The 72089-nt window shown below is 43.5% G+C and overlaps 2 protein-coding genes, 1 non-coding gene and 1 pseudogene across 17 annotated transcripts; 3 read left to right on the forward strand and 1 right to left on the reverse strand.

The window, feature by feature from the left end:
- Positions 1-2591: 2591 nt before the first annotated feature.
- RESF1 (retroelement silencing factor 1) lies at positions 2592-42652 on the reverse strand. 15 transcript variants are annotated; one of them, XM_036296558.1, is made up of 8 exons: positions 42419-42644; positions 39689-39773; positions 36964-37023; positions 20298-20358; positions 15018-15121; positions 10135-10257; positions 8970-9053; positions 3332-8845 (listed from the first exon to the last, which is right to left on the reverse strand). In XM_036296558.1, the coding sequence occupies exons 6-8, from the start codon at positions 10244-10246 to the stop codon at positions 6387-6389; spliced, it is 2655 nt and encodes an 884-aa protein (XP_036152451.1). In that variant the 5' UTR covers positions 10247-10257; positions 15018-15121; positions 20298-20358; positions 36964-37023; positions 39689-39773; positions 42419-42644; the 3' UTR covers positions 3332-6386. The 15 variants fall into 15 exon arrangements, with proteins under 15 accessions (XP_036152449.1, XP_036152451.1, XP_036152450.1 ...); XM_036296556.1 differs by lacking the exon at positions 3332-8845 and adding an exon at positions 2592-3325 and having other exon boundaries at positions 10135-15121; positions 42419-42623; XM_036296557.1 differs by lacking the exon at positions 10135-10257 and having other exon boundaries at positions 14923-15121; positions 42419-42641.
- Positions 22432-22565, forward strand: LOC118652359. The gene has a single exon (XR_004966600.1). It is a non-coding gene; the product is annotated as a U11 spliceosomal RNA (small nuclear RNA).
- LOC118649472 lies at positions 31731-32067 on the forward strand (annotated as a pseudogene).
- Positions 42653-46519: 3867 nt separating the features above from the next.
- LOC118651716 lies at positions 46520-50961 on the forward strand. Its single transcript, XM_036301185.1, is given in 2 exon segments — positions 46520-50921; positions 50924-50961. Coding segments are annotated over 2 exon segments (4440 nt in total).
- The last annotated feature ends 21128 nt before the right edge of the window (positions 50962-72089 follow it).

The following is a 72089-nucleotide window of genomic DNA, read 5'->3' on the forward strand; positions in this document are numbered from 1 at the left end:
TACTATATGATCCAGCAATTCTTCCTCTGGGTATTTACCTAAAAATTATAAAAACACTAATTCATAAACACATATAAACCCCTATGCTCACTGTAGCATTATTTACAATAGTTAAGACATGAATAAATCATGTATTCAATGGATGGATTGGGGAACAGTGACATCACACACAGACACCAGCTGGATCAGTTAATAATGCAGACTTTTTTCAATAGATGGAGTTACACATACCTATACTAATAAAAGGGTAATATGCTAATTTGACCGGGAGACCTTCTGCACAAAGCCATGGTGGCGAGGCTGAAGCAGAGGCAGGTTAGGGGTGATGAGGCCAGTGGGGGGGGGGGGGGGGCTTGTGGAGCGGTGTGGTGGGGCAGCTGGGGCAAGCAGGCTGGCAGGGGAGGGTGGAACAGTTGGGGGTTACAGGCCGGTGGGAGCGGGGGGGCAGTTGGATGTGAATAAGCTGGCAGAGATGGGGGGGGCAATTGGGGATTATCAGGCCAGCAGGATGGGCAATTAGGGGTGATCAGTCCAGCAGAAGTGGGGAGCTGGAAGCAAGCAGGCCAGCAGGGGGGACCAGTTAAGGGTCATTAGACCAGAAGGGGGGGAAGTTGGGGGTTTTCAGGCAGGCAGGTGAGCGATAAGGAGCCAGAGGTCCCAGATTGCGAGAGAGATGCCAGTTTAACCAGCAGTCGGACATCCCCCAAGTGGTCCCAGATTGGAGAGGGTACAGGCTGAGCTGAGGGACACTCCCCTGCATGAATTTCATGAACCGGGCCACTAGTCTTGACATATATGCCATTTGATATGAATGCTATTTTGTTGTATTGACAGCAAGCTTCAAAACTTCATGTCAAATTTTCTGAAGGTGTTATCATAGATATTTTTATACTTAAAAATGTCAAATTAAGTGCCCCCCAAAAAGAGCATCTATGGCAAGTTTTAATTCATTACTTCATTTTGAAAAGTGCTGCGAAAAGTTATACACTTGGAGAAGCTTATGGTGAACGTGCTCCATCTCAAGATACTTATGAACGCTGGTTTAAACGCTTTAAAAGTGATGATTTTGATGTGAAAGACAAAAACATCCAGATCAACCAAAAAAGTTTGAAGACCAACAATTACAAGCATTATAGGATGAAGGTGCGTGACAAACTCAAAAACAACTTGCAAGATTAAACGTTGCTCAGCCAAAGATATCCGATCATTTGCAAGCAATGGGAAAGACATTAAAGGATGGAAAATTAATGCCACATCAACTGAACGAAAGACATATGGAAAACCTAAGTCATCAGTAAAATGTTGCTTCAACAGCACGAAAGTCTTTTTTGCATCGAATTGCGACTGGCAATGAAAAATGCATTTACTTTGAGAATCCCAAACGCACAAAACCTAGGTCAACCATCAACATCAACTTCAAGGCCAAATCCCTTTGGAAAGAAGAGAATGCTCTGCGTTTGATGGGATCAGGAAGGTGTGGTGTATTATGAGCTTCTAAAACTAGGTGAAACTGTTAATACTGATCACTATCAACAACAAATAATCAAATTAAACCATGCTTTGATCGTGAAATGACCAGAATATCCCAGAAGACATGGCAAAGTAATTTTGCTTCATGATAACGCACCATCACACACTTCAAAACCAGTTAAAGACATGTTAACAGATCTTGCCTGGGAAGTATTAACCCACCCACGGTAATCACCAGATCTTGCTCCTTCACATTACCACTTGTTCTGATCAATGGTACATGCACTTTCAGAGCAGCACTTCACAACATACGAAGTGGAAAATTGGGTATCTGAATGGGTTGCCACAAAAAGAAGTCTATTAAAAACTTTTGGTTTTATCCACAAATTACCTGAAAGATGGGGAAAATATGTAGCTAGAGATGGACATTAAATAAAGCACTTTTGAAGGTTCTCTTGAAATTGTGTTTAATTACAAAATCCGCATTACCCGTATACCTGATATATACATGACAGACTACTCAATCATAATATAGATTAAATACTGCACTTTGAAACATGGATGGATCTTCAGTATTATAATTGCCCTAGCCCCGTGGTAGGCAAACTATGGCTCACGAGCCACATGCAGCTCTGTGGCCCCTTGAGTGTGGCTCTTACTAAGCCTTAGGAGTACCTGAATTAAGTTAATAACAATGTACCTACCTATATAGTTTAAGAAATTTGGCTCTCAAAAGAAATTTCAATTGTTGTACTGTTGATATTTGGCTCTGTTGACTAATAGTTTGCAGACCACTGCCCTAGCTGGTTTGGCTTAGTGGATGGAGTCAGCTTGTGGACTGAAGGGTAGCAGGTTCAATTCCAGTCAAGGACACATGGCCAGGCTGTGGGCTTGGTCCCCAGTTGGGGGCGTGCAGTAGTCAGCCAATCAGTGATTTTCTCTCATCATTGATGTTTCCATCACTCTCTCCCCCTCCCTTCCTCTGAAGTCAATAAGTCTTTAATAAAGAAAATATGAAACTTACATCAGTAAGAACTGTTACTTTAATAAATTAAAAATTAAACACCTTCCTAAAGTGTGTCCTCTCCTGAAGGTAGAAAAATCAAACACAAATCAATCCATTTTGATTTCAAATGTTTTTTAAAAAGTTTATTTCAAGTATAAAAAGTAATGTTTCAGTATTATCCAAAAATCTGTCAGTTTACTAAGTGTAAAACAAGACTTCTGACAAAAAAAGTTAACAATTAGGTATAAAATACTTAGGATATACTTTGACATTCACAGAGAGCACTTTTGAAAACTAAGTTCTGCCAGTTAGTTTTAAAGACAAAAATATATTTAAAGTCTCGCCTAAAATCACCAAGTCCTTAACTGAAGAATATTTTGCCTCACAAAAGGTGAATTAGCATTTCAAAATAAGATTTTTATAAGAACTCCTTTTAAAATAATGGTATACTTGGTTCAATACTTTTGTAATTCCATGCCTTATGGTTTCCCTGCTAATAGCATTTAGTTTTGTCTGTTACCCACAAATAAGGCTCTCAATGACATACATAACCTAAATCGTAACTAATTCTGACTGAGGCATTTTATCACAGAAATTATGTATATTTCCAACAAAATATTCTGAACAGAAAATAATAAAAATTCATGCCAGTTACAGAATCATAAGAATTAAAGTCTCAGAATTCTTTTAAAGGACTGCTACCAAGGCTTTTGCTTCTCTTCTCCAGATACTTCTGCCTGAAGGCTTGAAACATTGCTTTTGAATCCTTTACTGGGTTTTTTAGTGTCTCAAGTCCATCTGCACTGAAGGTTCTGTTGGTGTTTCTTGAATTAGCCAAGACATTGTCATCTACGGAAACAGAAATTTCATTTATTTACTTTATTATTCTCTTAATGTTAGTGAGCAAAACAGAGAAACAATCTTCTCTGGTATAAAAAATTGGGATGAGTTAAAAGTTTGATGAACTATGGCTTTTCTCAATTAAACAGATTACACACAGAACTTCTTTCTTGCCTGTCCTTTGGGTTGTTTTTCTACTCTCATTGTCACTCCTAAGGTAAGGCTGTTCCACTTCTTCCCTTGCTCAACAAAAATCTAATTTGACATTTGAACACAACTGTGTGATCTTCTTCATTGCTATTTGAACAGCACAAACACCAGTCAATTCCAGTTTTAAAATTCTGGCTTAGGCATTCCATAACATGCCTGTACTTTTACTTCATTAAATGGTTTCAGTGCTGTATTAGCCTCACTATTCCTTTAAATCCTGGCCCCAGCTTTTCATGTGCACTTCTTGATGTGCCTCTTTATTTCACTAATGGTTCACCAGGTGCAAAATTCCAATACTTTTCATCCCAGCTCCAGCCATAACTTTCCACGAGGTAGGTTTTACATTCTGCAAGCCTGGGTGGGTCAAATAATCTATCCTCTTCGTAATTCTTCTCCACCCTCATTCTTCTCATGGGGACAGAATTGCTGCTGCCTTAGGGGTGTCTCTTTGCTGCTTTCCATTCAAGTAAGTTACTTTCTTTTCTACAATACCCAGGAGGGAAAGTTTTATAGGTTGCTTCGACTCTTTGGGAGTCGTAGCATTCCTTATCTCACTTCACATAAGTTCACAATGTTCAGTTCATCTCTCTTCTCTCACGGAGCCTCATCAGAATGAACAGAGGTCTAAAACTTGTGTAACTGGGACTCCCCTCATCGTTAAAATAGATCACTGCTCCCCTCTCCACATATGATGGAGAAATTAGAAGAGCATGTCTTCCAACCAATCACTTGTACAACTGCAAGTCTCATTGTGCTTCTTCCCTGGTTTATGTTTTTTTCCTACCATGATTCTAGGTATTGGTGTTTCACTGTTTATTGCTCATCCTGTTGGTGGTTGTTTTTATCCGTTAATTATCTCTTGCCTGAAGACTGTTGGACAACCCGTGCATCCATCTTCTGAATATTTTCATATTCAGGTATCAAGTATGGCTCTCACCTTCTCTTTGGAGTAATACCTATGTCTCCTCTTTCTATGGACCTTTCTTGCTTTCATTTACATGCTCATTTCTATCACTGTTATTTTTGACTTTTGGTGTTCCAATTTCAAAAAAATTTTAATCTCGGGTCCTTTCTGATTGTTTTCCAATTCTGATTAATAAGAGTTCACTTCTCCTTTCAGTCAACTTTTTCCTAATTGCACAATGTGTATGACTCAATTTCTATAAGTACTTGTGCTTTCAGCCTTTTTTCAACTTTTCATTCTTTTCTGAAAATGTGCTTTCCCTTCTTGTTGCTTCTGGTGAAATTGTTTTTGTTTTCAAGCGACTAAACTATTGCCTTGACATTCAATAAACCAAAACCAAAATAAAACTCCAGAACCCAAGCTTCTACTCCTCAATGCAAAACCCTAAAAATTAACTAGATTCATTCCACCAATTAAACTGAATGTTAAAAGCTCTGGTATTTATGGTTGGTCCTCAGCCCAAATACCTCCCCAGATATAAAAATCAGCATCAGTCTCATTATGAAAATAACTCAATTCCACACTTAGGAAATAGATCACTGCTTCTCTCCCCATATCTTTCTACTACTGATAAACACAAACACTGAATCTTCTGTTTTTATTTTTTCAGGATACAGAGTTTATTCAAAGTCCAGTACATACTGGCCAAACTGCCTTCAACAACATGAACAGAAAGCCTAAGGAAAAGGCAAAGTTGTTATAAAATCACTTTAATTCAGTTCTTTCCACATTACAAATTGTCAGGCAGGCAGTGGAATGTGCCATATAACCCCCACATTAACAATACTGACCCTGTAAACAGCTGGTATAAAAATACATTATTTGTAGCACTATAAAAAAATACATGCTGCACCTCATGTCTTACAATTTGTATAAAAACTTGTATTTATACCCTTGTCCCCACCCATACATGAAAGTTCAGGGTTCCAGGCACTAAAAGGATGGGCCAGTCCAGCCAGCATGAAGTCTGGTCTGTGCAGAGGGAAGACCCTAGGACCTGTGAATGCAGAACTGCACAAGGTAAAGGAAACAGCTCAAGAGGCAGGCAAAAAAAATCCCAGAAAACTTTGGTCCAAAAATTGCATGAAAAAAGAAACCATGCAAGTTCGAAGAACCCTGGACCTCCCAGAGGACAGGTTAGGTGAAAGGCATCTACATCCAGAAGACTCAAGTCTGGGGATTTCTAGAAAGAACCAGGCTTCTCAGTAGCCCCCACTGTGTCTACCCTGGACACTAGATTCTGCTCCTGCAACTTAACTCCAAGGAATAAGAAAATTTAGATTTACACACATACCATTTTTATCATCTTGTTATATAGAAAGTTATTCCTTATTTCTTTTACATATAAATGAAGACTAGAATATTTTGTCAACCGGAAATATTGCTAGGAGCAAATGTCTGCAACTGCATCAAAGCACAATTGAGATTAATGATGAAACAAAGCTACAAGCTAAAGAAGCACCAGGGACACACACCTTCAGGTGTCTCATCACAGGAGGGATATCTTATGCCAGGTGTGGGGAGAATGACATACTTGATAAAAAGGAAGATTGAAATGTGGGTACATCCTGTAGCTGGCAGCTTCTTGCCATGTCAGGTACATGAACCCTGAGGGAGGCAGTCCCCAAACCGATGAGCATTACCACCACCAAGAAAGACCTGCCAGAGCAGTATATGTTAAGGCACAAAAAGGCCAATTGGAGGTTTGGGAATGCCAAAGGGATAGGCTGCAAGAGCAACAGGCAAGGGGGCACCAGGGAGGAGCAGGTATCCTTTCCACGTGTCACTGAAAACCCGAGGCTGGCACCCCATCTCCACAAGATGAGCAAAGTGAATTATATTAAAAAACAGGTAAACTGATTTGTCTTTTAAAAAAACAACTCTGGTATTTTAAGGTCACTTCAGCTGCTTTGAAAGTGGCTGTTTTCTAGAAAGATGAAAGTTGTCAACAGGTATTTTGGCAAAGGTCACCCACAGGTGGTGGTTTTCTCCCAGTTCATAATAGTGCAGGTCGATGAGCGCCTGGATTGCCTCTTCCACTGAACCCATTGTGATCAGCGCCGTGCTCCCGCACTTCTTGAAGAACTTCAATTTTTTTACAAGTCTGCCGTTGCTGGAGAAGAGGGCCTTGAGGTTGTGTGTGGATGTGAAGGGTGGTATCTGGGAGAGGTACAGGTTCTCTGAGGGTGGGAAAACATTCTGGAACTTCTTGGAGCATGCATTCCTGAAGCGGTGCAGGGGTGAGTTGCTGTAGTCTTTGGTGAGGCCCAGGTCTGCCTGGCCCTCATGAAGCAGATGCACATTTTTATACGGGGTGACCGTGATGAGCATAGGCTTTCCGTGCAGCTTATGCCCATTGAGGTGGCTCATGGCCAGCTGGGCCTGGATCCCATCAGCCATCTGCACCAGAGCTCGCGTCTTATTTTTAAAGAAAATCTTCGCCCGCTGGACATCGCCATACACACCGAAAATAATGAAGAGGTTTTGGATTGTGATTCTCTCAGGGTTGAGGTTCTTGACCAGCAGGACACAATTTCCAGCCCCTGCTGGGCCTGGGATGGCAATCTGACCTGCTTCTTTTGTTGATGCCCCCAACACCGAATGGTTGGCCATAGGTGCAGGGTCTGCGATGGCAATCTGGCCTGCTTCTGCTGTTGCTACCCCTGACACCAACGGGATGGCCACAGGGGGCAGGGCCTGGAGCTCATTGGGATCACAGAGGCCTGCAGCTTGAGGAATATCAAGGGTGGAAGGAAAACCAGCTCCTGATTTCACAGGGGCTGACATTATCGGAGCAGCACTGAAGGCCAAGGCCATGGCCTGGTCCTGTAAGGACTGGCTGTCATGCCAGGATAGGTCAGGATAGGTGTAGACTCGGCTCTTGCTGCTGTTGTACTTCACATTGAGGATGGAAGAGGTGGAAAAGCTGACGCGAACTGTGCAACCAAAGATGTTCCAACTGTCCAGAAACACCTTTGCGAGCTCGGCGCTCAATGGTTCAGCAAACTGCAGCAGTGCCTCGAACATGTTGTTCTGGGTGAAAGTGGTGATTTTCAAAACTCTGCCAAAATTGGAAAAGATCTGGTGAAGCATGTCCAGGGAGAATGGGTGGGAGAGGTTCTCTAAGATAATCCTGAGGACTGGGCTCTGGCCAGTCATCACCGTACCTGCATCCACAGCAGCTGCGTCTGCAGGTCCTGCATCATCAGTGCCTGAGCATACAGCACCCGTGCCCACAGAGTCTGCGCTCACAGCTACTGAGCTCACAGGGCCCGCCCCCACATCCACAGCATCCACAGCACCAACATCCACAGCATCCACAGCACCAACATCCACAGCGGCCACATTCATAGCAACAACAGGACCTGCTTCTATAGTGCCTACACCCACAGCACCAGCCGAGGCAGCCAGAGCCACGTTCCTGGACTTTACTGAGTTCAGAGCCTGCAAGGCTGACTGGACCTGTGCCTGGTTGTGTGAGCTGCTGGTATTGAGTTCCTTCTGGTGGGAGAACTGGATGTAGATGGGCTGGCCTCGAAGCATGAGTTTCATGGAGGTATAGTAGTTCACCATGGTGATGGCAGCTTCCTCTGTGTTCATCTCAATGAATGCCTGGTTTCTCCATTTCATCATCAGGAAGTTGGTGACCTTCCCAAACGGCAGTCCCAGAAAAATGACCTCATCCTCAGTGACATCCCCAGGGAGCTTCCCGATGCAGATCACTCTGGAGGGAACACCTGAACTTCTGTTGTCACCTGAGGAATTCTTACTGTTGCCTTTCGTTTTCTTGCTGTCACTGTTCAACTTACTGCCATCACCTTTCAACTTCGCACTGTCAATTTTCAACTTATCACCATGCGACTTCCTGCTGTCACCTTTCAACTTCAACTTCTCCCTATCACCTTTCAACATCAATTTCTCCCTGTCACCTTTCAACTTATTGTCACCATTCAACTTACTGCTGTCACCTTTCAACTTCTTGCTATCACATTTCAACTTCTTGCTGTCAATTTTCAACTTATTGTCACCATTCAACTTCTTGCTGTCAATTTTCAACTTACTGTCACCATTCAACTTCTTGCTGTCAATTTTCAACTTATTGTCACCATTCAACTTCTTGCTGTCACCTTTCAACGTGGTGCTGTCACCTTTAAACTTCTTCCTGTCATTTCCATTTGCTGCGGAAGCTGAGATAGGTCCTGTTGTTATGCAGGCAGAGGAGAGCTCATCAGGTCCCCGCTTTGTACCAGCTGCTTTGTCTAGGACAATGCCATCCGTTGCATACAGAAGAGACCCACGGGAGTTGGAGTGGAGGCGCCGGAACCGAACCAACAATGGCTCTGAGTTACAGACTCCTGAATCATTTTTAAATGAATATGAATAAAAATAAAACTTCACAATAGTACTATAAATGTAATCCAGCTTATATATGACAGACTAACAGAGAAATAAAAAATATTAAATAGTTTGTAATTTTACCTATTTCTTGGTTGGCTTCTGGAATCCTTTTCTCCTCAGGTGCACCTTTTATCCAGTCTTCTTTGGAACTTTTTATTCCTGTAACTATTTAAATATTCATTTTGAGATATCCAGATATTGTTTCCACCAATTTTAGTACTACAATGAAGAAAATTTAGATTAAGCCTAAAAGGTATTATTATATTCAAATTATTCTAAAACGGCTCAAAAGCTCTACCTGGTTTGGCTCCAGGGATAGAGCATTGGCCATAAACTGAAGGGTTCTGTTTCAACTCCAGTCAAGGGCACATACTTCGGTTGTAGGCTCAAAACCCCAGCCACAGTCAGGACATGTGTGAGAGGTAACCAATCAATGTGTCTCTCTCACATAGACTTTTCTCTCTCCATCTTTACCCCTCCCTTCAAATCTCTGTAGAAATCAATGGAAAATATCCTCAGGTAAGAAATTTTTAAAAAAGGGAGGGGGTGGCACCAGGAAAATTCTTTCTCATATTTAAAGTGCCTAATTTCTCAAATTTGGTAAAAAATTTACTTCAAAAGTTCACCTGCACTATGCAATTACTTTCACTTCGGTTGAAAAGCCATCACATTTCAAGTTATTAACGGGCACATGACAAACGTTAATTCACATTGCCTCCACCTACTTTCAATATTAGCATTACTTCCATCCCTCAAATTCTATGCACCTGGTTAAAAGCAGGAAGTGAAACTACCCATACTTTTAAAATAATACATCTCTCTGACCCTCTAAGAAAATGTGCCTATTTCAGCTATATCTTTATGCTAAAACTTAACAGATACTTGTCTGAAAAGCAGGAGAAACATTTCCATTCAGATCCTTCAGTTTTTCAATCTGAATTTTTTCAGCACAATACTTCTTACATAATATCCACAACTCCTGTTTCCATTCTACCACAAATAATTAGTCATCTATTTTCTCCTTTCTTCCTCTACGTTGAAAATTCTACAATTCAGTTAACCAACAGACAAAAGACCTATTTGCCACCCTGCGTTTGATGACATTCTTGCTTCATATGCCTCCCTCTTATGAGTAAAATGGATGTTACGACTGTTTCAAAGATGGCAAAAGCTATCACTAATAATGATTACATATATCCTAATGTTTAAATCGAAATTTCTAATTCAGAGGACTATCATACTGGACCTTGCACAGGGGCTTGCTCCTTCCTAGGACAAGGTTGCAGATCCTTCTGTTCTTCAGTGGAATTTATCTTCTTATTAATCAGTCCATCTGGACATAATTTAAACTCCAGCATGCTTTGTTTTTCTGTGGTATTTTTCTGAGGTAAAGGTTTATTTTCCACTCTCTTCTCTTTATTAATATTTTTCGGCAAACTCTCAAGTTTTGTGAGACAAATGCTCTCTTGCTCAATACATTTAAATGCAACTCTGTTCAGATATTGTTTCCTTTGCTCCTTTGCTTGGGGAGACAAGTGGTTGCGTTCACCTCCATTGTTTATGTTGTTTAAATTTTTATCTAATTTGGTTTTATCAATGAACATTTTATCAGGTTGCTTTCCACCAACTGTTTCTTTAGCATTCCCCAAAAGGTATGATTTAGAAACATGAGAATGGTGAATTTTTGTGTTTTTATCATGGCTTGAACAAATACTTAATGATTCTTCAGAAGTCTGCACACTGCTACTGTGTCTCTCATCTGATTTCCCAGAACTCCCCACTTGCATAGAAAGTTTACTGGACCTCATGGATTGAGAATCACACGGTATACTTTTCTCACAGTTTAATTTTGATGCTTTGACACCCATTGCTTCTTTATGCTTCTGCCTTTGCAAATACTGCTCTAGCGTTATAACAACTTTAGGCAAATTATCCTTAGACGTAGAGCCTAATGATTTAATATTAGATACTGTTTTTTCTTTAACTTTGGCTCTTCCATCGGGGCTTGACAAAAGAGTACACGTTTTCAAAGTACCATCTCCATTTTTATTTTGCTCTTGTTTAAAATACTTCATCTTCTTTACCTCTGAATTAAGTATGCTCCCTTCACCTAACTTCCTTTTTGCTGAAACTTTTCGCTGACGATCACCTGTTTCCAATTTTATCTTTTCTGGCAATAATTTCTGTACAAAAGAACCATTTTTTATATGCAAATCTTTATTTGTCGAGAAACCTGGCTTTGCTTTAGGTGGACTTGAATTTTGTGCTATGATCTTTCTCTGCAAGCTCTCTTGAGAAAACTTTCTTTTAGCACTAGAATGAAAAGTCAGCTCATGAAATTTCAGTTTTCTTTTCTTTTTGTGACATTTTAAGGAATCCAGTTTTTTATCCCCTTTAGAAACAGATGGGGTAGATAATTCTTGTTCTGTCCTTAGTGAGCTATATTTTGGTTCTGATAGATCTTTCATAGTCCTGCCTTGTTCTGTTTCAGAAAAAGGGTTTTTCCCAATCGGAAAAGTCAGCGCAATCTTTGGATTGTTATTTGGAGAACTATTACATACTATGGAATAATCTTTATCAGAAGTACTCTCTACTTGCTTACAACTGCTGGTCTCCAGAGAACACTGATCTTTTCCATTTTCAACCTTTGAAGTCAAGTTATTGATGGACTTACACTGACACTGGGGAACTCCTTCATAAACATTAGAGAGCCAACCCAATGCACAGCAACGGACATCATCTTTCTCTGAATCCATAACAAAATTGGAACTTTCTCCATCTGTATGTACTGGTGAGACACAGTGGATTCCATTTTTTGTGACAGGGTTTTCTTTCTGAGAGTTTGTAAACTTGTCTAATTCACAAGATTGATCATTCTGTTCGGGAAATAATTCTTTCATTTGCTCTGAGTTTAATATTGTAATTTTTATGTCATCAGTTGCATCTTTGGAGTCACAGCTGGTTTTATCACAAGACTCATCCTTTGAGTTTTTGTCCGTTATTTGTTTTGCTGAAGAATCTTCATGTGTAGTCACAGGTTCAATACCATAGGGAAATTCTTTTGAGAGTTCTGAAAGCTGATTGCGTGGGAAGAAAATGGATGTGTTATCAAGAACCTCATTTACTGCAGAGTCCTGGGCAGTGTGATTGCAGGACACATCAATTTCCTGGGGGTTACTGTCCTGATTAAGAGCAGCTGATGAACACATATCTTTAGCTGTGCTTACTTTTTCACTATAATGCTTCAAATTGTTTTCCTCTGGATTTTCACTACTTGAATCAACATTCTTCAAATATAACTCTAGAGGTTGTGGTGACTTTGATTGATCAGGTATTTTATATAAAACATCTGTGTACTGTAAAAAATTATCTTTTTGTAAACCAAGCTCTATCTTTTCAGTGATATTGTCTAATTGTTCTTTTTGTTTTTTAGTACTAATCACTTGGAGATTAGGTAATGATTTCTGTGACTCAATCTGTTCAATAGGAGGTGAGTTGAATATCTTTGCTATTTGATAATTATAAGATGTATCACCTTCAACCAGAGAACATATATTGTCAATCTGCAACAACTCACTACTCACAGTATCATTGTCTTTAGAGTTAGATGAAGCTTGCTGATCACTCACAGGACAGTGACTATTTGGTTCAGATTCTACTGGATTTCCTTGATTGGTATTAGGTGCATCTTCTGAATTACCATTAGTTGACGTATTTCGCTTTTCCTTCTGACTTAGTGGCAAAACCTTATTTGTTGTAACTGGTTCGTTCACTTTCAATACAGCAGTCACTCTTGTGTTTTCTGCCAATTGATTCTGTAAACTACAAACACTGCCTTCTTTAATAACTGGATAGACTGTTTCAGGTAAAGGATCAGGTGTTATTCCATTGACAGGCAATGTTTTGATATCTGAAATTAAGGGTGACACCACAGCAATCTGAAGTTCTGTTCCCTTAATAGTAGTTGCACCTGGAGATTCATAACTTTGCACTGCCATTGGCAGAGTTGTTACTTGTGAGCAGTTTTCCATCTTATTCTGAGAATATCCCACAAGTGAAACTGGAGTTTTATCACAGATTTCCCCAGCTTTTGAGATTCCAACTGCTGTTCTCTGTGTTGTTAACTCATTACACTGTTTTTTCTCTGTAGGTTCAGAAGGGTTTTTTTTCCACAGATTAAGACATGTTGCTAGCAATTCCAAATGACTGTCAGCATTCAAAGGTACTCCAGTTTTAGGGAATTTATTGTCCAGGCAAAAAGAATTTTCTGATACATTCGCGTTTATATTACAAGAGCTTGGAGTTTCCATGGTTTTCAAGTTCAGTTGGTTATTAGTGATTTGGGTATTAGCATTCATTTTAAAACTGTGTGGATTAGAATCCTTAATAGTTTCACAACCATCTTTCATTAACCTTTTCTCAATTTCATCTGAATGTGCAAGGAGACTGATAAGTAGCCTATTTTCATTTAGATATTTTGAAGCGTATGACTCAGAGGCCATAGACTGAGAAACTAAAATTGTTTCAGAATTGGTTTGCACATTTTCTTTAACATTGACTGTATTTCCTGATGAAAACTGAGTATTATCCATAGTTGGCATCTTGAAAGACGTGGTATCTTTTAAATTATGTAACTGGTCTGGCACTGGCCCTTTTCCCAAACACACAGAATTTAGTGAAATCGAATTAACCTGGTTAGAATTCCTGCAATTGGTCTCTTGAATATTAGAATTCAATGTACTGTGCATTCTATTTGTTTCTTCTGCTATTTCCACTGCTTTTGGTGATTTATCCACTGCAGTCTCTGGAGTGGCTGGGGTTACATGTGGTCCAAACTGGGTATTGCCAGTTTGTTTCAGAGACAGTTCAGAATTTTGAGGTGTTTCACTATTAGCCTTAGTACAACCTGCTAACATTAAAACATTTTTATTAATTTTAATTTTCCTTGCCAGTTCAGAAAATTTCTTTCTCATTTCTACTAATTGTTTAATATCCTTCACTAACTTCTCTTTTACAGTATTTGTGTCCAGTACTTGACTTGAAGTCAAATTAGAAAAATCTACTCTTTCTTCTTGATTATTTTGAGGAAGAATCTGAACATCGTCCACAGATCTAGTAGGCTCACTAACAGGCTGATTGACATTAGTATTTACTTTCATGTTACAAAAATTTCCAGTTATACTGACATTTTCATTGAGGTTTTGCTGTTGAAAGCCCCTGCAAAAGTCTTTCCTCATTTCAGAAGTATGAACTTCTTGACTCTGAGGAACTTCTGAAGAGTGATTAATAACATGCTGAGTATTTTGCAAAGTTTGGCTTGTGTACCTACAGTCATAAGGAGGAAGAAGTCTTTTTTCATTCTGAATAACTGCAATTTGATAGGACGGTAAAGATGCAGTCTGCTTTGACTGTAATGTCAGTGCAGAATTTGAATGATTACTATTTTTAACTTGTACTGATGTAAGTTGCATAGTATTTTGTTTCTGAAGAGTAGGACTTTGCAAAAAGCTTTGTGGTGGATAACTGTATTGCTCTGGACGTGGTCTGTAATCTGCATAAGTCAGTCCATTGGATGTATACTGTTGTGCCCAGTCAGCCTGTCGCTCTGATAAAGATGAGGTAAGTCTCTGGTGTCCTTGATAAGTTACAGGAACTCTTACAGAATTAGAAGGGACCGTCTGTCCTTGCATAGGATAGATTTCTGATGTTACAAATTGATTCTGTAGTGCATTTACATTTGGTGGATTAGTTCTAAAACCAGTTTGTTGAGAAACAGCTGCCCCCGTATGAGAAAACATAGAATTTCTCACTGGTGAGTTTGCCCACACATTTTGTGCAACTCCTGGAGACATTTGCAAACTGTTATTTAGTTGATTGGGTCCTTTTACATTTGCATAAGTTTTTCTTTCCAATGAAGCTTGTGAGGCAAAAATTGTCCTACTATGTTTATCAGAAGCAGAGATTTGTTGGGAAGTTGTATTTCTGATGTTGAGAGGTGACTGTGAAACTGGATATGAGTTACTCCGAAACATACACGCAGGATGGTTACTTCCAGGAGTGTTTAAAGGAACTTGAGATGGTGTGTTTATTATACTCGGCTCCAAAAGAGATGACTGTTTTTTAGGATACATTGGTTGTAAGGTGACACTATTCAGTTTAGCATTCCAATCCATTGTTGATTGATTAAAGTAGTAAAAGTGTATTAAAAATCACGTTTTTTGAATGTCAGGAATCTGTAAAAAATAAAGGCCGTTTATTAATAAGCTGTTTGACTGGACAGAACATCTTTTAAAATTAGTTTACCTGAACACCAATGCTGACTATATCTATCGTAATTCCTGAAAATTCAGATTACACCAATCCTCATTTTAATTTCCGAAAGAGAAATAGAAAAGGAGGATGCAACAATAAACATGACAAATGTCAATAATATTTCTATGATATTTAACAGGAATTCATCCTACATTTAAGTGGTGATTACTTTCTGATTTTATTTTTATTAAGTATCTCTTTATTGTAAGTATTCATATTCACTATTTTAAAAAGACAAAGAATGTTACTATCTATCACTACTTTCTATGCACCATAAGGGAATTATCAGCTGTAACACCTCGTCTTTCAGAAAATTTTGATACACTAAAAAACCACTAATACACAGCCCTTGCTGGTGTGCCTGAGTTGATTGTCATGGCACACATACTCAGGTTGCAGGTTTGATGCTTGTGGAATGTTCACAACTTGTTTAATTAGGGGTGCAGATGGAAGGCAACCCCTTGATGTTTCTCTCTCTTCGCCCTTTTTCTCCCTTCCCCTCTCTAGAAAAATCAATAAAAACATATTAAAAAAATAAAAAACTAATATATAAATGAAGACTCATTTTTTAAACAAACAGAATCCTACCAAACTGTCCACAATTTGCCTGATTTTCCTTACTGTACACCTAGGATATCTTATCATTTCACTAACATATCTACCTCATTGTCTGGATAAGATTCTACTTTATGGTTGCACCACCATTTAACCAGTCCTCTATCGACCAAATACAGGTGTACCTCATATTGAAGAGGCTCCATCATAACCAAACTACATAATAGGAAAAAGACAGGTAAAATAAAACTAAACAACCTTATTAATAGTATATCCAACAACTTCAGAATATACATTCTTTTGAAGTGCACATAAATTTTATCAATATTGATCATATGGTTACGCAACAAATAAATCTCAAATTTCAAAGGATTTAAAATGATTCAGATTAAATTCACTGGAAATGACCAAGAAATTATGGAGCAAAGGTAACTATAAATTGCAAAATTATTGAGAAATAAAGAAAGCTTGATACACTTGAAGGGAGAGAGAGAATGAATCTGGCGTCTCTTATTCTACTTACAATGACACCAGTCCTTTTGGATTAAGGACCTACTCTTATGACCTCATTTAAATTTAATTACATCCCTAAAAGGCCCAAGTCAAATACAATTGCATTGGATGTTAGGACTGGGAGTGTGGGAACACAATTTAGTTCATAATAGTCTCATATCATGCCAATGGAGAGGGGTGAGGGGAAAGGGCTGGAAGAAGTTAATGGGGAACGCCAAGTAATACTTCCAAAAATAAAGATTGTTTTTTAAAAAGAACAGAAGATAATTTATAGCATTTATAGCATTAAACAGACTAGAACAAAGAAAGTGGGAAATAATCGGCACATCAAAAGAACTGAGAATAATAAATTGAACCATAGAAATGAAATACAGTAAAATAAACAAAAAAACGAACAAAAATACAGAGATTCAACAAACTCAAGCAGATTCTTTAAAAAAAAACCCAAAATCATTAAAAGCTTCAGTTCTAACAACACTGACCAAGAAAAAACAACAACACAATATTAGAGAATAAGGCTATCACTAAACCATACATTAAAATTAGAAATATCCTATCTAATAATAGACAAACATGGTAATTAACCATACCTTCACTACGTTTCCCATTGGCTAATCAGGGTGATGTGCAAATTAACTGCCAACCAAGATGGCGGCTGGCAGCCACACAGCTGAATTGAGCAGGAGGAAGCCAAGGTTCCCCGCCAGCCACGACCTGGCTCTGAGCTCTGAAAGCAACTAAGTTTCCATTATAGAAGCTAAACAAACCCCAGATACCAGCTTTCAGCAGGCCGTGGCCTCAGAGCAGTGACAGCAACAAAGTTTCAATTATAGAATGTAAATAAATCCCAGAATAAAAAAAAAAGAAAAAAGAAAAAAAAGGAGAGGATGAGAGGTTCAGTCGCCAGCCAGCGTAAAAACGGCCCTCAGCCCCTCACCCAGACTGGCCAGGCACCCCAGTGGGGATCCCCACCCTAAAAGGGGTGTGGCCAGCCTGAAAACAGTCATCAGCCCCTCACCCAGGCTGGCCAGGCACCCAAGCAGGACCCCACCCTGATCTGCGACACCCTTCAGGGCAAACCAGACGGCCCCCACCTGTGCACCAGGTCTCTATCCTATATAGTAAAAGGGGAATATGCAAACTGACCCTAACAGCAGAAAGACTGGGAATGACTGGTCACTATGACACACACTGACCACTAGGGGGCAGACGCTCAATGAAGGAGCTGCCCTCTGGTGGTCAGTGCGCTCCCACATGGGGGAGCTCTGCTCAGCCACAAGCCAGGCTGATGGCTGACAGTACAGCAGTGGTGGTGGGAACCTCTTCTGTCTCCTCAGCACTGCTAAGGATGTCCGACTGCAGCTTAGGTCTGCTCCCCCCTGGCAAGTGGACATCCCCCGAGGGCTCCCGGGCTGCCAGAGGGATGTCTGATTGCCAGCTTCGGCCCATTCCCCCCCGGGGAAATGGCCTAAGCCAGCAAGTGGTCACCCCCGAGTGGTCCCAGACTGCAAGAGGGCACAGGTTGGGCTGAGGGGGACACCCCCCCCCCGCCCCCCGCGAATGCAAAATTTTTGTGCACCGGGCCTCTAGTTTACTATAAGTAACTATATTCCAATACATTCATAATTAGGTGAAAAGATGACATTCCTTTAAAAACACACCTCAGCAGGACTAACATAATACCATCTCTTTTAACATCTTTTCACAAAAAGAAAATGTTAGGCCCATATGTCTTTACTGGAGCATTCTAACAATCATTTATAGAATCATTAATCCAATATAACCTCTTCTAAAGGAAAAAAGAGGGGATAATTTACAACTCATTTAATAACTCTGGCATACCAAAAGCTAAAAAGGAAAATTAACAAGCCAATCTCCATCAAAAAGACAAATGTAAAAATCCTAAGCAAAATGTTAGCTAACTATATGGAGTAACATATGAAAGAATAACACATCATGATTAAATCGGGTTTTAGGCACACAAAATTTGCCATTTGAATATTAACCAAAGTAATTACATTACAATTTTTAAAAATCATGATCACTTTAATAGATGGTAAGAACTTGAAAATATTCAATATCCATTCATTGAAAGAACAATTATATCAAACCAACAATAAAAATTTATTACATTTTGATAAATGCAGCTTCAAAATTTTAGACAGTAAGACAAAGATGTCACTATCATCCCATTATTGGACCAGAAAGCCTAGGAAGCAAAAGCTGAGAACAACAAACCTGACTATACTCATAGAAGTTATATTGAAAATCCAATTGTATATACCTTCTAGACCAGCGGTTCTCAACCTGTGGGTCGCAACCCCTTTGGGTGTCGAACCATCTTTTCACAGGGCTCGCCTAAGACCATCGGAAAACACATATACAATTACATATTGTTTTTGTGATTAATCACTATGCTTTAATTATGTTCAATTTGTAACAATGAAATTGGGGGTCACCACAACATGAGGAACTGTATTAAAGGGTTGCGGCATTAGGAAGGTTGAGAACCACTGTTCTAGACCAATGAATTTAACCGTTTTCATATCATGGTGTACAAACTAATTACTACAATACCCAGGGCACACTAAACATATTTTGCAGATCTGACAAAAATAACAAAGATGTAAGTGTAAGAATAAGCCATACTCAAATATTTGAAGACAAATAAGGAGAGTAATTATCTCACAATTTATCTATAAACTAGAGGCCCGGTGCACAAAATTCATGCACTGGAGGGGTGTGTGTGTGTGTGTCTGTCTGCCCCCTCCCCCCCTGCTGGCCTGTGCCCTCTCATAGTACAGGAGCGCCAAAGAGTTAGGCCTGGCCCACCCATCCAGAGCTCAAAAAACAACAATAACAAAGCAAATTTTTATTTGTATAGATGTGAATTCGGACAAGATCAGATGATAGAATGGGTTGTAGTTTTTTCACTAAACTCAAGAAAAATGAAATTCAAGGTATGCAAAAGATATAAGGAGAAAAATCTATGTATTCCTTACATGTTTTCTCCTAGTAAAGGTCCTTAATAAGATAACTGAAAATCTATCTCTGGTAAAGTCTAGTTTTTGCATTTCCATGTGAAAGGTATAAGACTAAGTACATTGTATTCAAAAGTAGAGACTGCAATAAAAAAAGTCAGAAAACAACACCTTCCCTCTAATTTCAGGGATGCTTTTGCAGGCCTTCAGTGTCTTTTGTGTCCTCAAAGGAGAGAGAAGGGCTAAAATATGCCAAATTACTCAGGTAGAAGTGTAATTCAAAATTAAAAGCAACACTTCTAAAAGTTAGATACCTAATAAATTCTCCCATCTCTGAACTTGGGGGTAGTCTGTAATGAATTGAATTGTGTCTCCTACAAGATTCATGACTGAAGGCCTAAACCCCATTGTGACTGCATTTGGAGATAGGGCCTTTAGGATGGTAATTAGTGTTAAATGAGACCGTTAGGGTTAAGTCCCTATCGCAACAGGACCAGTGTCCTTATAAGAGAAAACACTAGGTGTATGCACATAAAGGGAAGATGACATGAGGTCAAAAAGAGAAGGTGGCTATCTGCAAGCCAAGGAGAGAGACCTCAGGTGAAACCAAACACCTGATTTTATGCATCAAGGTTCTAGAACTGTGAGCCATCCAGGCTGTGGTTATTTTGTTAGAGCAGCCCTAGCAGACTAATATAGAACATATGGGTATGAAGAGAAATGACCTTTCTGAGTAATTTGGCATATTTTAGCCCTCCTCTCTCCTTGAGGACACAAAAGACACTGAAGGCCTGCAAAAGCATCCCTGAAATTAGAGGGAAGGGGTTCTGTTTTCTGAGATTTTTATTGCAGTCTCTACTTTTGAATAAATACAATGTATTTGGTCTTATACCTTTTACATGGAAATGCAAAAAATGGACTTTTACCAGAGACAGATTTCCAGTCTATTGTTTTAATTTCTCTTGGGAAAAGAAATCACTTGGCATGAAAATCTCCCCCTTGCCTGCATTCCTTATCAAACCCTTACCTGTTAAACAGTGACACTCACCTGAAAAACTCCAGTTATGACTGAACATATGAATCTCCTCTACAAAGGAGCAGCCCGTTTTCTGGAGAAAACAAAAAAGAAATCACTTAAGCCAGCAGACCAATTTTACTTCATGAACATAAAGATCAAACTTAACATTGGCCCTAATTGGTTTGGCTGAATGAGTACAGTGTTGACCTGTGGACACAAGGTCCCAGGTTCAATTCCAGTCAAGGGAACATGCCTAGGTTGTGGGCTCAATCCCCAGTAGGAAATGTGCAGGAGGCAGCCAATCAACGATTCTCTCTCATCATTGATGTTTCTATCTCCCTCTCCCTCCCTCTCTAAAATCAATAAAAATATATATTTAAAAAATAAAATAATTTTACTAAGACCTGTCCTCTCCTCCCTAGTACCATACATTCCAAACTACACAGATGCTTCCCTTACTCAGAACATCAGTCAATGATAACGGCGGAACCCGCAAGTAGGAATTCTTCCTGGGGCCACATCTCACAGAACTGAAAAATGAAGCCATGGACCAGAGGCGTTCAAGCAAGGCAGAACTTTATTGCAAGCCAACACAGGGCCTTCCCCAACCCCCCACTCAGGGAAGGGACCCAAATTTAGGTTGCCATTCTATTTGCTAAAAGCTGGTCTTTGTCTATGCCGCTGATTGGTTCCCAGCCTAGAACAATTTCAAAATCTATCTTGCGCGGCTCCTCCTCCTTCTCCCTTCCTTCCTGTGTTTTGTAACGTTTTAGTTACCCTGTCTGCCTAATCCTGCTTCTAACTCCTATCAGCAAGTTGCCCCTACCATCAGATGTATAAAAAATGCATCCTTGGAGAACGCTGGGAAGGAGGTGTCGATGCCTGGCCGAGGTGCGTGGTGAGGAGGGGGCGAGCCCGACAGCCTTGGAAGGATGGAGTGGGGAAGGGTGCGGCAGGGCCGAGATTCCTGGGGTGGGATAGGGCGTGCGTGTGGGGGGGGTGGTTCGGGAAGGGGCGGTTCCCCAGAATGACCTTAGTCCAGTCTACTTCACTCTCCGGGCCTCGGTTTCCCTTTCCTGGCGTAATGGGAGATCAGGAATTTGCGCCTCCGGGAGCGCACTGCTGCCTCCTGGTGCACAGCGGGATCCCCGTTGTACTCCAGCCCTGCCGAGGAGCCCGATGATCAGGGAACAGGCGCAGACCACCCGGACGAAGCAGGGACCCACACCGTCTGCGTGCCCCCATTAGAGCGGGTCCCAAGCCATTTCTGATGTCCCGTTATAACGAGCCAGGCTGCTCCCTTAGACTCATAGCCCGAAGCAATCGGAAACCTAATGAACCCCCTTCAGGTTCGTGGAGGCCCGGGGCAGGTGCACAGGCCCTGGGGGTGGATACGGGAGAAGGGAAGCCTCGGACACCTGCGCCCAGACGCACCTGGGCTTCGTTCCCAGTGCGTCGATGTACTCCCTCCCTGTGGGCCTTCTGGGGGTTGGCCTGCCCTGCCTGTGCGTTGTTTCCTTCTGTAAAATGGAGCTGGCTAGCTTTCCTCCTCCAGGGACTGAGGATTGTGGCCTCATGCATGGCTAGCACTCAGCTCCCTGCTCAGCTCTCCACAGTTGCCCAATAAATGCTTATTGTTAGCATCATGGTGCTTGCATCCCTGCCCCCCCTCCCCACTCCCACCACCAGCCCCAACCACGAGCCCCTGGCACAGAGGGCAAGGGATCACTCACTCTGGCCCTCACCCTGAGTTCTTTGTGAGATGCTTGGCTGCCCAAACTCTAGGCAGGGACCCCACCGTCTCAGGGGGACAAGCCAGTAAAGGAAGGAAGGCTGGAGAGGGGATTGGATTGTGGATAATACCAGGGTAAGGGCGGGAAGAGGTGGCCGGCCATTCGGCAATAAATCGGGCCACCAGACAGTTGTGCTGATCGAAAAGGATAGACCTCAGAACTGGCTTAGCCAAAAAAAAAAATGCATCCTTGTAATGTGCACTTACAATGGTGGAGCTAACCTTCCTCCTATCAAATATCTAATCTTAAAATCCTATTTCCCTTTCTATTATTCCCAGTATCAACTGTTTCGACTACATTGGTTCATTCACACATGTAAGTGTGTGGGTATACACAGACTCTAGGGTTGCCAGTATTCTAAAAAGCACAACAAAAAGGTCTTCTGTCGTGAGTGACACACATAGAGCAGCCTAATTACTTTATGTGTGGAATCAACATCAAGAGATTTCAGAAGCCTAATTTTTTGGTACGTGGGCAGCTGGTGATCGTTGGTCCTGGTGCCCAAGGGGGGTGGGGGGGAAGGGGACAAATAGCCTCACTGAGCCCCACATTCCTCACCTCTCCATCCCACACCAGTGACAGTCTTTTCACTTTGTTAAAAACCACAAATATAACAAATCAAGTTTTAAATGCTTAACATCTTTAAAGGCATAAATAAAAACAACTTTTAAAGTAATCTGCACTTCCATCAAATGATTTTAAAAATCATTAAATAAATTTAAGCCGAAACCGGTTTTGCTCAGTGGATAGAGCATCGGCCTGCGGACTGAAGGGTCCCGGGTTCGATTCGGGTCAATGGCATGTACCTGGGTTGCGGGCACATCCCCAGTGGGAGATGTGCAGGAGGCAGCCGATCTATGTTTCTCTCTCATCGATGTTTCTAACTCTCTATCTATCTCCCATCCTCTCTGTAAAAAATCAATAAAATATATTAAAAAGTAATAATAAAAAATAAATTTAAATGCTACATTAGAAAATATCAGGCCACATGCCTGGGTTGTGGGCTCAATCCCTGCTGAGGGGCGTGGATGAGGCAGCCAAACAATGATTCTCTCTCATCCTTGATGTTTCTATCTCTCTCCATTTAAAAATTTAAAAATAAAAATAAAAGGCTGAATGATATGCTGTCTCCAATAGACAGACTTTAGATACAAATATACAAATAGGTTGAAAGTAAAAGGGGAGAAATGACTATTAATTATCAGACAAAACAGTAATAAAACAAAAAAAAATTATTAGAGATTAAGAGAGACATTTTATAACCACACAAGGATTAAGCCACCAAGAAAATATCAATTATATTCACCTAACAGAGCATTAAAATACAAGAAGCAAAAACATAAACAAGGGAGAAGTAGCAATTCAGATTCCAAGACTTCCATTCCCCCCTTTCAACAAATTGGCAGAAAATAATCAATAAGAAAAATGTAAGTTTTGAACACATTATACACTCCTAAATTCACCTTTCTTTCCCTTTTCTCATCCCTCCCCTCCCCTCACTCCACCACCCATGGTACCATTAACTTCCCCACTCCCAAGCTCTGACCTTCCTTTGCCTCTGTAACTTGTTTCCTAAACCCATTTATTCTAGGAATTACTTTTACAACCTCTGTGATTTTTATAAATAAAGTAGTAACACAGTGCACGAAATTGGTGCACATTAAAAGGGAATTAATTAGAGGAAGTATTTTTGTTTGCCCTTTCTCTATAATAGAAGTGTCAGAGATGAAAGAAAATTAGTAAAATGTATATGGAAATCTTCCTCCTGTCAGAGTCTGGGGTACGCCACAGGAAGCAGAGTCAAGTCCGCGCCCACCCACGTGCACCTCAAAAATCCCACAAGACCCAGACCCAGCCGGCCCCACCCTCATTTGGGCTAGATCCAAACAGATGACACGGCCTGAGGTACCCTGTCAAGACCAGAATATGCCAGAAGACATGGCAAAGTAATTTTGCTTCATGGTAACACACCATCACGCACTTCAAAACCAGTTAAACACACGTTAAAAGATATTGCCTGGGAATTATTAACCCACCCACTGTATGCACCAGACCTTGCTCCTTCAGATTACCACTTGTTCTGATAGATGGCACATGCACTTTCTGAGCAGCACTTGAAAACATGCGAAGTGGAAAACTGGGTCTCTGAATGGTTTGCCACAAAACAAGAAACGTTCTATTGGGACGTTATCCACAAATTACCTGAAAGGTGGGGGAAATGTGTAGCCAGCAATGGACATTACTTTGAATAAAGCACTTTTGATGTTTCTCTTGAAATTATCATGTTTTCTTTTATTACAAAATCTGCATTATTGCCGAAACCGGTTTGGCTCAGTGGATAGAGCGTCGGCCTGCGGACTGAAAGGTCCCAGGTTCGATTCCGGTCAAGGGCATGTACCTGGGTTGCGGGCACATCCCCAGTGGGAGATGTGCAGGAGGCAGCTGATCGATGTTTCTCTCTCATCGATGTTTCTAACTCTCTATCTCTCCCCCTTCCTCTCTGTAAAAAATCAATAAAATATATTTTTTAAAAAATAATAAAAAAAAAAATCTGCATTATTAACCAATACACCTAGTATGCACCCCCATGTTCATAGCAGCATAATTTACCATAGCTAAGATTTGGAAACAGCCTAAGTGGCCCATCAGCAAATGATTGGTGATTACTGTGGTACTTCTATACAATGGAATACTACACTGCTGTAAAAAGAAGGAATTCTTACCATTTGCAACAGCATGGACGGAAATGAAGAGCATTATGCTAAGCGAAATAAGCCAGTCAGAGAAAGATAAGTATCACATGATCTCATTCATTTGTGGAATATAATGAACATAAACTGATGAACAAAAATAAAACCAGAGATATAAAAACATCAAACATACTGTCCAACCTATGAGGGAAGGTGGCGGGTAAGAGGGTAAGAGATCAACCAAAGGACTTGTATGCATGATAATGAGCATAATCAATGGACACAGACAGTAGGGAGTGAGGACATGTGCTGGGAGGTGGGAGCAGCCGGGAGAGGTCAATGGGGGAAAAAGAAGATTCATGTAATACTTTAAACAATAAAGAATTTGAATAAATAAAGACTTATGCCCTAGCAGATTTGGCTCAGTGGATAGTGCCATGGCCTGCAGACCAAAAGATCCCAGGTTCTATTCCAGTCAAGGGAAAGTACCTTAATTGCAGGCTCCTCCCAGGTCCAGGGCCAGGACCCTGGTTGGGGCTTGTGCTGGAGGCAACCAATCGATGTTTCTCTCACATCAATGTTTCTCTGTCTTTCCCTCTCTCTACCACTATACCAAAAAAAAAAAAAAAAAAAAGAAAAAATATCCTCAGGCGAGGATTAACGACAAAAAAGATTTGTGAAATATTTTTTCACTTTAAAATATTTTATATCCATGCAAAGGATGTGGTTTAACTGAAAAATTGTCAACACAGCAGCTTCCTTTATTTCTAGGTCAGCCTTATTATAAAAATTACACAGCAAAAAGTAAGTTATAGCCAAGATGGAAGGCATAAAAAAGAGACTGACTTGGGGTAACACAAATACAAAGATGCATATTTAGACAATATCTAGCAGGCTTCAATGAATGAATAAACATCTGTAGTTGCTGAAAACCAAATTTAAGAGAAGTCCTTATTTTAATTTATAGATGGGAAACAGTCCTGCCTCTCCCTTCTTCACATCTATGCCAATCATGATTTTAATTATTTCAATACCTTCTTAAAAAAAAAAAAAAAGTATGTACATACACACACACATTTAACATGATAGACGACTTCTCAACTGAAAAGGAAAGCAACAGAAAATTTGTTTTGGCATTAAAACAATTTTTTTTTATTGATTTCAAAGAGAAAATGGGAGAGAGAGAAACATCACAGATGAAAGAGAATCATTGATTGGTTCCTGCATGCCCCACATTATGGATCCAGCCGGCAACCCCAGCAAATGTGCTCTGACCAGGAATCATACCATGAGCTCCTGGTTTATAGGTCAACGCTCAACCACTGAGTCATGCAGGCCAGGCTATTTTGGCATTTTTAATTGAAATTTTCCATTATGTCTTTCTAACTTCCACAAACCAAAGTTTATTTGGAGAGTGCCTACTGATGTGCTTAAATTAAGGAAAACCAGCATTTTTCATTGAAAAACTGATTTGTATTGGAAAAAAGCTATATTAAAAAAACCTCTAATGCCAAAACCAGTTTGGCTCAGTGGATAGTGCGTCGGCCTGTGGACTGAAGGGTCCCAGGTTCGATTCCGATCAAGGGCATGTACCTGGGTTGCGGGCACATCCCCAGTGGGAGATGTGCAGGAAGCAGCTGATCAATGTTTCTCTCTCATCGATGTTTCTAGCTCTCTATCTCTCTCCCTTTCTCTCTGTGAAAAATCAATAAAATATATTTAAAAAAAAAAAAAAAAACCTCTATTAAAAACAATTCACTAACACCAACATTCTAAGTGTAAGAGCCACTTTTCAGGAATTCCAAAAGTATTATGATTTATTGAACCTGTTGTAGCTCTGAGTTTCTGTATCCTCAATCATCAGAGAAGTTAGGTTACCAGTCCTTGAAATAGGCTTTGAAGACTAGAGTATTCTAAATTTTACAATATTTATAATACAACACTATTATTTATAAAACAACTTCATTAATACTAATAGCTAACATTTGAGAACTTACTTTATGCCAAGAACTTTCCTGAATGCTCTAAATACATTATCACATTTAATTGTCACAACAAATGAAGTTAAGCAGTCTTCCCTAAGCAGTAGCACCATGCTCAGCAGGGCTAGAAGTCCTACTGAAAGAATAAAAAAATATTACAGACTGCACAAGCCCAGCTGCCAGGCCTAGCTGCCTATTTTATCTCAACTCCCCGGGCTTCCCCCACTAGAGATAGGAACAGAGGGAATAACGCCCTCCCTAAGGCTGTTCCAGGAAATAGCCCCAACACAAAGGAGTAAACCGGGCTTCAATCAACCATTGAGATAAACAGGTTGTGAAAACACCAGGCAGGAATGATGAATAAATCTCACACCCTATCAAGACACAAACCAGACCCCTTTGGAATTTCTTTGTTCCCCTCTTACCCTCCTGCATGTAACCCCTCCCTGATGTGTGATTTTTGCCTATAAATATCTGAAAGACTCTTTGCTCGGGGCCCAACTCCCCTGCTCCTGCGTGAGTTACGAGTTGAGCCCCAGTGCGCTGGAATAAAGCCTCTTGCTGTTTGCATCAAGTGATGTCTCCTGCGGTTGATTGGGGTCGCCGTCGATCTGTGGGACAGAGTGAGGGTCCCTCTTCGGGGGTCTCACACTACTATCACAGCTGTAAAGCTGGTGGTTCTCCATATTGCCACATAGAAAGGAGAAAGACCAAAGGGATTCACATGCAATTTCTTACTGAAACAGCAAAACCAGTAGCGGTGTTCCCAGTCCTAGAAGGTCATACTGAGGTCCATGAGAACACAGGCTTTGGAGGAGCCACCTGTAGTCATTGTATAGCCTTGCAGCTACACCCCCCAGGGCAAGGGTGGTAAAATCCTGTGCTCAACTGAAAGTAGGCAGGCACACAAGAAACAACACTGTGGCTATTTCTCATAAGGCTGCGTATCAATCATTTGTTCTGGGAGGACTTGCAGGGTGCCCTGCCAAAGTGTGGGTCAGACCGAGATGAACTGTGCAGCGCATGGGAAGGCCAAAGTCATCAGAGCACCGTGGTGAAGCTGTTCGCCTACACCTCTATTCTCCAATCTTTCATCTATCCAGCTAAATGCTGTCTTCAGAATCTCAGGCCACTCAATCAAATACTCTAATTTCATATTTTCTCTTAGGCAACACCAGGCTGAGTGACTAGACTGCGACTCTGAGCAGAAAGACCAGGCCTTTTTTGGAGGTCAGCCCACAACCAGACTCCCTGCTACCTAAGTATGTCCCAGATACCATGCTGGTTCACCAGTGAGAGCCACATAAAAAACAGGAGTGGGAAGTAAACTGCTCTCTTTTTCCTGATTATACCTATAATCCAGGTATAGCATGGGATATTCGAAATTACTATATCCCATCATCACTGGCTAGCAGAGCAATGCAACTACCATTCTGTAACAAAGTTTTCACTTTAGATAACCCTTGAACAACACAGGGGTTAGAGGCACTGACTCCCCCCAGCCCCATCCCACCTCCACCCCCTAAAACTGAAAATCCAAGTATAACTTTTGACTCCAAAACCTTAACCAGTCTACTGTTGACTGAAAAGCCTTAATAACACACTTTGTATGTCATATGTATGATATACTGTATTCTTACAACAAAGTTATACTACTTTATTTGTTGAAAAGTAAATCCATGTATAAATGGATCTTCAGTTTAAACCCATGTTGTTCAAGGGTCAATTGTAAGTTTCCCACCTTTTCTAGATGTGTTATTTCCTGAAGTGGGAATTAAAGATAAGAGAGTACACGTGAAGGAGTCAGTTAACCTTCCTTGCAGTTCTGCCTTAATAACTCACTTTAGGTACCCAACTCAAAAAACTCGAACCATTAGAGCAGCGGTTCTCAACCTTTCTAATGCCTCAACCCTTTAATACAGTTCCTCATGTTGTGGTGACCCCCAACCATAAAATTATTTTCGTTGCTACTTCATAACTGTAATTTTGCTACTGTTATGAGTTGTAATGTAAATATCTGATATGCAGAATGTATTTTCATTGTTACAAACTGAACATAATTAAAGCATAGTGATTAATCACAAAAACAATATGTAATTATATGTGTTTTCCCGATGGTCTTAAGTGACCAAAGGGGTCGCGACCCACAGGTTGAGAACCGCTGCATTAGAGGGTTGGTGGTTTCAAACCTCTAAAAATCTCTGACAACTCCAAGTAACAGATTTGTGTTTAGCAGCCAAGTATAAGCTATATAAGATGCAGTATTCTGTTAGGATACAAACTGTATTAGGAATGTTAAGTATCACCTATTAAAATGAGTGAGCTAATTTTGTGCCTCCTGACATAGAAAAATTCTTTCCATAAAAGTGATCAATTCCCATAAAACAGGCTGAAATGCCACTGAAGAGAAACCTGATAAAACTGTTACTCCCTGTTAGTTACCCCGTCACTATCAATCACATTCTAGTTGTCCAGGTTCTGTCGAGAGGGTAGCAAGAACCACAATACAGGCATTTTATTGGGATGGGTTAATATTCAGACTTCATAAAACTGAACGTTGAGATTAATGATGCAAGGGGACCTCAAGTACCATTAGAGACCTATAGGACAGAATATACTTTCTTGTCAGCAGGATCAATTAAGGGATGACAGACCCAGCAATCAGTTAAATGCAGAGCCATAATTATCGCCTAGTTAATACATACAAGAGTGTTCTGCTTTCCCTTAATCAGGAACCACAGGAAATCCATGACTAATAGGATGAGGTATTCAGGGCTTTGCCCAAGGACACAACTCCCAAGGACATTCACTCCCAAAGTCAGCCTCTGCTGAAAGTTTCTAAGTGTCCTTGGGTTAAGATCTCCCATTGGCCAGCAGTTATGTTGAGGATGGTGACAACCTTGGGGAAATTAGATTAATGGTTGAGCCTCTCACCCTCCCCTCTCCCGGATCTATTGTCTTCCTTCCCTAACAAACTTGGGAGCTATGCAAGATTTGCTGGGTGAGAAAGGATGGCAATCACTCAATTGTGAAACTAACTGATCCCATGCTCTAAGTCACCCTAGCCACAACACACTTTGTCCAATTACATGGTCATGTAGAAAAAAAAAAGGTGAATGCTGATAAGATACCATGGCAGTATATCTTTAGGACCATAATGAAACAATCACCTACCTGAGAGGATTTTCTATCACTCAATAAACACCTTTCAACTATTTTAACCAAAACTACATGTGGCATTAAAGAGATTTGCAAAAATACAAGACAGTGCTATTCTTTTCAGTATTAGTTTTGGAAAAGATTTATATAAACATGTAAGGTTTTATTGTACTTTAAAATTTCCTCAGTTTTAGTTTCTAATGTAGTAACTATTGTTGTAACCTACATAAACGAATGTTTTTTAGGATCCTGAAGAGTTTTCTTCTTGAGTCCATGTGCCCCTGCAGTTTACAGCTGCAGAAAGAGTATGCCCATGTAATTCTTATGCAGGAAGAAGCCAGAAGCAGACACCTGATCTCTGGAATTTGCCTGTGCATATTTTTTTCCTATTGGGTCTATATTATGTCATAAAGTTTCACCAAAATAACACAAAAATAGAGAAAAGGTTCAAAACCACAAGTTAGGTCTTTGAAAAAATCAATTAAATTGGTAAACCTTTTTTTGCTACACTAACCAAGGAAAACACACACACATGATCAGCACAGCAAGTGAAGTCAACATCTAATGTGAATGACATTTAATGCATCTTAAAATCCAACACCTTTCATGATAAAAACACAGAAAGTAGACATAGAAGGAAATCTAGGGAGAGCAACATGGTAGGAGACACCTCAACTTGTTAAGGGGTATCTACAAAACCACAACTTTCATAATTGATGGTGAAAGACTGAATGCTTTCCCTTTAAGAAAGGAACAAGACAATGATGTCTGCTCTTGCCACTTCTATTCATAGAGGAGTTTGAAACAGGATTAGACAAGAAAGAATTAGGGGTGGAAAGAGGAGGCATGGACGTGACAGCTGGAGCTGAAACCACAAAACGTTTTCCAGAAAAACATCAGGAAAACTGAATGTTTTGTGACAAGGATTTTTTTTCTTGCAAGTGCAAAATGAAATGTTGCAAAAAGGCCAGAAACCAATCAGAGAGCCACACAAAGGGCCTTTATCAGATACTAGAGGCCCAACACACAAAGATTCATGCAAGAATAGGCCTTCCTTCCCCTGGCTGCCAGCACCACCTTCACTTCGGCCTGGAGGCGCCTTTCTGCCATGGCTCCAGCCAGAGCTGCCTTCCGCCTCATCACGTCAATTTGCATATTCCCTCCTTATTGGTTGTGGGCACCGCCATCTTTATCGCAAAGACAATTTGCATATTACTCTTTTATTAGGTAGGATAAGGGGAAAGTGCAGAATGCTTTAATGGCAATCCATCTGGGTCCCCTTCCCAAGTGGCGAGCTTGTGTTTGCCTGCAATAGAGCTTGTGTTTGCCTGCAATAAACTCCTGCCTAGCCTGAACTCCTGTAGTCCTTGCTTCATTCTTCAATTCCTTGAGAGAAGACCAGGAAAGTATTCCCACTCACCGGTTCTAGTATCAATACTGTACCAGGGCAGTTAGATGGAAAAGGAAAAGCAAAAGACATCCAGACTAGAAACAAAAAAGGAAAACTATCTCTCCTTGTAGAAGACATCTTGCATTTTAAGAAAACTGTTTAGGAATCCAATAAAAAAACTAATACAACTAATAAAATTAGCTTGTCCAGGTTGTCTAATACAAGCTCAATATACAAAAGCCAAATGTATCTAGAAAACATTCCATTTACAGTAACATTATTTTTTAAAAAACCTGAAACATGGCTCCTGCGACTGGTCAGCAGAAACAATGCCAGGGCACCTTCCACTGTGTCTTGGATGGCATGATAGCAAAGCTTAAAACATCCTCAACATCTTGGTCCCCACTACTGTCCCATCCACCACCAAGCTGTAAGCATTCTGGCCAAAGATGCCTCTCTTTGGGAATACGTCCAGTCCAAAGAAGACTCCCCCTCGGAAATCTGCTTCTCTCTCCAACCTGCATAGACAAACAAGTGAGGTGGAGATGGGCCTCGACTATGGAAGCCCCACTATGAACCTGACGGGAGAGTGTGGAAATGGCCACTGGGTAGCAGAGACTGGGATTAGTGGAAGTGTGGACCAGAGGGAGATTCAACGCCTCCGGAAGAGGAACAATCTCTTGCAGGTGGACGTAGGTGTCCTGCTTGACAAGTTCTGAGACAACTGCCAAATCCCAAATGAAGGAACTGGAAGAACTGAAGAGTATCAATCAGAAAAGGAAATGAAGAGCTCTGAGATATTCATTTAGGAAAACAGGGAGAACTCGACTGATCAGGAGTCGAATAGAGCTGAGAGGTTTCGTTTTGTTTTTTTAGCCAAACTAGTAGAGTGGGTCCTGAGAGAGAGTACCACAAATGGGGCCAAAAGGCACTGGCATCCTTGAGTTGGCAATAGAATGGTGACAACATAATGGAGGAAATCAGGATTCCAGGCCAGGGCAATTAAGCAGCAATGTTCAATAACTGCACAGCAAAGGGAGGCCAGGCTGTGAACTAGGCCTCAGGGAGGTCTGGAGCGATGCGAAGACTTGGGTGCTCTCCAGTCACTTATCGTATTAATGCACTTATCCCAGGCTCACTCTCATTGAACAGACTCTCTTGGGAGAAGCAGCTGGAGTTCATCATAGCTTCCCCTCACATTGGTGTTTGGGGTGTGGCCCCAGTTCTAAAGAGTGCAGTCCTTTGCCCTTCAGGCCACTCTCTTTGTGAATGAGTGTGTGTTCCCCAAATCCACATCCTCTGGCTTTAGTTTCTCAGCAGCAATCACCAGTCTTTTATGCACCTCTGTATTTTTGTGCTACTTTCTTGTTTACACTACTTTTTTCTTTTCTTTAAAGATTTAAATTAAAAAATAAAAAACTTTTCCCCTGACTGGTATGGCTCAATGGTTGGAGCATCAGACTGTGGACCCAAGGGTCTAGGGTTCAATTCCCAGTCAAGGGCACATACCTCAGGTGCAGGTTCCCCAGGCTAGATCCTTGCCCGACCTGTCATATGTGGGAGACAACAAATCTGTATCTTTCTTACAATGTCTCTCTCTGTCTCTTCCCCCTCCCTCCTCTTCTACTCTCTCTAGAAATCAATGGGGAAAAAAAATATCCTCAGGGGAGAATTTAAAAATAAAAACTTTCAAACAAACTTAAAGTAAAAACGTTATACTCTGAATATTATAAAACTTTACTAAAAGAAATCAAAGAGCTAATAACTGGAGAGAAAAATCCACATTCATAGATTGGAGGATTTAATACTGTTAAGGTAGCAATACTCTCTAAATTATGCAATCCTTACTAAAAATCCCAGATTTCTTTGCAGAAATTAAAAACCTGATCCTAACATTCAATTTGAAAAATAAAATTGGAGGACTCATACTTCTCAACTTAAAAACTGATTAGTATTGTCAAAAAGAATCAAAAGGCTAATGTTAAGCCACTTGCCCCCAAGACAGCAAATCAAGTCTTCATTGAAGTTTCAGCCTCTGGGGGAAATAATTACAAATTAGTGAGATAATCTGTCTGAAAATACCCAAGTCAGGTAGGTGACCTTGTCTGAAACAATCCTTCCTTCTTTTGTTAATAATTTCATGCCCCAAGATGAGGGCCTGATTGGGGGGGGGGGGGGGGGGTGAGGGGGGAGCCTAGAGGGGTAAGTGGAAGAAAGAGGGGGACTTATGTATTACTGTCAATAAAGATTTTTTTCAAAAAATTTTTTCTTGCCCCAACCAGTTTCCTATAAAATCCTTCCATTTCCACCTATTTTTATTTAATTTATCAATTATGTTGACATGTAATACTATATTAAATTTCTACTACTTCTGCAGTACCTCTGTATTTACTAGATGGGATCGTTCAACAAAGGCAATCAGATCTTCAAATTTATTTGGCTTAATTTTAATAACACAAAACTACAGTAAATAAGACCATGTGGTACTGAAATAGAAGAGACATTAATCAATGAAATAGAAACCAAACAAAAACTTCACATTTATGGTCACCAGTAAGAAACTAGAATTCAGAATATACAAATTCTTGCCCTAACCGGTTTGGCTCAGTGGACAGAGTGTCAGACTGGGGACTGAAGGGTCCCAGGTTTGATTCCGGTCAAGGGCATGTACCTTGGTTGTGGGCACATCCCCAATAGGGGGTTTGCAGGAGGCAGCTGATCAATGTTTCTCTCTCATCGATGTTTCTAACTCTCTATCCCTCTCCCTTCCTCTCCGTAAAAAATCAATAAAAATATTAAAAAAAAAAAAAAAAAAAGAATATACAAATTCTTACAATTCAACAACACAAAGACAACTCAAATTTAAAGTCCATAAAATTTTGCCCCGCAGGTGTGGATCTTCAAACTATGAACCAGGAGGTCATGTCCGTGAACCCATGAAACAAGAGGTCACAGTTCGACTCAAGGTGAGGGCACATGCCCAGGTTTGGAGCTTGATCCTCAGTAGGGGCATGCAGAAGGCAGCCAATAAATGATTCTCATCATTGATGTTTCTATTTCTCCCTCTCCCTCCCTCTCTGAAATCAATAAAAACATATTTTTTAAAGAACATAAAGTCTATAAAGGTTTTGGATAGCCACTTCTTCCAAAACAGATACACAAATAGCTAAATAAGATGATAGTCATTAATCATCAAGGAAGTGCAATAAAAATTCACAATGGGGTACACCACTTCTTGCTCACTATGATGGCTATAATTAAAAACACAAGTGTTGCCCTAACTGGTTTGGCTCAGTGGATAGAGCGTCAGCCTGCGGACTCAAGGGTCCCAGGTTCGATTCCAGTCAAGGGCATGTACCTTGGTTGCAGGCACATCCCCAGTAGGGAGTGTGCAGGAGGCAGCTGATCGATGTTTCTAACTCTCTATCCCTCTCCCTTCCTCTCTGTAAAAAAATTAATAAAATATATATTTTAAAAAAACCAAAAAAACAACAACACACAAGTGTTGATATGGATGCGGGCAAACTGGATGGAACTCATGCTTTGCTACTGAGAATATAAGTGGCTCACCTCCTTTGAATAATAATCTGGCAGTTTCTCAAAAGGTCAAATGGAAAAAATGCCCTCAGGGAAGATTTTAAAATAAAACCTAAAAACTTTCATATTGAACCGAGTCCAGCATGGCCAATGGTGAACTTGAGAAGGGGAGGTGAAGGATTATGAAAACAGACAAGAGAATATAGCTGGGGCCAGGTGGATCACTGTACCTGGATGAGGACACAGTGACCCCGCCTAAAAACAGAATTATTTTATAGTCCGATCACACAAATGAAAACAAGGGAGTGGTCAAGATATTTACAATGTTCTCTTTTCAAATCTGCTTCTTTCCTGTTATTGCAATTCTCTGAACTCTCTATCAAGCTTTGTTTTGGCAGCACTTGCTCTACCTCCCACAGCCCACATCCCTAAGCTGCCTAGGTCTACTAGGTCTATAAGGTCAAGCTTCCGTACAACCATAGCCTTTGGCTGTAATTGTGCTGGGAGGACTTTGCCCTCCAAGAAGGGACTTGTATGTGGCTTTGCCACAAGAACACCTTAATAGCTGCTCTCCACACATATAAATTTTTATTTATTTGAAAATAAAAACTTCCAAATGTTACTATGTGACAGAGCAATTCCACTCCTAGGTATACATACCCAAGGCCAAAAAATGTCTATACTAACACTTGTACATTAATACTCACAGCAGCATTACTCATAGTAGCCACAACGTAAAAACAACACAATGTCTATTAACATGAAAGGATAAAAACAAAATTTGGCATATCTACACAATGTACCATTCTTTAGCAATAAAAAGGAATGATGTACATATATATGTCAACATGGATAAACCTTGAAAATACTGTTCTAGGTCAGAGAAGAGAACAAAAGACCACATGATTTCATCTATATGATATTCATATATGTGAATATACTTAAAACCACTGTACACTGTAAATGGGTTAATTGGATATGAACGTGGTATATGAATTCTATCTCTAAGCTACTTTACATAAACAAAAATACATACAGCATTTTCCTGTTACTAGCAACAGACATATACATGCCCCAATGAGAGCCAATGGAATTTGAATTTTTGGTGGAGCAAGCAGACAAAGGGCATGATCAATGCAAGTTGAAATTGATTGGATATGTGAACAAAAGCAGGTCGATGAAGTAAACCTAACAAGCTAGTGACCAACATAACCTCACAGGATAATCTCATCAAACTCCTATCTAGTATATGGATAGCCCATGGACAGACAATAGTTTCATGAAGACCTGAGGAGAAGGGGGGGTGGAAGGTGCGGGGGAAGAGGACAGAATACTTTCAACAATAAAGATAAATTTAGCCGAAACCGGTTTGGCTCAGTGGATAGAGCGTCGGCCTGCGGACTGAAAGGTCCTAGGTTCGATTCTAGTCAAGGGCATGTACCTGGGTTGCGGGCACATCCCCAGTAGGAGATGTGCAGGAGGCGGCTGATCGATGTTTCTCTCTCATCGATGTTTCTAACTCTCTATCTCTCTCCCTTCCTCTCTGTAAAAAAATCAATAAAATATATTTAAAAAAAAAAAAAGATAAATTTAAAAAATAAAATAAAAAATTTCTAACTGGGCAGGCCATGGTGGGTAGTTACCCCAGGCCTAAGACTTCCTCAGTAAAAGATGTATCTTCCCCTTAAGTAAGCGCTGTCCACTGTTCTTGTGCACCTAGGGCAAAACACCTTTGAAATGCCAGAGTAATTTTGCCAGTCCCCTACCAGGGGAACTAACCTGGAGGGAGCACAAGATCTCATCACCTATATATCATCCCTATTTATTGTAAAATGTTAACATCCTGTACCCAGCAATGTATGTATCTCTCCATTTTATTTTTTATCCAGTGATCCCCTCCTTGCTTTCTCCAGCCTCTGTAATGGACAGCCAATTAATTTCATGTAATCCTTTTTTCTTACAAATGCATAAAAACAACTGCATAATTAACATTCTCCACAGCATTTTCTTAGTCTGTTGAGGTCTTGCTTCCATGCATGTCCTCAGTTAGCCTCAAATAAACTTATAAAATTTTTCTATGTTTGGACACTCATTGACAGATAAATGCCTAGAGATACTGGGGCCACACACTGAAGGGAACTGTACCTGAGAACGAAGTCAATGCTGAAGCAAAGCTCAATTCAGAGATGCAGGATGAGGCCATACCTGAAGGTCAAGTTACATAATCTTTAAATTATGTGATCCAATACATTTCTTTGGGGGCTTAAAAAAAACATACAGTAATCTATTTATGATTTCTCTCTTAAAATTTAACAGTACCATAATTCCTTATAACAGTTTGCAACTTTAATCACAAGTTAAAAACTTTATTTACAAATAAAGTCTTGTAATTTAAGAACCATAGTAACTCTCATTAAATCTGCAATCAATATTAACTATTAACAAATGTCTCACTTGCTTTTCAATTTACAAGGACACTTAGGATATTAAGAATAAACAGCTACATAGCTGCCTCCCAACAAAGCATTTAGAATACTTCAAGGTCCACATGATTTCGTCTTTCTTTACAAGGCTTATTACAAAGTAAATGTTTTAAAACTTTTGTAATGTGTTTTTTATTGATTTCTGAGAGAGGAAGGAAGAGGGAGAGGATAGAAACATCAATGAGAATTCTTGATAGGGTGCCTCCTGCACACCTCCCACTGTGGATCAAGCCAACAACCTGGACATGTGCCCTGACCGGAAACCAAACGCATGACTCAACCACTGAGCCACACAGGCCAAGCATAAAGTAAATTTTTACTTGCATTTCTATAAACAAGGTTGGTAAATTATTGTCTCTATCTCATATTGAATGTTTTCTATGTCTCTTTCACACAGTATGCCTCCAGTGGGGGATGAGGGACTTGGCAAAAAAACCTAGGTAAACAAGTCTTGAAATTCACGTTTATAAAAGCCTTTTAAAACAGGTAAGATCAATTCTCTAGATATTTATGTTACTATTGTGTCCAAAACCGTAATATAAAGGATATGGGAGATTCCAGCACTTCAGGGAAGTAATATAGAAAATATAGAAAAGTACAGTTTTGGAGCAAATTAGCCCTGGGTGGAGAATTTAATGGAGGCATTCATGATTTCAAAAAGGCCTGCAGCGTTGTGTCTGGCACTTCCTTATAAAAACAGAACCTACAATAGGATCGATAGTGAAAACTTCATACAAAGCTGGGTAAGTTCATGTAGAGCTTAAATTAACAAACTGAATTTTGTATAATATCTAGTATATTGTCTTAGGCCATAAAATGTATTTCCTCTAACATGGCAACAGCTAAAATTTATTAAGCAATTACCATGTCAGGAGCTGTTCCAAGTGCGTGTGTATTATGACAACAATCCAAGAGGTAGTTACTACTGTTATCCTCATTTTACAGATAACTGAGACAAAGAAGTTAAATATCTTCCCAAGGTTACTTTTACTGAGAGTAAAAGTAATAGAGCCAAGATCTGAAGCTCAGCAGTGTAATTGCAAACACAGTGGTCTTAATCACTTTTATATATATATATATATATATATATATATATATATATATATATATATATATATATATTTTATTGATTTTTTACAGAGAGGGAGAGAGATAGTTAGAAACATCGATGAGAGAGAAGCATCTATCAGCTACCTCCTGCACACCTCCTACTGGGGATGTGCCCTTGACCGGAATCGAACCAGGGACCCTTGAGTCCGCAGGCCGACGCTCTATCCACTGAGCCAAACCGGTCAGGGCTTAATCATCACTCTTGAATTTTATAAGATGAAAGCCCAGGAGATGATCACTTTGGCTTTATTGGTTGGTATCTCACGGAATGGCTCACCCAAAGTTGTGAGGTCTTCAACACCATGTGCCAGAAATAATAAATAAAAGCAACCAAATAAGAAACAGAGCAGCACATCAAAATTAAAATGCCAAAGGTTTAATACAAAGAAGGAATCTTAAAAAAACAGCAAGGGTGACCTGGCAAGATTGGATCAATGGATAGAGCACCAGCCTTTGGATTTCAAGGGTCCCAGGTTCAATTCTGGTCAAGGTCACATACCTGGGTTGCAGGCTCAATTCCCAAGAGGGGGCATGCAGGAGGCAGTCAATCAACGATTCTCTCATCATCATTGATGTGCTATCTCTCTCTCCCTCTCCCTTCCTCTTTGAAATCAATAAAAATATATTTAAAAAAAAAATAGCAAGGGAGCTTAGTTACCTACTAGGGAATTAGTTATGTACAACTGACTGTCAGCTGATTTCTCAACAAAAACTTTCAGGTCAGAGGGGAGTGGCAAGAACCATTCAGTGATGAATAGCAAGGACCTAGAAGCAAGATTACTATACCCAGGAAAGCTATCACTTAGAATTTCATGTCAGATAAGGAGCTTCACAATCAAGAAAAAGCTAAAGTAGTTTATCACCACCAAGCAGTATTACATGAAATGTTAGTCTTCTTGAAGATGAATAAGAAGAGATAAAAATTTGAAGAGGCTGGGCAGGGACCTATGAACCAGGAGGTCAAGGCACATGCCTAGGTTGCAGGTTGGATCCCCAATAGGGGGCGTGCAGGAGGCAGGCTTATCATTGATGTTTCTATCTATCTCCCTTCTCCCTCTCCCTTCCTCTCTGAAATCAATAGAAATATATTGGGAAAAAGAATCTCTTCCGTATCTTGCAAAGATGAATAACTCACTCCATGCTAAGCTAACCACATTATTTCTAAGTTTAGTCATCAAATCCATTGTGTACTAGTTTAATTTTTAGCCAATGCAGATTCATTTAATAATTTTGTTCCACAGCAGATATATTAGGCTACTTAGAAGTAAAATACTTACCTTTCAATGTTACTCTTTCATTGTATGTGTTCCCATTTCTCTCCAAACATGTCAGTGTCCCTCCACAATGTTTACTTTTTTGATCCTGGGACAGCAAGAAACTACTATGTAATTACTCAATATAAAATTTATATATCACCTTTATTTATATTAAATTTACAATAAAAATACATGCCCATCTGCTCCCTTGATGACACTGCTGTGCAAAGCTGTTAAAGTTGCACGAAAAGCATATTAATTTTCTTGAATTTTGAAGTGTGCAAAGAAACAAATACTAGGTCAGGCCCCACAGGTGTGGCTCAGTGGTTCAGCATAGACCCACGAACCAGGATCAGTACAACCAATCACTGATTCTCACCACTGGTGTTTTTGAATCTCTCCCTCTCTGAAAAATCAATAAAAATGCATTTTTTATTTTTTTTCCTCCCATATGTGCCCCAACCAGGGATCAAACCCAAAACTTTGTGTATGGGATGATACTCCAACAAACTGAGCCACCTGGCCAGGGCTAAAAATGCATTTTTTAAACACACACACAAAACAAAAAAAACAAACACCTAGGTCTGGCCTAAATTGTCGCTCACTTTTCAAGTTAGAATTCATGTACCCTTCTTCCAGGTCTACTACTGTCCTTTCATTCCCAAGCAAAAGTACTTTGGCCGAGTGGCTCAGTTAGTTGGTGTGTACCCCATTCCATTACACCAAAGGCTCGGGGTTCATTCCTGGTCAAGGCACAGACAGAGGTTACGGGTTCCATCCCCGGTTGGGGTATGCGAGGCAACCAAAGGATGTTACATACACATCGATGTCTCACTCTCTCCAAAAATCAATAAAAATGTTATCCTCGAGTGAAACTTAAAAAGAAGTTCTTTACCTTAACCATTTTCTCTAATTAGATTAATAAAAGAATCCAACAGTACAAGGGGGGAAAAATACATAAGTAACTGAAACCTAAACACTCGTGCATGTTAATACTGAATAAAATTTAAATTTACAGCTCACATTAAGGTCTGCAACCCGACCGATTAAAATGCACTCTAGCCCTAACCGGTTTGGCTCAGTGGCTAGAGCGTCGGCCTGTGGACTGAAGAGTCCCAGGTTCGATTCCGGTCAAGGGCATGTACCTTGGTTGCGGGCACATCCCCAGTGGGGGTGTGCAGGAGGCAGCTGCTCAATGTTTCTCTCATCGATGTTTCTAACACTCGGTATCCCTCTCCCTTCCTCTCTGTAAAAAATCAATAAAGTATATTTAAAAATGCGCTCTAAGCTCCTGCAGCATCCCCTGTTCTCTTTACAGTGCAGGCAGACGCTGCAAGTTATTACAAATAAATGCTCACTGGAGCGACTCCCCGAAAGCTGGCTGCGGAGCTCGGGACCCTGCGGGCCGGTGCCGAGGGACCCCGCGTCCCTCCACACCCCCCCGAGCGAGCTCAGTGTGCATTTGTGCACTTGGAAACGCCTCCAGGAGCCAACGACTGCGAGGAGCGAAAACATCCCGGGCATCGGGGCGTCCGAGGGCCACTTGGCGTTCCAGTGGGTCGTTTGTTTCGGGAGGAACCGCTTAATAATGGGGGCGGGCGGAAGGGAACGGTCCAGAGATACGAAGCGCAAAACAAAGATTTTTTTTTTTCACCCCAGCCGACAGGAAATAATTAAAAACAGAAGCTGCACTTCCACCTCCCCACCTAGGCAACCTCCCTGCAGTTGAACCAAACGCGTCTTCGCGGGCGCTCCCGGCGGCCTCCAACGGCGAGGCGGCGCCCTCGGGCTCCCGCGAGGCGGGCCTGGCCCCAGCCGCGCGGGCACCGCGAGCAGGTCAGCGGGCGGGCGGGCGGACGACCGGGCCCGGGCGGCGGGAACCTCCCAACCGGGAGCCGCCCCAGCAGCACCCTCAGCCCGCGCGGCTCCGTCACGGCCTCGGAACAAAAGCGCTCGGCGGACGCGCGCGCGCCCCGCTCCTGCCCGCGGTCACCTGAGCTCCCGGGGCCCACTGCCCGGCCGGCGACCCGGGAAGGTGAGCGAGGGACAGCGAGCGACGCGGTCCCACACTTACCAACCAGCACGGCGCCCAGCCGGGGTAAGAGGAGAGGCGAGCCGGCCTCCCGGGTGCCGGAGTTTTTAAGTCAACTCGGCCCGCCTCCAGGGGCGGGTCCAGCACGGCCCGGGGCTCCCGGAACAGCTGGGCTCCGCCCCAAAGGGAACCAAGGCCGCTGCGAGGCCGGCGCCTCCGCGGTCCTAGTGCCGCCCGGCTACGCCGCCGCCGCCGCCAGCCCGGCCCTCCAGTGGATCACGCGGAAGTTTGCAAAGCGTAGCCGCGCTTCCAGTGGTGTAAACGTCTCCAGCCAGGGTTCGCTCCTTTTAATGTGAATCAGAATCCTCCGTGGCGGCTTGTTGGTTAAAAGGGGATCAAAGAACACCACCTGTGGAATCACCAACTCATAAGGTCTGTTGCTGCTGATCTCAGGACCAGTGAGTCAGTTATGAGGTCGGCAAACTTTCTATCAAGCATATGAAAGAAAGTGCACCAAGTAAAGCCTAAGTACCCCAAATAGCTTCAGGTGCTGCTCCTAAGTGGGACATGCACAGGTGATCTGGACCATCCGCTTGAGGCTTGTGCCAATACTTTCTGGTCAGACACTTTCACAGACTCAGCACCGAGATCTGAGCCGAGCCGGAGAAATTACCCACAGACAAACAGGTTAGATGCAACCACACAGGGGGTTTATTTACCAGTTCCTGATGGGTCTCAGACGCTGGGAAGGAGCCACCCGGCGATGCTCGCTGGCTGATACATACAAAGGGGTAGACGGCCCGTTGGCTGCTGGCTCTTTCGGCGATCGACAGTTAATTGGGCAGAGTCTCCTGTTGGAAACCGAGCTGTGAGCACACACAGGTCCTCACGTTCTGTCGACAGGAGAGCTGTGCGCTGCTGGGTCGATCAGACCGTCTGCTTATATACCCCTCTGTAGACGTGGTCTTCGTTGGTGTGTGTGTTATCAGCGGCTGCCATGTGTGGATCCCCGGGGTCTGTTAATCTATGGGTGTGTACAGGCTTTGGGCGTTCCCATCAGATAGATGGTTTACAAGTACTAGTTGGGTTACAAGGGTGCATTCTTGGGTCTCACACAGTATTCCTATATCTAACATTAGATACTATAATAATTACTATAACGGTCCCCACAGGGTTACATGCTTTAAGTCTTACATTCTAAGGTCCTAACATTAAGTACCATAGTGATTACTATAACAAGCACCATCTGTGGAATCACCAATTCATTAGATCTACTGTTGCTGCTGGTCTCAGGACCAGTGAGTCAGTTATGAGGTCGGCAAACTTTCTATCAAGCATGTGAAAGAAAGTGCACCAAGTGAAGCCTAAGGGTTTGTGTTGTTTGTTTTTAGCCTATTGCAGTAGGGAGAACATCCATTAATGCAGAGGAACCTTCTCAAAAAAAAAAAAAGGGGAAATAGATCTTTATTTTTATTTTCCTCTTTTTTTAAGGCCTTTTTTTATAGGAGGGTTTTTATAGGAGGAAATAAACAAGGGGATCCTGTCTGAGTGACTTAAAAATGAGACGTGGCAGAGGTGTATAGTTCTTGCCCTAGGGAGAGCAGGATATTCCTTTGCCCTTGAGGTTCAATTCTTGGCTCTGCTTACTCACTAGACATACAACCTTGGGGAAAACCGTTTAACCTGTCTCTGCCCAGTTTTCCCATCTGTAAAACAAGCATAACACTAATACTTACCTAATAGGATCATGGAGATAGTTATATAAATTAATACACAACCTAGAACAGATCAGATAGGAGGTTTTCCAGAACCTAAGCCACAAGGGTCAGCAAGCAGCAATGAACCCAAGGGAGAGGGAGTTTTGTTGCCAGAAAGTCTGATAGAAACCCCGCTCCTTTACAGCTTCAGGAAGGTTTAATGCCCAGCAAGATTAATGCCCAGGAAGCTTCAAGTCTATTTGGGATGAAATGGATGACCTCTCTGCAGTGCATCCTTGTCTGTGTTTGCACTGACTTTCTCCTGTCTCCTTTAGATAAATAAAGCCTGTCTGATTCCCCAAAAGTGTTTGATCTTTTCACCAATCCTAACATACAACTGAGATGTGTCACAAGTATCACATGATCTTACTCATATGTGGAATCTAATGAACAAAATAAACTGATGAACAAAATAGAGACAGAAGCATCCAACAGATTGTGGAATCTCAGAGGGAAGGTGGGGGAGGGGAGGTGTGTGGGAAGAGATCAACCAAAGAACTGGTATGCATTTTTGCAATAGGGTGGTGAAGGGGTGGTGTGGGGGGTGGGGGAACTAAAAGAGGTCAGGGAGACATATCTAATACTTTCAGCAATAAAGATTAAAAAAAAAAAAAGATTTGTGAATGGAAAGGGAGCTATGTAGTAAATCTGACATATTCAGTGACTGAAAGTAATCTCAAAGCGCGATCTGATCATAAATTCCTAACTGAGCAGGTCATTGTGGACAGTCATCCCCCAGGTCTATAAAAAGTTTATCTTTTCCTTAAGCAAGCCCTGCCCATTGTTCTTGCGCAGCTAGGTTAACACACCTTTGAAATGCCAAAAGTAATCTTTTTTTCCAGACCTTAAGGCAACCACCCTTAAGGGACACATGATTTTGTAACCTATCCTATAATCCAATCACAGAGATTTCCCTCCAGGCTTTCTCCTACCTTCTTGTAATCTTACAGTCCCTCCCCTTAATCCCAAATGCTTAAAAAGAACTGCAAAACTGTCATTCTCCAGAGCACTTGAGATCTTGCTTTCCAGCATGTCAGTTGTTTGTCTCAAATAAGGTCTTATAAAAATTATCTACATGCTTCCAACATTCTTGTATCAAAAATCCATCATTATAGCAGCCCTGAGAAGTCACTAAGAAGGAGACTTGCAAAGGGAGGGCACACCTGAAAGTGAGCTTAATCAAAGGCTGGGCTTTGCATAGTCTTCTCTTCTGATATTTCCAGCTCTGTCAAACAAAGAACTTTATTATCTATCTGGTCTGGCTGGGGAGAGATTCCCCAAAAGACTAGATAGCTCTCCTGGCTGGTGTGACTCAGTGGTTGAGCATTGATCCATGAACCAGGAGGTTCATGATTCTCAGGAAGGTCGTCCAGAAGGACATCCGGTCTAATTAGCATAATATGCTTTTATTATTATAGTTAATGAAGATAAACTAGAACTATCATTTATTTCCATCAGTTTCAAAATCACAGTTGTTAGATCTGCTACTAGATCTTACTTATTGTGTAAGAAATAATTTATTAAATTTTTTTGGATAACTTTCACATTGAATTAACTTCCTTTGTAATCTTATATATTTTATTTTAAGCATTTCAAAGCATCGTTCTAAGAAGGTGTCTATTGGCTCCACCAAACTGTCAAAGAGATTTGTGGCATTAGAAAAATGAAAATAGCCCTGGCCAGGGAACATACAAGTGTTAATGTAATAACATTAAAACCTGTAAAGAATTTTTATAAGTTTATTTGAGCCAAACTGTCGACAATTGCTGGGAAGCAGAACCTCAACAGATTGAGATAATGCTCCAGAGAATGTCAAGTTTTCATCTATTTTTATACATTGCAATCAAAGGAGGGGACATAGGTAGGTTACATGAAATCCATTGATGATAGATTAGAGAAGGGGTAGAAAGCAAAGGGCGGGGGCGGGGGAATTCTGGGATTGGATAAATACTAAAATGATGGACACTGTTATAAGGAGAAAGTACCCGCGAGACAGGAAACCACGGCAAACCAAGAATTTGGTGAAACAGATCCTCTCCCTTGCCAATCTGGAGAGGGAGTTTCTTTATTAACAGATTTGAATCCGGGCTGCCGCCGCGGCAGGACACGCGCAGGAAGCAGCAGCGAGCGGTTATGTAAGGCCGCTGAAAACCCCCCCCCTTCCCCCTGGACCAGCTTTTCCAGTAAGCTCTGGTTAATGTAAAGATTAAAGAGAACTTCCCCCTCCTGACCTTTCCCGTAAAGCTCTGGCGCCCTGATCTGGTCATAGCATAGTTATCTTATCACTCCTCGGGATCGGCCTGCGCATACCAGACCACCCTGGCCCCTTAGGAAATGAGTCAACTAATAACAAAGACCTGTCCCTGTAAAAGATGAGTTATGAGTTAACTGGTAACCCAGTTCCCTGTTTTCCGGCCACCTGCGTGTGGTTTTTGCCTTTATAAACCCGTGTTCTGCAATTGCTCGGGGCTCCAGTCAGCAGCACTTCCTTTGTGTTGTTGCCTGCCTGCCTGAGAGCCCCTGCGCTGCGCTTGTAATAAAAATCCTCTTGCTCTTGCATCAAGCCTCGGTCTCTGCGTTTGACTTGGGGTCGTCGCCTCCTCTGCTGGACTCTCCGGGGGTCTTAGGGCCCAACATTTGGGGGCTCGTCCGGGATTAGGCGACCCCCTTCAAGCGCTGGGATCGGTCTTGGAGGTAAGCAGACTCCGGAGTCATTCAGTGTTTGTCTTGTCCTTTGTTCGTTCTTAGTTTCGGTTTTTCAGGAAGACAGGGTGTCGGCTCCGTAAGGAGTCGGCTCCTCTGGTCGTAGGGGCTTCGGCCAGAAAAACTGTCACCCTGGGGGACGCCCCAGGATCGGGCGGTGACCAAGAGGTCTTGGTCACTTCAGGTTCTGGCTGTCCGGCAACGGGCACTCGCGTGTCCGGCCGGACTAGCATTAGGGAGGGATATCATCCCTCAGCGGCCGTTCTGTATCTGGGTAAATTCTTGTGGATCCGGTGTCTTGTCGCGTCATTGTTTGTTCTTTGTTTTTGTCTTTTACTCCTCTTCTCCCATCCAGGTAACATGGGCCACGGAAGCAGCACCCCTCTTTCTCTTACAGTAGCACACTGGACGGACGTCCGGAGTCGGGGACTCAATCTTTCCGTCAGTGTCAAGAAGGGTCCTTGGCAGACTTTCTGTTCATCCGACTGGCCAGCCCTAGGCGTGGGATGGCCAGCGGACGGGACTTTTGACCTGTCTATTATTTTTGCAGTAAAGAATAAGGTGTTCCAATCAGGCCCGGCGGGCCATCCAGACCAGCAGCCGTATATTGTCGTCTGGCAGGACCTGGTCCAGAACCCTCCCTCTTGGCTGAAACCCTGGCTGCCATCCGGAACCTCCCGGGTTCTCGTGGCCCAGGCCCCTCCCGCCGCAGATCAGACGAAACGTCCCCTGGCAGATTCTCAAACCGATCTTCTCCTCTTGGACTCTCCACCCCCTTACCCCTCTCCTCTCCAGCCAGAGCCGCCGGGGAGACCGGAGCCTTCAGCACCTCCTCCCGCCCCTCCAACAGAGGGACCGGCCCAGGGAACCCGGAGTCAGAGGAGACATCCCGCGTCTCCAGATTCGACCGTAGCCTGCCCTCTCCGACCATACGGGCCTCCACCCCCCCGCGGAGACGATAATGAAACGGCTCCGCTCCAGCCACTCCAATACTGGCCCTTCTCCTCGGCAGACCTCTATAACTGGAAAACTAACCACCCTCCCTTTTCAGAGGATCCCCAGCGTCTAACGGGGCTGGTTGAGTCCCTTATGTTCTCTCACCAGCCCACTTGGGACGATTGTCAACAGCTTCTTCAGACTCTCTTTACTACAGAGGAAAGGGAGCGGATCCTCTTGGAGGCCCGGAAGAACGCCCCTGGCCCCGACGGCCGGCCGACTCTACTCCCTCATTTGGTGGATGCGGCCTTTCCTCTGGCCAGGCCGGACTGGGACTTCAACACGGCAGAAGGTAGGGAGCACCTGAAGGTCTACCGCCAGACACTAGTGGCCGGCCTCAGAGGGGCAGCTCGGCGCCCCACGAATTTGGCTAAGGTAAGAGAGGTCATACAGGGGCCCACTGAACCGCCTTCTGTTTTTCTCGAGCGATTAATGGAGGCGTTCAGACGGTACACCCCGTTTGACCCCACCTCAGAGGGGCAGAGGGCCTCAGTAGCTATGGCTTTCATAGGGCAGTCAGCATTAGATATTAAGAAAAAGCTGCAGAGACTTGAGGGATTGCAGGACTTTACCCTCCAAGATTTAGTTAAGGAAGCAGAGAAAGTGTACCATAAGAGGGAGACCGAGGAGGAAAAGGAGCAGCGGAAGGAGAGAGAGAGAGAGGAGAAGGAGGAGAAAAAGGAAAAAAGGGAAGAGCAGAGACTAACCCGTATCTTGGCCGCAGCAATAGAAGGGAGTAAGCCACAGGAGAGAGGAAAAGGAAGACAGGCAGGGGCCCTGGGCAACAGGCCACCGTTAAGGAAGAATCAATGTGCTTATTGCAAGGAAGAAGGACATTGGAAGCGGGAGTGCCCAAAGAGACTAGCAAAGAAGACGCTGGCACTCCAGGAAGATAGTGATTGAAGAAGTCGGGGCTCGGATCCCCTCCCCGAGCCTAGGGTAACTCTTAAGGTGGAGGGGAAGCCTGTTAACTTTCTGGTAGACACAGGGGCCCAATATTCAGTTCTTAAGAAACCACTAGGACCAGTCTCCCAGAAGACCTCCTGGGTGATAGGGGCAACGGGAAATGAGCAATATTCCTGGACCACCACCCGGACAGTTGATCTAGGCACGGGAAGAGTGACTCATTCCTTCTTAGTAATACCCGAGTGTCCAGCCCCCCTTCTGGGAAGAGACTTGCTAACTAAAATGGGGGCTCAGATCACTTTCACCCCACGGGGGCCGACCCTGACCCAACATGGAGAGCCAATTACTCTCTTGACATTCCAGCTCGAAGACGAGCATCGGCTGTTTGAGAGTAATGTCCGAAAGGACGAGAGGATAGCGGGATGGTTACAGCAATACCCCAAAGCTTGGGCTGAAACCGCAGGGATGGGCTTAGCTACCGAACGGCCCCCCGTGATAGTAGAGCTTAAGTCCACTGCAACCCCGATTGCAGTACGACAGTACCCCATGGCAAAAGAAGCCTGGAGGGGGATCAAGGTTCATGTCCAACGCCTCCTACGCCTTGGAGTCCTCGTTAAGTGCCACTCCCCGTGGAACACCCCACTCCTCCCGGTAAAAAAGCCCGGAACTGATGACTACCGACCGGTGCAGGATTTAAGAGAAGTCAACAAGAGGGTACAGGATATTCATCCCACGGTCCCCAATCCTTACAATCTCTTAAGCTCTATCCCTCCGTCCCATGTGTGGTATTCAGTCCTAGACTTAAAAGATGCCTTCTTCTGCTTGAGACTGCATCCTGCCAGCCAGAATATTTTCGCCTTCGAGTGGAGAGACCCAGATTCGGGAATAACGGGGCAGCTGACTTGGACCCGACTTCCGCAAGGATTCAAAAATTCCCCCACTATCTTCGATGAGGCTCTTCATCAAGACCTGGCTGCTTTCCGTGCTGACCACCCGCAAGTCACCCTTCTCCAGTACGTGGATGACCTTCTCCTCGCCGGAGCTACTAAGGAGGACTGTGAAACAGGTACCGGGGCCTTGCTTTTAGAGCTCTCCCGCCTAGGATACCGGGTCTCGGCCAAGAAGGCCCAGATATGTCAGCGGAGAGTGACCTATTTAGGATACGCACTAGAAGGGGGAAAGAGGTGGCTCACTGAAGCCCGAAAAAGCACAGTCACCCAGATTCCCAGACCACAGACCCCCCGGCAGGTACGCGAGTTCCTGGGAACAGCTGGATTCTGCCGCCTCTGGATTCCAGGTTTTGCAACCCTAGCGGAGCCCCTATACCCGCTGACAAAACAAGGGAACCCCTTCGAGTGGGGGGAGACTCATCAGAAAGCCTTTGACGACATTAAAAAGGCTCTTCTCTCGGCGCCAGCGTTGGCCTTACCAGATGTGGCCAAGCCCTTCACTCTGTTCATAGATGAAAGAAAGGGAGTAGCCAGGGGGGTCCTAACTCAAACCTTAGGCCCCTGGAAGAGGCCGGTAGCCTATTTATCCAAGAGACTAGACCCAGTGGCTAGGGGGTGGCCAGGCTGTCTAAGAGCAATTGCAGCTACTGCCCTGCTTGTAAGAGATGCGGACAAACTTACCTTGGGGCAGAAACTAACTGTGGTGGCCCCACACACTCTCGAGAGTGTTATCCGGCAGCCACCGGACCGGTGGCTATCCAACGCCCGGATGACTCACTACCAGAGTCTCCTGCTAAGTGAAGATCGAATCCGCTTCGGGGCTCCGGTAGCTCTCAACCCAGCAACCTTACTACCGGAAGTAAATCCTGAGAGCAAAGAAGTCCTACACTCATGCCGTGACATTCTGGCAGAGGAAACAGGGCCGAGGAGAGACCTCAAAGATTCCCCCTTGCCAGAGCCTCAACTCACCTGGTACACGGATGGAAGCAGCTACCTCTATGAAGGTAAGAGGGTGGCGGGAGCGGCTGTGGTCAGCAAGGACCGGACTATCTGGGCTAGTAGCTTGCCCGAAGGGACTTCGGCCCAGAAGGCTGAATTAATTGCTCTGACACAGGCTCTCAGGCTGGCAGAGAACAGCCGGGCTAATATTTATACTGACAGTCGTTATGCTTTTGCCACTGCTCATGTGCACGGGGCTATATACCGTCAGAGAGGTCTCCTCACCTCAGCAGGAAAGGAAATTAAAAATAAAAAGGAAATCCTCGACCTCCTAGAAGCCATTCATGCCCCCCAGGAGGTAGCTATCATCCATTGTCCCGGCCACCAGAAAGGGACCTCGGAAACAGCTATAGGAAACAGGAAAGCGGATGCCGAGGCAAGGCAGGCCGCTCTAGGGCCCCGGCTACTCGCCCTCGCTGTTGGCCCCGCAGCACCACAGCCAGAGACCCTCCACTACACCCTAGAGGAGGAAAAAGACCTGCTTAAAAGGCCAGAAAAATACCATAAGGACAAACTAGGAGTGTGGAGAACTGCAGGGGAAAAAATGGTAGTACCAAGGGCGGCAGCCACTGCCTACCTCCAACAACTGCATCGCCTTACCCACCTGGGGGCCAAACACCTCAGCTCCACCAGCCGGGCAACGGGACACTATGTCAAAGGACTCGATCGCCTTTCAGAAGAAGTAGTTAAGCAATGCAAGGCGTGTCAGCTGGTAAATGTACATTCATCCCAGGTCGGGACCGGACACAGGCTCAGGGGAGACCGGCCCGGGAGTTACTGGGAGGTGGATTTTACAGAAGTGAAGCCCGCCCGATACGGTTATAAATATCTTTTAGTTTTCATAGATACCTTCTCAGGTTGGGTAGAAGCCTTCCCTACCAAAAGAGAAACTGCAACTGTGGTCGCCAAGAAGATCTTAGAAGACATCTTTCCACGGTTTGGAATTCCTAAGGTAATTGGATCAGACAACGGTCCAGCTTTTGTTGCCCAGGTAAGTCAGGGAATGGCCAAGATACTAGGGGCGGATTGGAAATTGCATTGTGCTTACAGGCCCCAGAGTTCAGGTCAGGTAGAAAGAATGAATAGAACATTAAAAGAGGCTATGACTAAATTGTCCTTAGAGACTGGCGTGGCAGACTGGACGGTCCTCCTTCCCTTTGCCCTTTTCCGCGCGCGAAACACCCCAGGCCCCTTGGGGGTGACACCGTTCGAGGTTTTGTTTGGGGCCCCTCCGCCCCTAGCCGCTGACCCTTGGTCCGTGCCTACAGACACTCACACCCCTCAATCCCTGCTTGCCAGGCTGAAGGCCCTCGAGACTGTCCAGAAGGAGGTGTGGACTCCCCTGGCCGCCCTCTACCAACCAGGAGAACTGCAAGTCCCCCACCAGTTCCAGGTCGGAGACTTTGTGTACATCAGACGCCATCGGGCCGCTAATCTCGAGCCGAGGTGGAAGGGACCCCACCTGGTATTGCTGACAACCCCAACAGCGGTCAAGGTAGACGGTGTAGCTGCTTGGATCCACGCCTCCCACGTCAAGCGGGCACCCCCATCAGACGACACCGATCATGGATGGACTGTGGAGAAGACAGACAACCCTCTCAAGCTACGGATTTGCCGCCGCCCTCTTCCTGCTGAGCCTGCCGCTGATAAGTAGCAACCCCCATGCCCCAAAGAGACTAACTTGGAGGGTAATGTCCCCCCACACCGGACAGACGGCCTGGTCGGTCACCAATATAGCACCTAAAGGGACATGGTGGCCAGACTTAACGCCAGACCTCTGCGCTATGGCAGCAGGATACAGACTATGGGACCTCCCTGAGAGAACAGTAGAAGAGACTAAAGCAGGTATAGAGACCCGAGCTTACATAGGAAAAGGAAGAGATTTGCAATTTGGAGTTCACTGTAGTTATCTGGGGGCCCGTGAGCGTCTTACGATGACCCAATTCTATGTGTGCCCCAAAGACAGGCAGGGACATAGAAAGAATTGTGGATCTGAACGAGAGTATTTCTGTGCAGAATGGGGATGTGAGACAACTGGTACTGGATATTGGATCAGAGGGCCCCCCGAGTGGGACCTCATCCAGGTTCGGAGAAATGAGAGCCAAACCTCCGGACATAGGGGTTGGGTTAACGCCCTGAATATCTCCTTCACCTCAGCTGGGCGGTCATACGACCTAAACAAGTGGCGCTGGGGAGTGACATGGGGGATCCGGCTGTATAAGGACCAACATGATGATGGCCTCCTTTTTAAGATAAGATTAGATGTACAGGATTACAGGCCACCAGTTGCAGTAGGACCCAACACCGTCTTGTCCAGCCGGCAGCTCCCCACGAAAGAAAGGCCTCTTGCCACCACCACCGTGGCAGGAACTAGCCCAGCCTCCAGGGAGGAACAGGCCAACCCCATAGAACTAGAGACAAACTCAGGTCAGAGGCTATTAGGCTTGGTAGAGGGGGCCTTTAGTTCTTTAAACATGTCCAAGTCTAACCTAACTGAGTCTTGCTGGCTCTGCCTAACTACAGGGCCCCCCTACTATGAGGGCATAGCCTTCCAGGGAAACTATACCAACACCACCAGCCATGACCACTGTTCGTGGGGACAGCAGGGGAAGTTGACCCTTACTGAGGTCTCAGGGCAAGGCACATGTATAGGACAAGTGCCAAAGGACCGCCAGCATCTCTGCAAGGAGAACCTGGCATATCCCTCCTCTGCAAGCTATTACTTAGTGCCCCCAACAGGGGGATGGTGGGCCTGTAGTACGGGACTTACTCCATGTTTAGCAGCCCAGGCCTTTAACCGTTCTCAAGATTATTGTATCCTTGTCCAACTAGTCCCCAGGATCATGTATTATCAAGCTAATGCATTTGAAAAAGAATTTGACTCCTATTCTCCTTCCCATCGGGATAAACGGGAACTTGTTTCACTGACCTTGGCTGCTCTCCTAGGTCTAGGGGTCGCGGCAGGAGTAGGAACAGGGACAACAGCCCTCATTAAAGGCCCCACCTACACTGAAGACCTCAGGATTGCCATCGATGAGGACCTCAAACATATAGAACACTCCATTACTAAGCTTGAGGAGTCTCTAACCTCTTTGTCTGAAGTAGTCCTACAAAATAGGAGAGGACTAGATCTCCTATTCTTAAAGGAGGGAGGGCTGTGTGCAGCTCTCAGGGAACAATGCTGTTTCTACGCTGATCATTCAGGGGTGATAAAGGATTCCATGTCAAAACTTAGGGAGAGATTAGAAACTCGCAAAAGAGAGCGAGAGGCCAAGCAAGGCTGGTTTGAAAGTTGGTTTAACAGCTCACCGTGGTTCACAACCCTGATATCCTCTCTCGTGGGACCCCTGATCATTTTACTCCTCCTTTTGACATTCGGGCCATGCATAGTAAACCGCTTAATCGCCTTCATCCAGGACCGGATTAGTGCAGTTCGGGTAATGGTCCTCCAACAGCGGTATCAGCCTGTACCCTCAAACATTAGCCTGTAGTTCCATGATTGGAACTTCCCACAAGAAAAGGGGGGAATGTAAGGCCGCTGAAAACCCCCCCCCTTCCCCCTGGACCAGCTTTTCCAGTAAGCTCTGGTTAATGTAAAGATTAAAGAGAACTTCCCCCTCCTGACCTTTCCCGTAAAGCTCTGGCGCCCTGATCTGGTCATAGCATAGTTATCTTATCACTCCTCGGGATCGGCCTGCGCATACCAGACCACCCTGGCCCCTTAGGAAATGAGTCAACTAATAACAAAGACCTGTCCCTGTAAAAGATGAGTTATGAGTTAACTGGTAACCCAGTTCCCTGTTTTCCGGCCACCTGCGTGTGGTTTTTGCCTTTATAAACCCGTGTTCTGCAATTGCTCGGGGCTCCAGTCAGCAGCACTTCCTTTGTGTTGTTGCCTGCCTGCCTGAGAGCCCCTGCGCTGCGCTTGTAATAAAAATCCTCTTGCTCTTGCATCAAGCCTCGGTCTCTGCGTTTGACTTGGGGTCGTCGCCTCCTCTGCTGGACTCTCCGGGGGTCTTAGGGCCCAACAGTTACAGTTACAGCTTTTTATACACAACTCAAAATAGGGGTGGGGGTAATGAGGACAAAGAGGGTTCATGCATCGGCCAGGGGCTTCCTGGGACATTTGTTATTACCTGACAAGACATCCTGCTCGTTAGGTCAGTTTGACCTGCCAGCCAAGACCCCGGGCCAGATGGCCAGACTATAAATTTTCTCACTCAGGAGGGAGTAAAAGGGGAACAAAGAAATTCCAAAGGGGTCTGTGCTGTGTCCTAAAGGCATGGGAGTTTATCACTCCTGCCTGGTACTCTCACATCCAGCTTATCCTAACAATTAATCAGAACCTAACTCCCTCAGCCGGTTCTCAGCGTCCGGGGCTATAAATCCCTGGAGACAGCTTCAAGGTCTGCACTTCCCCGTGCAGGGCTGGTAATTTTCTACTGCCCTACAGACACATACTTAGGTGGGTGCAGGATAGTCAACAGTCAACAATTAACATGATAATAATAACAATGAAGGACCACAAGGGGTCTGGAAAAAGGGAAGTTACAAGTTACCCAGACATTTCAAGGGTTATAGATGCAAAAAGACAGATATGCTCAGTTAAGGTAAAGGTTGACCTTGTCAGTGAAGATACTGGCCTAGGAGTTAACTACCCATCATAACTGCTTTTAGTTAAAGTTTAACTTCAGACCATCCTTTGTGGTTACTTTTAGGTCTCTGAGTTTGCTAGACCACCGCCATGCATGCCTTCCCTGAGCTTGTTAGGTTAGCATGTGACCCCTTTCGTCCACACAAGAAACAACTGATGAATGCATACTAAATAAGTGGAACAACAAATCAATTTTTCTCTTTCTCTCTCCCTCCCTCTCTCTCAAATCAATAAATTTTAAAAAATTAAAAAGAAAAATTATCTCAGGGTTATATCCTTTGCATGGATCAAATTAGGTTACTGCCATGACTACATTCCAAATCCTAACAAATGAAGAAAGATAAAGGAATTTCAGGGTAAGACAGTTTGGTGGAACCAACTGACCTCTTCTTAGAACGATGCTTTGAAATGCTTAAAATAAAATTCATAAGATTACAAAGGAAGTTAATTCAATGTGAAAGTTATCCAAAAAAATTTAATAAATTATTTCTTACACAATAAGTAAGATCTAGTAGCAGATCTAACAACTGTGATTTTGAAACTGATGGACATAAATGATAGTTCTAGTTTATCTTCATTAACTATAATAATAAAAGTGTAATATGCTAATTAGACCGGATGTCCTTCTGGACGACCTTCCTGACAAAGCCAGGACTTCAAGGGACGCCCGGGTCCCGGATGCCTGCCAGAGGCTGAAGGGAAGCCCAGGTCCTGGGTGACAGAAGGAAGCTGGTACTGGCAGCCAGGGGAAGGAAGGCCTACTCTTGCACGAATTTCGTGCGTTCGTGCATCGGGTCTCTAGTGATAATATAAGAATACAGTGGGGCCTTGACTTACGAGTGTCCCGACTACCGAGTTTTTCGAGATACGAGCTGTCTCTCCGCTGATTTTTTGCTTTGAGTTGCGAGCTAAAATTTGGGTTATGAGCCAGCTTCAGATACCCCACCGATAGTTGGCGTAGTGAACGTCACAGTGAACGCCACAACATCAGCCCAGCATCATGTGTCTCACTCGTTCACTTTAACGTCACAGTGATTTGACATAGGAGTAATTTGAGTTAGGAGCTCTGTCACGGAACAAATTAAACTTGTAAGTCAAGGCCCCACTGAACCTGTGATATTATGGTGAAAATTTTACTATTAATACTACTATGTTACTGTGCCTTTGTTGCCAGCACTCATAATTGAAGGAAACAGTATATTCCAAACTGGCTGGGTGGCTCAAGGTTGGTTGTGAAAGGGCAAGGACTATGCCCTCCACCTTGCCCCAGGGTAAGGGCTATGCCCTCCATCTTACCTTGGCCATGTGCTCAGCAAGGCTTCTTCCCGGAAGCCAAGCCGCTGCTGGCCACGCCCAGGATTTCTCTGGACTGGCCAATGATAGTCAAGGGAAGTGCACGCCATCACTATGACTACATCCTGTGTAATGAGACACCGACTTGCGCCTGGCCAATCGGCAGGGCCCACAGTCCTTTCTCCTCCCCTTACCCCAACCCCCTATAAAACCTCTCTCCACACAGAGTTTTCCCTCTCTCAGCCACTGGGCTACCGTTGCATCGGTGAGTGTGGTCGGGGAGCCGAACTAGTTCGAAATGAGGGACTCTTTGCTTTTGCATCTGACTTGCTGGCTCCCTGTGGGTTCTTGGGAATCTTGAAATCTGGGCAAAACATTTTGGGGGCTCGTCCGGGATTCCCAAGACGATCGAGGGACCCCCGATCCATAGAGTCTGACTGACTGCGGTAGGTGTGTGTCGTTGTGTGTTCCATTCTGTGTGAGCTCATTTCTGGAATCTGTAATTGCCTGAGGGGTTTAGGCGGACGTGCCGTGAAAGACCACAGGCGGGGGAGAGTTGGAAGATGTTCCGCTCCCCAGGAGGGATGGATATGCCCCTCACCCCAGGAGGGATGGATATGCCCCTCAGGAGGAATGGATATGCCCCTCGCGGATTTGAGACGAGGCGGGTCGCTCCTGCCGGTTTGGCGTAAGGCCATTGTCTAGTTGCTTCCATGGAGTTGGAAGGCTGTATTTTCGGGCCCTGTTTAGTGTTCTGTGTTTGTACTGGATGGATGTCATGGGATGGACTCAGACTGCACCTTTGGGTATTGTGATTGATCATTTCAAGGAGATTGGGGGAGGCTTTAGAGCTCCCTCAGGGGTTGGGAAGTTGTTAGGAATTGAAAGGATTGTTTAAACTCTGAATGAATGTCTGGTGAAAGTGTGTGAATGTGGAGGGAGGGGGCCTGCCTTCTCCCCTCCTTTGTGTGGCTATCTGAGTATGCCTAGTATGAAGTCTAGATGATAGAAGTTAATCTATTAATTGAAAATGCCTTCTATTTTATTTGAAATGTATCCTAAATGTAAAAGTATTGATTTGAAAAATGCTAAGTATTTAATTTGCTACCTAAGATTTTAAAAAGTTCTGCAATATAATGTTGGCCATCTATCTTTTAGGGGTTTTGGTTTGCTCTTCCCTTGTTTATTGTGAGAATGAGGCAATCATCTTTTCTGTCAGAGAACAGTTTAGACTACCACAATGTTGAGCTGCCTGACTTGGCAGCCTCCATGTTGGCCGCATGGCATGCCGTGCCCCTGGGGGCCGCCATCTTGGAACAGTAAAGGCCCCTCCCTCTGACTTAGTCAATCACAAAAGGAATGTCTGCTCACTGAGGCAGGATGGGATTTCAGGGGTGGAGTTTTAAGGCGGAGTTTTACTAAGGAAATGCAGATGGGGCAGAAAGGGTGCCTGCCTCTCAGATTTATTTAATACTAAATTAGCAATCACGGTCTTAATATAATTTTAGTGATATGATAGACCAATGTTTTGAGCAGTTGGCTTTATAAGGGCCGACAATAGAGCTCGTATTTCTTAAAGGGCTTGTAGATAGAGAATTGAAAAGCTTTTACAAATTCATAAATGCATCCGGGATTTCGGTGCACATGTAAAGGAAAAGGCCAGTTTAAAAACGAGTGCGCATAGTTTTGAGCTGAACTTGACCTTTTGCTGTGTACAGAATAAAAACCCGAGACTGTTTTGGCCTTAATAGTTATGGGTTTGCTTCTTGAATTCCCCAGCAGGAAAATTGTGACCATTTTGAAATTTAGCAGCTATGCCAGGAGAGCAGTAATCCAATTTCTAAAGTAAAGTACAATTATTTCAGGTAGAAACTGTGGTTTAAAAGTTCTAGCTACCTGGAAAGCATGGCCTTGGTATGATGGGAGGAAAAAGAAATGTTAAATGGATGGTAGACCAGTGAGCTGGGACTGGTCACTGTTGGTGGCTTGTGAAAAGGGCTGGACGTGGCCTAACTTCTTCCTTGGTACCACTGAAACGTCTGAGGGTACTTCTGGCCTTGGTTTTCCAATGTGTTAAATCTGTAGATTTTGTTGTTTCGCCAAAATCATCTTGAAGGACATTGAATGGTTCTTTCCTTCCTCTTTAACTTTTAGGGGATTGTATGAATGGATTACTGATGTAAATTATCAAGAATCTCTAAGGGACTTGTCCTGTATCTGGAGGAATGGCTTCTAGATGGTATTCACCGTCTCTGAGACTTCCGGGGGGAAGTCAAAACTTGGACTAGCTAAGGGTTCGAATCTGGCCTATCTTTTAAAAAGGTAGAAAAGAAGCATTCCTAGGCAGTTTTCTACTGCCTCTGTTCAGAGACTTGTTCTGTATCTCGACACAACTGAAACTGATTTGTTGGTATTTTGTTGTATAAATGTGGCATGCACCTCCAAGTTCTTAATGGGGAATGTATCTAGTTATCATGTCTATTCAGTCTTGATTTCCTTGTTCAATATGAGTACCGTTTCTATCTGGATGAGACATAGGTCAAAAGTCCTGTCCTGGGATGTGGGAAAGGGAGGCCTCCACATCTGTTCCAGTCTGCTCAAGATCCCAAGACTGTAAAAGTACTTGTTCACTGAAAGGGTGTAAGTGTGGATGTTTATTTGATGTTTGTATGTCTACTTGGGTATAATTATTTGTTCATGTAAGTGTGGAAGTATATTCTGTGCTAGGTTGGTATTTTGGAATTCTGGGGTAGATTTAAAAGGTATTTGTGGCTTTTCTAGTCTGATTGGGACATTTAAGGGTGGGGCTCACAGTTCCTCAGGGCAGAGATTCCATGGGCCCTTCCCCCTGCCTGTGCTGAATTAAATAATACAGGCCAGTGTCATTTAGCTTGCTGGTTAAAGGAAGACAATGGGCCTTAGAATCTGTAAAGGTGGGCGGGAATGAAGCTGGTCAAATGTACTGCAAGGGTTTGGTACCTGTTGCTGCTAGCAAAGGAGGGGCTGGTACCCACTTCTAGTGCACTCCCTTGAAAGAGGCCTGGTTGCTGCTCTGCCACAAAGGGAACTGATAGAAAGGCAAAAAAAAAGCAGAGCGCTGTAACTGATAAACAGGGTTACCTAGAAGCCATCAGGACTTTGAAGTTATCCAAGAGAGGAGGAATCTGACTCGGAGACTGGCGAGGACTGGGTGGCTTTTCTTTAACAATCTCTTTCCTTGAGAGGGCTCCAGAGGGTGCACGAGGACATTTGGCCGCGCCTCCGCTCCATCTACGAGACCAGCCCAACCCCAACTCCTCATCAGCACGACCAGGAGATTGGGTCCACGTCAGAAGGCACCACCGGGAGACCCTAGAGCCACGTTGGAAGGGTCCCTACACTGTGGTGCTGACGACCCCCACCGCTCTCAAGGTAGATGACGTCGCGACCTGGGTCCATCACACTCACGTCCGGTCAGCGGATCCATCCATGACCTGGAAAGACTTCATCACCAAATGGAGCATCGATCGATCGAGATCAACGCAACCCACTCTACGGCGTGTTTGACCTGCCTGATGCTGGTAACATGGCTCGCGATCACTCCTGTCACCAGGAGCCCCCACAATACTGTGTAATACACTTAGATAATGCCTGCATCTTCATGGACATGGCTCCAAAGAGACAAGGACAATTTATAGGATCACATGTTTAGTAGCAGAAGATTTGGCTGCCTTAAGCGGCCATGATGCCAATATTATGTTTCATTGTATTGATATGTTATATTAACCTTTGATTCTTTTGCAGGTTTGAATGTATGTTGGTTATCCTGAAAGGGGACTGTGTGGGGTGACCCCCAAAAGTAAAGGGTGCCTAGCTGCCAAGAGGGCAGGTGCCCAACTGGGCAGGGAAGGGTCCCCATCAGGTTTTGGTGTCTTTTGAGAGACAGCTAACAGTTGGCAGCCTGTAATACTGTCTTGCAGGCCTGGGTCACCATGTCCATGCCAGGGGTAGTAAAGCTGGAAAAAGCCTGTTTCGAATAGAAGGTCTGAGGCATGGTTATGCATAGAAAGAAGGTTTTATGCCAACAGTTACTGTTTTGTTTTAAATCCATTAAAAGGAATTATCAAGGAAAGTCAGAAAATCTTAGAGTAAATCAGTATGTTTTTCTCCTTATGTAATTCCTCCGAAATCTGGCAATGCTAAATAAGTACGTTTCTTTGCATAGATCCAATAAGACTGATTCCTAATAGTGGTTTTATTAATGGAAAACTTTGACTGGAGTATCATGTTTTAAAGAGCCCTGTCTGAGCTCTAAAGACTTGAAGCCACTAAGAATGCCACGAAGAAAGCCTGGTATCCTGCTTGAGAGCCCTGAAGATGGCTGGCGCTGGAGCATCAGGCCCATGCCCTACCATCACTGGCGGTTGGTAAGAGTAGAAGGGGAGCAGTAAAGATACCTCTGCGTCCCTGCGGAGCCCCCACACACTCTGGGCCGCAACGAGTAGGAGGGCTACTGAGATGGGCCTTAAAGCCTGGAGCGTGGGCTCAGGTGGAGTTGCTACAGGTGAGGGATTCACCTAACTCAGTAGATACTGCAGGCAGGCCTGATGGCAGCTGGATGGCTTGGCTTCCTGGCCCTACGGGGCACATTAAGGTTCAACCATGAAATTCCAGCAAAGATAGTCAGTTACCATTCTTGTTGTGTTTATGCAAACATCAGGACAGTAGATAAATTAATCTTGATTTGGCTTTTTGATAGCCATGGAGGAATTTTAAGAAGAAAAATCCTGTTTCAATAGAAGTTGTTAAATCTAAAATGGTTTCTTTCCCTTCCACTGGGCCATTTGTTAAGCTTATAGGGATAGTTCAGTTGATAGTTCTGTGTGCCCAGTATGGGCCTCTAGCAACGGTGGAATAGAAATGCAGTCCATCTCATGATTGAGCCGGAAGTTCCAAGACAAGGGGGGAATGAAAGGGGAGGACTACGCCCTCCACCTTGCCCCAGGGTAAGGGCTACGCCCTCCACCTTGCCCCAGGGTAAGGGCTATGTCCTCCACCTTGTCCCAGGGTAAGGGCTACGCCCTCCATCTTACCTTGGCCATGTGCTCAGCAAGGCTTCTTCCCAGAAGCCAAGCCGCTGCTGGCCACACCCAGGATTTCTCTGGACTGGCCAATGATAGTCAAGGGAAGTGCACGCCATCACTATGACCACATCCTGTGTAATGAGACACCGACTCGCGCCTGGCCAATCGGCAGGGCCCACAGTCCTTTCTCCTCCCCTTACCCCAACCCCCTATAAAACCTCTCTCCACACAGAGTTTTCCCTCTCTCAGCCACTGGGCTACCGTTGCATTGTTGAGTGTGGTCGGGGAGCCGAACTAGTTCGAAATGAAGGATTCTTTGCTTTTGCATCGGACTCACTGTCTCCCTGTGGGTTCTTGGGAATCTTGAAATCTGGGCACAACAGTTGGAGTATCATCTGAATGCACCAAGGTTTCAGGTTCAATCAAACCAGGGCACATATGGTGTCCCTAAGTGGTTAGAGCACGATTAAGGGTTCAATTCCCAGTCAAGGGCACATACCTGAGTTGCAGGCTTCAACCCTGCTAGCGGGGCACATGCAGGAGGCAACTGATCAATGTATTTTTCTTATATAGATATTTTTCTCTCTCTCGCTCCCTCTCTCAAAAATTGTTGGGGTCCAGCCCCAACAGGCCCAGGGGTTCCCAAAGGTGTCGGCAAAGAAGGAATTGGCAAAGAAGGAATGACAAGGTTACAGTATTCAGTTGATCAGCACAGCCAGGTTCTCTCTTTATTGTCCTGTTACATCTGTATTTATACCATTTGATCCTATAAGCATGCCTCTATAATCACATCATGGTATGTTTTGGGTAACCTACAGTTCCTTGTTTCTTATCTGACCTTTACCAAAAATCCTGTCTCTATCTAGTTCTGTTGATTTTAATCTTGTCTAGGTTAATCTCTGTTCCATTATAAGGGCTATTCCAAGGTTGCTGCTCTACTGATAAGCTACAAGGAAGTGACTGAAGGAGATTCTCCTACCCAGTAAAGGTTATGTCCTCCCAGCCTCCCTCCTTGCCTTCCCTGGGACTGCCCTGTGTGAGTGGATCTCCAGGGGTATAGGCTTTGGTGCTTTCCCTGGTGGGAAGACCCCTGGGTGTTGGGGTCCAGAACCAGCAGGTCCAGTGGTTCCCAAAGGTGTGGATGGAGTCGGCGAAGAAGGAATGACACAGATACAGCATTCAGGTGATCAGCAGCCTAGCCAGGTTCTCTAGCCAGGTTCTAGCCAGGATCTCCAGCCAGGTTCTGTGAGTTATTGTCTTGTTACATCTGTATTTATACCAGTTGATTCCAATCCTATCAGCCTCTATTCCAAAGGTTAGGGCATTTCTTATCTCCGTTCCAGGGAGTAAAGATTATGTAGTTTAAGTATGATTGTTCGTAGTTAAAGTGATTAACTACCCACCTGGCAATTAGTTAAGGGGTTTTTTTTGTTTTTTGTTTTTTTTTTAAATTAAATCTTTATTGTTCAGATTATTACATTTGTTCCTCTTTTTTTCCCCCCCATAACTCCCCTCCTCTCAGTTCCGCCCCACCCTCCGCCCTCACTCCCCACCCACTGTCCTCATCTATAGGTGCACGATTTTTGTCCAGTCTCTTCCCGCATCTCCCACACCCCTTCCCCCCCAGGAATAGTCAGTCCATTCCCTTTCTATGTCCCTGATTCTATTATAATCAACAGTTCATTCTGTTCATCAGATTTTTTATTCACTTGATTCTTAGATTCACTTGTTGATAGATGCATATTTGTTGTTCATAATTTGTATCTTTACCGTTTTCTTCCTCTTCCTCTTCTTAAAGGATACCTTTCAGCATTTCATATAATCCTGGTTTGGTGGTGATGAACTCGTTTAGCTTTTCCTTATCTGTGAAGCTCTTTATCTGACCTTCTATTCTGAATGATAGCTTTGCTGGATAAAGTAACCTTGGTTGTAGGTTCTTGGTATTCATCACTTTGAATATTTCTTGCCACTCCCTTCTGGCCTGCAAAGTTTCTGTTGAGAAATCAGCTGACAGTCGTATGGGTATTCCCTTGTAGGTAACTGAGTTTCTTTCTCTTGCTGTTTTTAAGAGTCTCTCTTTATCTTTTGCTCTTGGCATTTTAATTATGATGTGTCTTGGTGTGGTCCTCTTTGGATTCCTTTTGTTTGGGGCTCTCCGCGCTTCTTGGACCTGTAAGTCCATTTCTTTCACCAGGTGGGGGAAGTTTTCTGTCATTATTTCTTCAAATAGGTTTTCAATATCTTGGGCTCTCTCATCTTCTGGCACCCCTATAATTCTGATGTTGGTACGCTTGAAGCTGTCCCAGAGGCTCCTTACACTATCCTCGCATTTTTGGATTCTTTTTTCATTTTGCTTTTCCGGTTGGGTGTTTTTTGCTTCCTCGCATTTCAAATCATTGACTTGATTCTTGCGCTCCTCTGGTCTGCTGTTGGGAGTCTGTATAATATTCGTTATTTCAGTCCGTGTATGCTTAATTTCTAGTTGGTTCCCCAATATAAGATCGAGGGTCTCATTAGTTTTCTTGTAGATCTCATTAAGTTTATCGGCGGCTTCTAAACAGTTCTTGAGAGACCTTAAAAGTGTGGTTCTGAACTCTGTATCTTCCATTGACAATTTTGTCCTGTTTCTTTGTCTCCGCATTTTGTTATGCTTTCTTGGTGCACCCCCTAGTGGTCTTTGTGCGGAGTCTTGTAAATAAGCCTTGATTGTTGTAGGTAATACCAGGGAGGGTTTGACCTCCAGGCCAAGTGGCTGTGAGAATCAGCTGTGTCAGCAGTGAGAGAACTTCTGTCCTCTAGGGAGGTGCTAATCTAGCCTTTGCCTGAGGCTATCCGGCAAATGCCTGTGTGCAGGGCTTGGGCGGGGAGGATCGCACAGGATCAACAGGGTGGGCCGGAGAGAGCAGTTATGGCGGCTCTCAGTCCTGTCCCCAGGGGCTCTGCCTCTCTGAGTCCCAGCACCCGCTGCAAAGCTCAGAGAGAAAGCTCCACTCACTCTGACCGAAGCCAGACAGTCCCGCTTCTCCTGTTTGAGTCTGGGTCCCTAAAGACTCGCCCGGATCTGGAGCTCAGATTCTGCGACTCCCTCCCGATTGAAAACGCCAACCGCGCCCTCCGCCGCCAGCCCGCTCCGCGCACTCCGCACCTCAGAATTTGACTTCAGCACTGCGTCTCCTCTGAGTGTCCGTATGCGTTTCTCTTTCCTCCTAGTTGTAGGACTTCCACTCAGCCAGCGTTCCTGTGGTTCTGGGTGATGTCCCTTCCGTTTTTTGGTTTCATTTTTCAAGTAGTTGTTCAAAGCAGCAAACTCCGGCGTTAGCCTATGCCGCCATCTTGGTTCTCTCCTAGTTAAGGGGTTTTATTCCCTCCCTAACTTCAGGGAAAAATCCCTACCTGGGGAAACAACCTTTCTCGGAGAGGTGACCTTGGTTAAAACGTAGCCCCAAGAAGGGGAGCAAACATATTAAGAACAGTATGCTATATACACCAGGTCCCTTGAAACATATGCTGTGCAGATGTTTCTTCCCTGCAGCGACTGTGTCAAGCAGCAAGGATGGACCGGCTTCTGGCACCTGGGGATGTGAGCCCAACAAGTCCCAAATTTATTGCCAGCAGTGTTAGTCCAAGTTCTTCATAAGTACTACATGGTATTTCTGTAACACTAGGGGGTTTCGCTGATTTATTCTCTTCCTTAGTCCTGTTAATCCCTAACTCCAGGGAAAATCCTCACTTGGGGAAACAACCTTTCTCGGGGAGGTGGTCCTGTTTAAAACACATAGCACTAAGAGGGGGAGCAAACATATGCCATATATGCCAGGTCCCTTGAAACAAAAGCTGTGCAGATGTTTCTTCCCTGCAGCGACTGTGTCAAGCAGCAAGCGTGGACCGGCTTCTGGCAAAAAATAAATAATAATTTTTTTTAAAAAACTTAAAAAGCAGAAGAGGGAGCTACAAAAGGAGGCCAAAGAGATGTAGGAAGGCGGGTCTGAGATTGAAAGCACGAGAAGGACTCAACTCAGTGGAGGGGCCACATGGAAGCAGGAGAAGGAAATGAATTCTGCCAACAACCTGAATGAGCTTGGAAAATAATTAGTTGTGCTAGGCCAGCACAACCAAGGGTTTGGTGAGCCTGAGGAGGGGTGGCAAAGGATGTAGAAAAGACAGACAAAGAGAATAAGCTGGGTCTAGGTCCTTGATGGCGAACCTTTTGAGCTCAGCGTATCAGCATTTTGGAAAACCCTAACTTAACTCTGGTGCCATGTCACATATAGAAGTTTTTGATATTTGCAACCATAGTAAAACAAAGATTTATATTTTTGATATTTATTTTATATATTTAAATGCCATTTAACAAAGAAAAATCAACCAAAAAAATGAGTTTGCATGTCAACTCTGACACGCGTGTCATAGGTTCACCATCACTGGTCTAGGTGGATCTCCTGTGCCTGGCTGAGGCCACAGAGAGAGATCCAGACAGCAAGCTGAGCCTTTATTTTATAACCAGAGGTAAACAAGGTGTGGTCACCATAGTTACAATGTTCTTGTGAGTTTCACTTGTTTTGGCAGCACTTGTTGCACCTCCCACAGCCCATTAGCTTCCCAGATAAGATCTAGGGAGCATCATAAGGTCAAGCCTAATTATGCTAAGCAGGCTATGCCCTCTAAGCTGGGACTTGCTTGTGGCTTTGCCAGCAGGTCAGTCTGAGGCTTAACCCTATATCTGCTCTCTACAATTAGTGTGTTGTTTAAGGAGTTCAGTTCACGGTAATTTATTATGTCATAATAATACTTTTCCTCCCACATGCAAAGCTCTTCTGGCTGGGCTAATAATCAAATTAACAGAGACAGATTAATAGGAGAAAATCAAAATTGAAATACATGCCCTTCGTGAATTCTCGTCAGCATGAAAATTCCAAAGACAGTGAGGCAACATTGGATATAGATGATATTTTGAACAAAGGAGAAAAGGGAAGTGGGGAGAGGTTTTAGATTTCAGAAGTGAAAATGGGCAATTCACAGGTAGAGGGAGAGTGGAGCAACCATGGCAGGCAAATCCTTGCTAGGCAACCCAAAAACAATGGGACACAGGCAATGAGTAGATAACAGGTCCCTCCAAAAGCCCCTCCAATTTACTATGCATATATTCAAATTAGGCTGAGGTGAACATCCTAAGATTTCCTTTCTGAAGCAGATTTTTTTTCTGCCTGAACCTCTTGAGCAAGAAAGGGGAGATAGTCAAAGGTCCTTTCCAAGTTTTTTTATTTCTGAATAACCAGCTTAAAATCAGTATCCCCAAAGGAGTTTCATGGCATTAAGACTTTGCTCCCCTTCAGTAGCAATGGGAAACTATTAAAATAGTGGACTCCAGGTTTTAACACTTGCCCATGGGAATGTTTAAGGAACAAAATTGAAGGAAACTAGATGCTGAGAGATCTGTAAAGAAGATGACTTCCAGCCTGGACCAGCTAGACTATTACTGAGAGAGATGTACATTTCTGTCTTTTTTTTTTTTCTAAATATATTTTATTGATTTTTTTACAGAGAGGAAGGGAGAGAGATAGAGAGTTAAAAACATCGATGAGAGAGAAACATCGGTCAGTTGCCTCCTGCACATCTCCTACTGGGGATATGCCCGCAACCCAGGTACATGCCCTTGACCGGAATCGAACCTGTCAGTCCGCAGGCCGACGCTCTATCCACTGAGCCAAACCGGTTTCGGCCATTTCTGTCTTTTAAAAAATATATTTTTATTGATTTCAGAGAGGAAGGGAGAGAGAGATAGAAGCATCAACGATGAGAAAGAATCATTGATCGACTGCCTCCTGCACACCCCACAATGGGGATGGACACAACCCAGGTTTGTGTCCTGACCAGGAATAGAACCATTACCTTCTAGTTCCGTGGTCGGCAAATTGCAGCTCGCGAGCCACATGTGGCTCGCTGGCCCCTTGAGTGTGGCTCTTCCTAAGCCTTAGGAGTAACCTAATTAAGTTAATAACAATGTACCTACCTATATGGTTTAAGTTTTTTTTTTTTTTAATATATTTTATTGATTTTTTACAGAGAGGAAGGGAGAGAGATAGAGAGTTAGAAACATCAATGAGAGAGAAACATCGATCAGCTGCCTCCTGCACACTACCCACTGGAGATATGCCCGCAACCAAAGTACATGCCCCTGACCGTAATCGAACCTGGGACCCCTCAGTCCGCAGGCCGATGCTCCATCCACTGAACCAAACCGGTTACGGCTATATGGTTTAAGTTTAAAAAAATTTGGCTCTCAAAAGAAATTTCAATCAATTTCAATCGGTGTATTGTTGACATTTGGCTCTGTTGACTAATGAGTTTGCCGACCACTGTCCTAGTTCATAACTATGCTTAACCACTGAACAACATTGTCCGGGCTACATTTCTGCCTTTTAAAAGTTGATTAAAACTCTGAATATGAAAGTATTACTTGATGTAAAGTGTAGAATGAGAAAAGGGACACAGGACCAAGTCTTGAAAAACTCCAGTTGTAACCGTACAATTCAAGTGTCCCAGCTGCCTGTCACTACTTAAGCCAATTCAGCAGAGACAGGGTTGAATCATATATGAGTGTTTATTCCAATAATGCCAGCAGAATGGGAGAGCAGCAGGTCATCCACAAAAATCTGTTCTGCTCTGCCTCCCACCATAAGCCAGCTGTTTATATTGGGTAGAAGATTGAAGATTATATGGGGAAGTAGCCAAAGGGTATGCTAAATGGGCAGTTTACAGATACTTCTGGCTAGGGATTTGCCAAGGCCTGTAGGTATGCAAAGGACTGGGAGGAGGGGGAGGGGGGTCTTCAAAGGACTGGCAATATGCAAAGTTCTGGAGATCTTCAGAGGGCTGCCAGCTCTGGTTTCTGCAACAAGGTTGTTAATTTTTCCAGGATAATAAGCAGCTCCCAGATGTGGAGAATGGGCCGCATTTCCAGGTGAGCTCCCATGTCCCACATGCAACACCCAGCCAGGTGAGAATGTGCCTTCTTTTTTTTTCCTTTTTTTTTTTTTTTAAATATATTTTATTGTTTTTTTACAGAGAGGAAGGGAGAGGGATAGAGAGTAAGAAATGTCGACCAGCTGCCTTGTGCACACCCCCTACTGGGGATGTGCCTGCAACCAAGGTACATGCCCTTGGCCGGAATCGAACCTGGGACCTTTCAGTCCACAGGCCGATGCTCTATCCACTGAGCCAAACCAGTTAGGGCTAGAATGTGCCTTCTTTAATCAGAACAAAGCAGTCACAGTTAAGAGAGCATGATTAATATTTCTTATAATTATAGCTGGTCCTCAATATTCTATTTCTGCCCCTATCACAATCTTTTTTTAAAAAAAAAATTTTAATTCTTTATTGTTTAAAGTATTACATAAGTCTCCTTTCCCCCCCATTGACTTCTCCCTGGCCATTCCCACCCCCCAACACATGCCCTCATCCCCCCACCCCCTACTGTCTATATCCATTGGTTATACTCATATGCATACATACAAGTCCTTTGGTTGATCTCTTACCCCCTCTCCCCCCCCTCCCTCCCCACCTTCCCTCTTAAATTGGATGGCCTGTTCAATGCTTCTGGCTCTATTTTTATTCATCAGTTTATGTTATTCATTATATTCCACAAATGAGTGAGATCATGTGATATTTATCTTTCTCTGACTGATAACTTTATTTCGCTTAGCATAATGCTCTCTAGTTCCATCCATGCTGTTGCAAATGGTAAGAAATTCTTTTTAACAGCAGCATAGTATTCCATTGTATAGATGTACCAGTTTTCTAATCCACTTATCTGCTAATGGGCACTTAGGCTGTTTCCAAATCTTAGCTATTGTAAATTGTGCTGCTATGAACATAAGGGTGCGTATATCCTTTCTGATTGTTTCTAATTTATTGGGATCTATTCCTAGAAGTGGGATTACTGGATCAAATGGAAGTTCCACTTTTAATTTTTTGAGGAAACTCCATGCTGTTTTCCACAGTGGCTGCACCAGTCCCTATCATGATCTTTAATGGCAAGGGAAGAGGGAGGATAAGACTTAAAGAGATAAGGAAATAACCAGAAAGACAGAAGGCAAGGAAAGAGAATAATCCACATGAGTGAAAAATGTTAAGCCCTGTTGTTACTGGACCTTAATGCCAGGTTCTTGAGTCTCAATGTCATAGAAATGAGCACTGAACTCAGAACAAGGTCAAGCAGATAGTTTATTGAAAAGAGTTTGTGCAGTATGCACATATGCATAACCCATAGGCACAGACAATAAGGTGCTGAAGGCGTGGGTCAGGGGTGGGATAGGGGCTGGAGAGGGTCAATGAGCGGAAAAGGGAAACAATTGTAATATTTTCAACAATAAGGAATTATTTAAAATAAATAAATTAATTAAATAAAATTAAAAAGAGTTTGTGCACATGGGAATCAACCAGGAAAAGGTTGAGCTCTCTGAAGGGTTCTCATGTGCTGGGGTCCAACCCCAGCAGGTCCAGGGGTCCCCAAAGGTGTGAACGGAGTCGGTGAAGAAGGAATGACACGGAGACAGCGTTCAGTTGATCAGTAGCCTAGCCAGGATCTCCAGCCAAGTTCTGGTCTGGATCTCCAGCCAAGTTCTGTTCAGGATCTCCAGCGAAGTTCTGGTCAGGATCTCCAGTCAGGTTCTGTGTCCATGTTCTCTTGCTAGGTTCTCCAGCCAGGTTCTGTCCAGGTTCTCCAGCCAGGTTCAGTCACCAGGTTCTAGTCAGGTTCTCTTGCCATGTTCTATCCAGGTTCTGTAGCCAGGTTCTGTTTCTAGGTTCTTCAGGCAGGTTCTCTCGCTAGGTTCTGTCTCCAGGTTCTGTGGCCAGTTTCTGTCCAGGATCTTTTGCCATGTTCTCTCGCTAGTTTCTGTCTCTAGGTTCTGTCTCCAGTTTCTGTCCAGGATCTTTTGCCTTGTTCTCTCCAGCGAAGTTCTTCTGTCTCTAGGTTCTGTGTCTAGGTTCTGTGTCCTGTTGTCTTGTTACATCTGTACTTATACCAGTTGATTCCAATCCTATCAACCTCTATTCCAAAGGTTAGGGCGTTTCTTATCTCCATTCCAGGGAGTAAAGATTATGTAGCTTAAGCATGATTGTTCGTAGTTAAAGTGATTAATTACCCGCCTGGCACTTAGTTAAGGGGTTTTATTCCCTCCCTAACTTCAGGGGAAAATCCCTACCTGGGGAAACAACCTTTCTCAGAGAGGTGACCTTGGTTAAAACACATAGTGCCAAGAAGGTGAGCAAACATATTAAGAACAGTATGCCATATATGCCAGGTCCCTTGAAACAGCAAGGATGGACCGGCTCCCGGCACTTGTGGATGGCTTATATAGGGGTCTTGGAGTGAGTATAGGGCTTGGGAATGAGGATAAGGTCAGTTGCCCCAAGATCATCACCTGGCAGTGGTTGATCCTTGCCTGGGTAGTCAATATATTTTCCAGTGGACCACCTAAAGGGCCTGTAAAATAATGTTTGTGCAAACATTCTGATTACCTTTTAATTGACAGAACAACTATTTTACAGAACGTGATGTTAAGAAAGATGTTATAATCATACATTCTTTTCTTTAAGGATGTGGTGAGGTTTATTTAACTATGGAATTTTACTGAAAACAATCAGTCCAGCCTCGAAGATGGAGTTCTTTCAGTCAAGACGGAGTCCAAATGTTACCCTTAGACCAGGGGTGGGCAAACTTTTTGACTCGAGGGCTACAATGGGTTCTTAAACTGGACCGGAGGGCCGGAACAAAAGCATGGATGGAGTGCTTGTGTGAACTAATATAAATTCAAAGTAAACATCATTACATAAAAGGGTATGGTCTTTGTTTTTTTTTAGTTTTATTCATTTCAAATGGGCCGGATCTGCCCGCGGGCCGTACTTTGCCCACGGCTGCGACTGTCTCACTGTTAAAGATGAAAATAAGAGTAAACTGGAAAACACCCTTTGGATACGACAAGAAGAGGATAATTGGAGACCTTAGCTTGGAAAATCAAAGGACCAAAGTAACTGCAGAAACAGCTCAAAAATGGTCCTCTTCTGTTTAACAAGATATTGAGTAGCTTTTCAGAGACAACAGACCAAAAGCACATCATGCAACCAAAACACGTGCAGAGGAGAGCACTTCGGCCTCCAGCTGAACCCAACCAATGTCTTACCCCTCTCTTGTTCCCCCTCCAAAGAACTAAAAGACCAGGACATAACCAGAACTTGAACACTGGAACCCTTTCAGAAGTGAAGGGTCCGTTGTCTATGAAGATCCAGATGCCCTTTACCATAAAAGACCAAGTTGCAAATTCCTCTAATTAAAACTTACCCCACCCGCACTTTGCATACCTGTCCCCCTAAAGCCTTAAAAAACTTTAACCTAGTCTATTGAGCACGGTGGATTTGAGGCATCATTAAGTCTCCCATCTTCCCAGTTGGTGCCTTCTCCATCAATAAATTTTTCCAAACTCTGATGTTTTGAGTTCTGGCCTTTTATCATCAGGAAAAAGAAATTGGGTTTGGTAATGAGACAAGCTAGTAAGCCAGGACAACCAGAATAGGGAAACCGAGACAGATAGTTAAATGGCCAAGCAGTCTACAGCCATCTAGTAAATCACAAAACTCTATCTCCCCTAAACCAAGAACACTTAAGAGTAAATAGTTTAGGCCTGGGCAGGTCACTTAATTGGTTAGAGCGGCATCCTTGTACACCAAGGTTGTGGGTTTGATCCCATTCAGGGCATATACAAGAATCAACCAACGAATGCATAAATAAGAGGAACAGCAAGTCCACGTTTCTCTCTCTCCCTCCCTTTCTCTCTCTCAAAATCAATAAGTGGCCCAGCTGGCATGGTCAGTGGCTGAGCGTCGACCTATGAGGTTCAATTCCTGGTCAGGGCGTATCCTCAGGTTGTGGGTTCCATGCCCAGCGTGGGATGTGCAGGAGCCAGCTGATCAATGATTCTGTGGATGAAAGGGGCCACATGCTGACCGGACAAGCTCAGGGGAGGCCTGCATAGCAGTTTTGCAGACTCAGAGACCTAAAGTAACCACAA

Source organism: Myotis myotis, unplaced genomic scaffold, assembly GCF_014108235.1.
Source record: "Myotis myotis isolate mMyoMyo1 unplaced genomic scaffold, mMyoMyo1.p scaffold_m19_p_3, whole genome shotgun sequence".
In the NCBI taxonomy this organism is placed as follows: domain Eukaryota; kingdom Metazoa; phylum Chordata; class Mammalia; order Chiroptera; family Vespertilionidae; genus Myotis; species Myotis myotis.

Coding starts and splice junctions, on each gene's coding strand:
- RESF1 (XM_036296552.1), bottom strand. CDS start 15,061: ATGGATTGGAATGCTAAACTGAATAGTGTCACCTTACAACCAATGTAT. Junction 9,054..10,134: donor GGAGCAAGCCCCTGTGCAAG/GTCCAGTATGAT, acceptor ATATTTAAATAG/TTACAGGAATAAAAAGTTCC. Junction 8,846..8,969: donor AGAAGCCAACCAAGAAATAG/GTAAAATTACAA, acceptor AAAATGATTCAG/GAGTCTGTAACTCAGAGCCA.